This window comes from Amblyraja radiata, chromosome 10, assembly GCF_010909765.2.
Source record: "Amblyraja radiata isolate CabotCenter1 chromosome 10, sAmbRad1.1.pri, whole genome shotgun sequence".
NCBI lineage: Eukaryota > Metazoa > Chordata > Chondrichthyes > Rajiformes > Rajidae > Amblyraja > Amblyraja radiata.
In genome coordinates, this window is record NC_045965.1 from 21242866 (window position 1) to 21310833 (window position 67968).

The window sequence follows — 67968 nt, forward strand, 5'->3', positions numbered from 1 at the left end:
CTGCACCCTGCGTTGCCCTCCCACAAGAAGAGCAGTTGACTCCTGGAATAGATAATCCACAATAAACAGAGTTACAGGACAGACTTGTTGGGTCACATGGGCTACTCTTCCTACTATTTGTGGCTTATTGTTGATACTTTTCCCAAGTTGCAGTGCATTCTGAAGAGTTATTCTGAATGGTACATGAATCTTCAAGTGAGAGCCTTTAATAAACTTGAATCCTGACAAAGTAAATTAAATAAATAATTGATTGCCTTTTCTCAATTGTCCTTTGGAAAACCTTTTCTAGAACTTTTGCAGAAGAAGGCTTCCACTTTATATTTTTCATATTTATGCCAAGATTTAAGTTATAATAATTTGAATAAGAATCCATCCTTTGAGTGATTTTGTAAAATCAAATGTAATTTTGGATCCTATCTTTATTGGTATTTAAATCCATCTGAGTGATGTTAAATTTTTATAGTGCTTCATTGGATTTTCCTCTGCAGTATTCCTTGTAACTATGGCAACAGATATTTCTGATGAACACAGATCAGTGATCCACATTAATTGGTAAGAGTGCTGTTTGATTTGAAAAGTGAATTTAAACAAAAATCCAATCTGAAATTGGGTATTACTGGTGAGTACATTGTGACGTGCTGGAACATACTGTGAAACCCATCTAGTGTTGCTTTAGGTGAAGCAGATTAGCTCTGAAATAAAATCAAAGTGCGGGAATGTTGCCTGGAGAGCTGACATTGCATCTTTCACAGTGGAAATATATGGGTCAGGAGCTTGAATTGCTTATTCTTGACATCCTTGCTTTCAATCAGTAAAGTAAAAAAAGGATTGCAGAAGACTGCACGATTATTATCTTATTCCTGCTTATCAATGAGCCATTGATAAGCAGGTTCTCCTCTCTTTTTCTCCCCTCTCCATCCTGTCTGTCTTTTCTCACTGCTTCTCTCCCCTTACCCCTCCAACAACTCCTCCCCTTCTTCTTATGTTGGTCCCTCATCCCTTCCTTCATTCTCTCACCCAGTCCCTTTCCTCCTTAGCTCATATACTTTTCCTCATCTCTTTTATCTCTCTCTCTCCACTGAATCCATATTCCTGCACCTGCCCCTTTTCTGTCCACGCTCTTCACATCCCTCCCCCTCATTCACTCCCCTTGTCCTTCATCTTTCCCCCATCCCTTCCTATCCTCTCTTTCCTTTCCTTGACATGTGTAGGAAGGAACTGCAGATGCCGGCTTAAAGCAAAGATAGACATAAAAAGCTGGAGTAACTCAGCGGGACAGGCAGCATCTCTGGAGAGAAGGAATGGATGACATTTTCGGTCAAGACCCTTCTTCAGACACTTCTGAAGAAGAAGGGTCTCGACCTGAAACATCACCCATTCCTTCTCTCCAGCGATACTGCCTGTCCCTCTGAGTTACTCCAGCTTGTGGTGTTTATCGTTAGCTCTTGACCCACTTTAACTATCCTCTTCATTCCTACTTGTCCACCTTACCCTTATTGCCCCTCCACCTGCTCCCTTTCATTGGTCTCTCCATTTAACCCCACATGATCCTTGATCCTTATTCCTCCTACTAATTTCTCTCTGCCCTTGTTCCTTTCCTTGTTCATTCCACATCTGCTGGATATATCTTCCTCAAAGCTCATGTTGTTCCTCCCCATTCCATCTCTCATTTCCTCTTGTGCAATATCTACCCCTCCTCCCCATCCCTTGTACATTCCTCCCCATCTACACCCTTATTGCTTCTGTCCACTTTTATATGTTTCCTCACTTTCCTCATTTTGCCCTTGCAATTCTCATTATTCTTTCCTTCCTTTAGCCCATCTACTGCCACTTTCTTTCCATTCCCACTAAACCCCACCCCCCCCCCCCCTCCCATCTCTCCGTCGTTCTCCCTATCTTCCACTTTTACCCTTTCCACACCTCTCTCTCCTTCAGAGTTTATCTTTGTCTGTGGCAAAACAGGAACTTGTATTATTATCTGAATGGGGACAAATTAGGAAATGGGGAGGTGCAACAAGGAGTGCATGTACACGTATTGATAAAAGTGAGCATGAACCTGCAGAAGGCTGTTAAGAAAGTCTAAAGGGGCTGTCCCACTGCGGTGACTTAATCCACAAGTTCAGAAGAGTTTGCCCTCGACTCATACTCACAGCATGGTCGACACGAGGTCCTAGGTGGTCTTTGTAACTCTCCTTCATGCTCGAGAGTAGTCCCCGCGTACTCGAGGTCTCCATATTAGTACTTGGGTGAGATTATTTTGTAGTAGTTGCAGCAGAATACACATTAGATGAGCCATAAGCATCTGAATTTTTCTGAGCCAAGTCTAATGAGTAAGTTTGATTGTAAGCTGACTATAAATCCAAGGTTTTGTTTTCTAATAGTCTCTGTCGTATTAAAGGCGATGCCAAACCATTGATAAAAGAGTCTCGAATAGGTTCCTGTCGATATTGATGAGCCGTAACTGTTTTGAAGGCACAGTCTTTACTAAGTCTTTGAAGTTCTTGTAAAAATTCATCAAGTGACTCACCAGGTTTTTGTTTCCGAGTAGCAAGGAGGTGTCGAGCGAATATCATGTTTGGTGTCTTAACGAAGAGTCTGCTTAGTACATCAATAGCAGAGTCATGTTGTACATTCCTCTATGTAATCATATACATCAAAAGAGACAGAGCTTATTAATGTCCTGAATCTGTCTGGTTCATCATTGCCACACTCATCAAATAAGTTATTTAGTGTACGAAGCCAGTGCATCCATTCCATTGCAGCAGCAGGCGAGTTGGGATCCAGATCCAAGCGTTGTGGTTTCAATAGTTTCTCCATCCCGATGTCACACTGCATAACTACCGAAATGAGTTGATTAAATTGTTGTGAGGCAAATTAAACTTTTACACTACTCGTAATTTACTTAAACTGTATTTAAGCTTTAAGCAACTAATTTCTGTAATACATAGCTTTAAAAACGTCTGGAAAAACATGGCTGATTCCGCAGGCCTTCCCCGCCCGAAAACCCCGCACATGTGCCCACTCTGGAAAAGCCCCGCACATGCGCCCACTTCAATAGTCTTCAACGTAATCGAAGGGAGGTCGAAGGAGATCAAAGGAGGTCATCTTGCGGAAATTTTTTCAGCATGTTGAAAAATTTCCCGCGAGTAAAATTTGGTCTTCATGGCTCTTTTTAACTCGTAGTGCAGTGGAGTAGGGTCGCTATTTAGTTACAGGTAGTCGAGGGCAGCCGCAGGCAATCTCCTTCGCTGACCAGGCATTTTGATTGGCTCATTGGGGTTTTCAGGACCAAGGAAGACCTACCGGTAGGTAAAATGCCCGCTAAACTTTATTATGCTTCTTTAAAGTGTCTCCCCCCCATTCTCCACTCCCCATTCTCCCCTCCCCTTCTCCCTTCCCATTCTCCCCTCCCCTTCTCCCCCCTCCGCGCTCTCTAAAGGACTTACCGTTACTATGCAGCCGTTTTACCTTCCTCTTCATCGTGGGTGTGAATTTCAGACAGCGTTCCCCCGCTTTCCCTGACCCCCGCCTTTGCGATGTGTTTGTGTGTGTGTGTGTGTGCAGTCGGTCGATCCAACTCGCGGTTTCAACGCAGACGGTCGATTCAGCTCGAGGCTTTCCAGGCGAGTGCCTCGAGCTTGAAGGTTAAAGACACTTTTCTTAACTCGTGGATTAGGTCGCCCAAATGGGACAGCCCCTTCACTCTTCATTATTCGGTGTTCAATTTTCCCAAAGCTAGTTGAAGCTAGTCTTCAACATAGTCAAAGGAGGTCTTCTACATAGTCGAAGGAGGTCTTCAACATGATACTTTTTCAAACTTTCCTAAACGCTTCTAAACTCTCCAATTAGGTCACCACAGTGGGACAGCCCCTTAACAGTGAGAAGATATGAGTGCAAAAGCTGGGATAGGATGTACCACATTTTGAATATTGTTTGTGGTTTTGTCCTCTTCTGAAAATTGTTTGTGGTTTTGTCCTCTTCTGAAAATTCTTTTTGCTCTGAAGGAAGTGCAGCAAAGGTTTGTGAAAATGCTTCTCAGGATGATAGGATAATATATGGAGAAAAACAAAGTTTAAATTTGCATGTTTGGAAGAATAAGTGGGGATCTAATTGAAACTTTGGAGTCCTGATGGGTCCGGTCACTCAAGGCACAGCAATAATTTTGCCAAATGTGCGGATGTCAAAACGAAAGGTTATTGAGAAAGGGAATCTCTCTCTCTTTCCCTTGCCCCTTCTTTGCTTTTCACCCTTGTCCTGACCTTCTCTTTTCCTCCCTCCCTACCTCTTCCCATGTCAACCCTCTCTCATTATATTAATGTCATTTCCATTTTGGGTTGAGGGTACCTGAAATGTCTCAGTAAAATGCAGCATGGCCTTTGTCATGATGAGCATTATCAGCAAAGTGTGCCAATGATTTGATGTTATTGTTGAAATCAATGCTGTAATTTTTGTTGAACCTGGCATTACACAAACATGATTAAATCAAAGGTAGCAAAGAAGCCTGTCGATAAAGCATTGACTAAATATGTTTAACTGCTGGGCTCTGAGAATTTACTTGTGAACCTCATTTACGTTTCAGTCAAGAATGCAAATCTAAGGAAGCCTTTAAAAATTATAACATTTTAGCCTTGCTTAGTATGAAATCTTTTGGAATCTCTGAGCTCTCTCTGTCAGTATGACATTCTATCCATTAACATCCCTCACTTGCAGGGTGACATGAGAGTATAATTGAGATAGTCAAACAAGAATAAAAGGTTTAATGGATTGGAAGAAGTCCATTGCATTCCTCTTGACCTTTTCTACCTGATATTTCCCGTTGCCTCATATCACGAGCAATTTGTTTTGCACTGCAAAGGATGGGGCAGCACACTTGGGTACCACATTAATATCATATGCCTTGTTTCAATTACTCTGTGAAATCAGAATTACACTCTTAATCTTTATGAGGGTTGTGTTAATTTTTTTGTGTACCGGCAGACGCTGGGTTCCATAAGGGTTTAATTCCTGAGAACTGTTCATAGGAATATTTTCCTATACGTCAGAAGCGTTCATTTTCTACAGTAATCCATTCTATATCACTCTATACACACCTGCTAAAATTCTATTCATTTCATTGAATAACCACCCTTACACTACCCATAAATAAACGACTGGATAATATACAACATCCAGTCATTAATGAATATCACCGGACATATTATTTTTATTATTATACTAGTTTGAAAAATATTTTTAAAATCCATGTTAGAATGTGATTAAAGCTGGAAGTAACTCCGGTTATTTATGACGGTGCGCCCCTTTGTTCTTTTAATTGCTTATGATGATTTGTTTAAGTGCTGAAGTGGATGGCCTGCCTTTAGACCACTTTCCCGAGAGGCACCAGCTAAAAGATGATTGGGAGACGGGGGGACGATGGCGTCCACTGATGTGTTTCTTTTATGTACACTCCTGTTTTCGGTTCTTTCCACACTTTGTAGTAGTTTGCGATCAAGAGGGTGTAATTTACCTGGTAGATTATTTATTATGGGAAGTATAGAACATTGGTCAAGGAACAATCGCTTCTGATTTTTCATCCAATGTATCTTTCACAATCACAGGATCAGATGCACAGATGTGTATGATGGATAATTTAGATCTTATCCCTTTTGATTTTTAGAGCGGAGGGATCTATGAGCACAGGTATATGGTTCCCTGAAGGTGGTGTCACAAGTGGATAGGGTGGTAGAAAAGCCTTATGTTTCATTGGACTCCATCAGTCAGAGAATTGAGCATAATAGAAGGGAAGTTATGTTATAGTTGTACAAGGCATTGGTAAGACCACTTTTGGAGTATTATGTTCAGTTTTGGTCACCTTGCTATAGGAAGGATATCATTAAGGTGCAAAGAGTGCAGAGATGATTTACAAGGATGTTACCAGGACTCGACGGCCTGAGCTATGGGTAAAGGTTGGGGAGGCTAGGACCTTATTCTTTGGAGCACAGGGGGCTGAGGGGTGATCTTTTTGAGGTGCATGAAATAATGAGGGGAATAGATAGGGTGAATGCACAGATTTTATTAAAGGGGTTCTTAAGGGGTTGGACAGGCTAGATGCGGGAAGATTGTTCCCGATGTTGGGGAAGTCCAGAACAAGGGGTCACAGTTTAAGGATAAGGGGAAGGTCTTTTAGGACAGAGATGAGAAAATCATTTTTTACACAGAGAGTGGTGAATCTGTGGAATTCTCTGCCACAGTAGGTAGTTGAGGACAGTTCATTGGCTATATTTAAGAGGGAGTTAGATGTGGCCCTTGTGGCTAGTGGGATCAGGGGGTATGGGGAGAAGGCAGGTACAGGATACCGAGTTGGATGATCAGCCATGATCATATTGAATGGCGGTGCAGGCTCGAAGAGCCGAATGGCCTACTCCTGCACCTATTTTCTGTGTTTCTATGTTTCTATTACCCAAAGGAAGGAGAATCAAGAACCAAAGGACACAGGTTTCAGGTTAGAGGGGCAAGATTTAATAGGAATCTGTGGAGCAACGTTTTTAATCAGAAGGTGGTGGGTATATGGAACGAGTTTTCAGAGGAAATAGTTGAGGCAGGTACTATAACAACATTTAAAAAACACTTGGACAGGTACATGGATTGGAAAGGTTTCGAGCGATATGGGCCATAAACAGTTAAATAAGATGGGGCATATTGGTCGGTATGGACAAATTTGGTCGAAGGGTATGCTTCTGTGTTCAATTACTCTGGCTCTATACCTGTGGAGATGCAGCACAGAAACAGGCCTTTCGGCCCACTGAGTGCATGCTGATCAGCTATCAACCGTTCACACTAGTTTCTGTTATTCCTCATTCTCATCCACTCCCTACATACTAGGGGCAAGTTACGGAGGCTAATTAACCTACAAACCCGCACTTCTTTGCGATGTGGAAGGAAACCGTGCACCCAGAAGAAGCCCATGTGATACCAGGGATATGGTGCATGCTCCACAATGACAGTACCTGAGGTCAGGATTGAACCCAGGTCTCTGGCGCTGTGAAGGAGCAGCATTAATGTGCCGCTCTGCACCCTACCATGTACTTGTTTTGCCCACGTATCAAAGTTTCCAGTCGTGTCTCTAAGTCAAGGTTAGGTTTCATGGCAGCAGAGAGAGAAAGAGAGAGAGAGTGCTGCACTACAAGGGAATATTTATTGAAATGGAAATTTAGTGCTTCTGTGTTCTGATCCAATACACTCAACCAACATCGCAAGTCATCAGATTATCCAATTGAGAACATTGGCTGTGTGTAAATTGGTTTATGTATTTCTATACATTACAAAAGTATTTTATTGATGCTTTATAAATGGAACTTCCTAAATCCTTCCTCATGTAGCAGATTAATTTGTAAAAGATGAAGCACGTTACAAGATGTGTTTCCAAATTCACTCACCACTAATCTTATTTTTTTCACAGGTAATTAATTCCAATTTTAATGGAAATTGAGATGGCAGCTGATTTTGTACGTCATTCATAAATTTGAATCCAGTATGCATCCCAAACGAAAGCTATTAATATTGATGTAAATTTGGAAAATGGAGAGTTTTTTACATTTATTCAGCTGTGTACTATGTTGCTTTCTCTTTATTTATGAGAAGTGATTTTTAGTTCACTGATAGATTAATAATTTTCATGATTGTTTGAACCTTCATAACTTATGTAAGAAAATAGATATTTTCTTTCTTTCATTAATTAATTTGAAATCAGACCAGCTCATGTTCAGGATATTTTTCATGTATAAAAATCCAGCTAATCATAGCAATTTAACTTAAATGTATAGTGAACATTTCTAAGTAAAATAAATTCCAAAGTAGATGGCAATCAAATTAATTATTACCCTAATTTTCGTTCCAATGAAGCTGGAAAAATGTTTGACCCTTTTTTACAGTTTCTCAAATATTCTGTTGTGATTCAATCTGCATCAAATTATCCTGCTGTTGCAAAATACTATTGGAGTGCATGATGGCTCGGCAATACAATGCCCCACTACTTCATTATCCCTCCTTCATCTGATTTCCAGCAGATTTTTTAAAAAGTGTACAAATTTAACATATTCATACACTCTATGTACACCCTTGGAAATAGGTATAACTAGAATTGTAAGAAGCCCTTGAGTGCTTGTTTACTGATTATAGGTAAAATGCATAGATGTGTAGGATGTAAAATATTGTGGTTGAGTTTCATCTTGTTGTGATTGTAAAAGTATATATCATAAAACAGGACAATAAATGTAATGAGCTGGCTAGTGCAATCATTATTTTCAGTGTTATTGTCTTGAGGTCATCTCTGGATTACGGCAAGGTTCCATTCCCGTGAACTGTCCATAACCCTACAATTCTAATATAATTTGAGAGATATTTGGACAGGTACCTGGATAGGAACGGTTTAGAGGGATAGGGGTCAAATGTGGGCATGTGGGACTAATGTAGATGGGGCACATTGTTAGGCATGGGCATGTGGGACCAAAGGGCCTATTTCCATGCTGTATGACTATGTCTAGTTCACATCGGAAATGCAGCTGTGAACCGAGTTCCCATGCAGCAGAAGATACCGGCAGCAACCAGCACACCACTGGTCTCACAAGCACTTGTTCATGTGTTGGGCTATACACGAGTAGGGTGTTTCATACGCTGGGGATGATCTCTGCTGATATCTTTGCTTCCAACACTGAATGTTTGTCTCTTTAGCTTCAGTCGGCAAATTGGACAGAGGCAACAGAAGTTGAAACATTTTTGATGCAAATCAGACATCAATAAACTATTCTACATTTGTTAAAATTCCTTTACTCCTATTTAAAATTAAGTGAATTTTGTTCTAATTCATTCTATTGTAACTCTTCATAGAAACATAGAAACATATAAAATAGGTGCAGGAGTAGGCCATTCGGCCCTTTGAGCCTGCACCGCCATTCGATATGATCATGGCTGATCATCCAACTCAGTATCCCATCCCTGCCGTCTCTCCATAACCCCTGATCCCTTTAGCCACAAGGGCCACATCTAACTCCCTCTTAAATATAGCCAATGAACTGGCCTCAACTACCTTCTGTGGCAGAGAATTCCACAGATTCACCGCTCTCTGTGTAAAAAATGATTTTCTCATCTCGGTCCTAAAAGACTTCCCTCTTATACATAGATACATAGAAAATAGGTGCAGGAGTAGGCCATTCGGCCCTTCGAGCCTGCACCACCATTCAATATGATCATGGCTGATCATCCAACTCAGTATCCCGTACCTGCCTTCTCTCCATACCCCCTGATCCCTTTAGCCACAAGGGCCACATCTAACTCCCTCTTAAATATAGCCAATGAACTGGCCTCAACTACCCTCTGTGGCAGAGAGTTCCAGAGATTCACCACTCTCTGTGTGAAAAAGTTTCTTCTCATCTCGGTCCTAAAGGATTTCCCCCTTATCCTTAAGCTGTGACCCCTTGTCCTGGACTTCCCCAACATAGGGAACAATCTTCCTGCATCTAGCCTGCCCAACCCCATAAGAATTTTGTACGTTTCTATAAGATCCCCTCTCAATCTCCTAAATTCTAGCGAGTATAAGCCAAGTCTATCCAGTCTTTCTTCATATGAAAGTCCTGACATCCCAGGAATCAGTCTGGTGAACCTTCTCTGCACTCCCTCTATGGCTATAATGTCCTTCCTCAGATTTGGAGACCAAAACTGTACGCAATACTCCAGGTGTGGTCTCACCAAGACCCTGTACAACTACAGTAGAACCTCCCTACTCCTATACTCAAATCCTTTTGCTATGAAAGCTAACATACCATTCGCTTTCTTCACTGCCTGCTGCACCTGCATGCCTACTTTCAATGACTGGTGTACCATGACACCCAGGTCTCACTGCATCTCCCCTTTTCCTAATCGGCCACCATTTAGATAATAGTCTGCTTTCCTGTTCTTGCCACCAAAATGGATAACCTCACATTTATCCACATTACACTGCATCTGCCAAACATTTGCCCACTCACCCAGCCTATCCAAGTCACCTTGCAGTCTCCTAGCATCCTCCTCACAGCTAACACTGCCCCCCAGCTTAGTGTCATCCGCAAACTTGGAGATGTTGCCTTCAATTCCCTCATCCAGATCATTAATATAAATTGTAAATAGCTGGGGTCCCAGCACTGAGCCTTGCGGTACCCCACTAGTCACTGCCTGCCATTGTGAAACGGACCCGTTTACTCCTACTCTTTGCTTCCTGTTTGCCAGCCAGTTCTCTATCCACATCAATACTGAACCCCCAATACCGTGTGCTTTAAGTTTGTATACTAATCTCTTATGTGGGACCTTGTCGAAAGCCTTCTGAAAGTCCAGATACAACACATCCACTGGTTCTCCCCTATCCACTCTACTAGTTACATCCTCGAAAAATTCTATAAGATTCGTCAGACATGATTTACCTTTCGTAAATCCATGCTGACTTTGTCCAATGATTTCACCACTTTCCAAATGTGCTGCTATCCCATCTTTAATAACTGACTCTAGCAGTTTCCCCACTACCGATGTTAGACTAACTGGTCTGTAATTCCCCGTTTTCTCTCTACCTCCCTTCTTAAAAAGTGGGGTTACCTTTGCTACCCTCCAATCCTCAGGAACTACTCCAGAATCTAAAGAGTTTTGAAAAATTATCACTAATGCATCCACTATTTCTGGAGCTACTTCCTTAAGTACTCTGGGATGCAGCCTATCTGGCCCTGGTGATTTATCGGCCTTTAATCCATTCAATTTACCCAACAGCACTTCCCGACTAACCTGGATTTCACTCAGTTCCCCTATCTCCTTTGACCCGCGGTCCCCTGCTATTTCCGGCAGATTATTTATGTCTTCCTTAGTGAAGACGGAACCAAAGTAGTTATTCAATTGGTCCGCCATATCCTTGTTCCCCATGATCAACTCACCTGTTTCTGACTGCAAGGGACCTACATTTGTTTTAACTAATCTCTTTCTCTTCACATATCTATAAAAACTTTTGCAGTCAGTTTTTATGTTCCCTGCCAGTTTTCTTTCATAATCTACTTTCCCTTTCCTAATTAAGCCCTTTGTCCTCCTCTGCAGGTCTCTGAATTTCTCCCAGTCCTCTGGTATGCTGCTTTTTCTGGCTAATTTGTACGCATCATCTTTTGCTTTGATACCATCCCTGATTTCCCTTGTTATCCACGGATGCACTACCATCCCTGATTTATTCTTTTGCCAAACTGGGATGAACAATTTTTGTAGTTCATCCATGCAGTCTTTAAATACCTTCCATTGCATATCCACCGTCAACCCTTTTAAAACTAATTGCCAGTCATTCTTGGCCAATTCACGTCTCATACCCTCAAAGTTACCTTTCTTTAAGTTCAGAACCGTTGTTTCTGAATTAACAATGTCACTCTCCATCCTAATGAAGAACTCAACCATATTATGGTCACTCTTGCCCAAGGGGGCACGCACAACAAGACTGCTAACTAACCCTTCCTCATTACTCAATACCCAGTCTAGAATAGCCAGCTCTCTCGTTGGTTCCTCTACATGTTGGTTTAGATAACTATCCCGCATACATTCCAAGAAATCCTCTTCCTCAGCACCCCTGCCAATTTGATTCACCCAACCTATATGTAGATTGAAGTCACCCATTATAACTGTTTTGCCTTTGTTGCACGCATTTCTAATTTCCTGTTTGATGCCATCCCCAACTTCACTACTACTGCTAGGTGGCCTGTACACAATACCCACCAGCGTTTTCTGCCCCTTAGTGTTTCGCAGTTCTACCCATACCGATTCCACATCCTCCAAGCTAATGTCCTTCCTTTCCACTGCGTTAATCTCCTCTCTAACCAGCAACGCTACTCCACCACCTTTTCCTTTCTCTCTATCCCTCATGAATATTGAATATCCCTGGGTGTTCAGCTCCCAGCCTTGGGCACCCTGGAGCCATGTCTCCGTGATCCCAACTATATCATAATCATTAATAGCTATCTGCATGTTCAACTCATCCACCTTATTACGAATGCTCCTTGCATTGAGACACAAAGCCTTCAGGCTTGTTTTTACAACGCTCTTACCCCTTATACAATTATGTTGAAAAGTGGCCCTTTTTGATTTTTGCCCTGGATTTGTCTGCCTGCCACTTTTACTTTTCACCTTGCTACCTATTGCTTCCGCCCACATTTTACACCCCTCTGTTTCTCTGCTCACCCATTTAAGAACCCCACCACCTCTTATTCTCTGTTTATTATTGTTTTCTTCTTTCCCCCCTACATGTTGGGTCTGAATGCTTTCCTTCTCTGCCTCCTGCCTCACACACTGTCTAATAGCTTTCTCTATTTGAGTCCCTCCCCCCAACCATTCTAGTTTAAAGTCTCCCCAGTAGCCTTTGCAGATCTCCCCGCCAGGATATCGGTCCCCCTCAGGTTCAAGTGCAACCCATCCTTTTTCTACAGGTCGCACCTTCCACAAAAGAGGTCCCAATGATCCAGAAATTTGAATCCCTACCCTCTGCACCAGTCCTTTAGCCACGCATTTATCCTCCACCTTGCTCCATTCCTACTCTCACTGTCACGTGGCACAGGCAGTAATCCCGAGATTGTTACCTTTGCTGTCCTACTCTTTAACTCCCCTCCTAACTCCCTAAATTCTCCTTTCAGGACCTCTTCTCTTTTTTTACCTATGTCATTGGTACCTATATGTACCACGACCTCGGGCTCCTCTCCCTCCCCTTTCAGGATATCTTGGACACGTTGAGACACATCACAGACCCTGGCACCAGGGAGGCAAACTACCATCGGGTCTCCCGACTGCGTCCACAGAATCGCCTGTCTGACCCCCTAACTATAGAGTCCCCTATTAGTATTGCTCTCCTCTTCTTTTCCTTACCCTTCTGAGCAACAGGACCGGTCTCTGTACCGGAGGCCCGGCCGCTGTCGCTACCCCCAGGTAGGCTGTCCCCCCCAACAGTGCTCAAACAGGAGTACTTATTGTCAAGGTGTACAGCCACCGGGGTACTCTCTAGTCCCTGCCTGTGCCTCTTGCCTCTCCCAACCGTGATCCACTTGCCTGCCTCCTGTGGTCTTGGAGTGACCACCTCCCTGTAACTCCTATCAATGACTTCCTCGCTCTCCCTGACCAGACGGAGGTCATCGAGCTGCTGCTCCAGGTTCCTAATACGGTCCCTTAGGAGCCCCATCTCGATACACCTGGCACAGATGTGGACGTCTGGAGGGCTATCAGACTCCATGACTTCCCACATCTGACATCCAGAACAGTAAACTGCCCTGGCCCTCATACTCCCCTTACCTAGGATACAATACAAAACAAACTGCTACAATACAGTACAATCCTTAAACTGTGACCCCTAGTTCTGGATTTCCCCAACATCGGGAATAATCTTCCTGCATCTAGCCTGTCCAACCCCTTAAGAATTTTGTAAGTATTCAAAATTGGACATTCTGGTACTCTACAATATCTGGGGTTTAAAAAATAAACCTTGACACCATTAATCATTTCACCCGCTACAGTAAAGATTTCCCTTCACAATATTTACCACAACGGGCATCATCCCCCTACTTGAATTTGCTACTAAATAAAAATAAATGTCACTTTTTATTTGAAACTCTTACTATCACTTTAAATGTTTCATATGCCTAATGACTATCAATTTGAAAGTATGTTTATTTACTTGAATAATTTCCCTCGTTGTTATAAAAGTTCTAATACTTCTGTGGAACCATGAAACTAATCCATTTACAATTTATATAGTAAAGTAGCTAGCTTATGTTTACCTTTTTAAGAAAGTAAATGTCATCCAGAAACTCAGCCAGTGACACCAATTAATAATGATGTTATTCTTCTGAATGTAGCAAAGGATATTTTCAATCTATTAAAATCTATGTCTTCAGATGACTTTGAATAACCAATAAACAATTTAATCTTGATTTAAATCCTTTTGCTACCTGATGTAAGCTATAATCACTCCAAATTCACAATGCAGGACATTTGTTAGTGAACCAATATTCTCAAAAAGGGGTCAGCAAACTTAACGTCTTCACTCAAATATGTGTTTCACTTGATAAGCATTTTAGGAAAGAGTACTGGCGAAATTATCTATGCTTTGTTTAATCAAAAGTTATTAAATTCAAAGAAAATAAGGATTATTATTTTGAGTTTGATTTCCTGATTTATTTTGATTGTTTTTGCCTTTTCACCTTTCCTCAAGCCTAGCATTAGACTAAAGTTGCAGTTATCTTTGTTATTAGATAATTAGTTGACAGAAAGTGAAATGGAGCTCACAGGCTGATTTAACAATCAATTTTTTCACTTTCCTGTGAGAAACTGCTGACTAAAATTAGAAATTCGATAAGCACAATCCAATTTCTTTGACGGGTATTTTTTTCTGAAAGCACTGTGATTGAATTTCTTCAAACAGCATAACTGATTGCTTGATGGTCTGCAGTTTTGCAGTGCATGATAAAGAAGGGGAGATTTAAATTATTTCCTTCAGTCACAGAAATGAAATGGAGACCAACAACTCCCTCCTTTCCAACATGATTTTTCCAGGACCTTTTGGTTATCTGCCAATTCCTGCATATGAATCTTTCATTAATAGTTTGGGATTTCTGGACTTTCATAGAACTCAATGGCCTTGTAGAACATATATGATGCAAGCTTTACACTGAAAAATCCAGCTGTACAATGGGAGAAGTTGTAGCTGTTTGTTGTTGCAGTTGTTAATGTGGGACCTTGATGGGCAGATGTGCTGTTCTGAATTCCTAGTATTTTGTAGAAGAGATATATACCAATCTGCTCTTTAAAGTCTGTTTGGTCAGAACTTTGGCCAATATCTGCCTGTGAGGAAGCGAGACAAGGATGGCGGGGTTTTGGAACATTGGGTAAGAAGAGATGTACAGAATTTGCCAAAAAGTAAAATGTAACATATATAAAGTTCCGGAAGTTGGAGCTTGGAGGAATATAAAGAAACTAGGAGATAATTTAAACACGGAACCGGGAGGGCAAAAAGGGGACATGAAATGTCATTGGTGAGTAGGATGAAAGAGAATCTCAAGTTATTTTTTATATATATATATATTAAAGACAAGATGGTCACCAGGGAAGGATTCAAAGAAATAGGAAGGAATCGATGTTTGGAGTAAGAGGAAACTGTTGAGATACTGAATGAGTGCTTTGCATTGCTATTCATCAAGGAGAAGGACATTGAGGAGATCAGTTAAAGGTTTGCTGATATTCTTGTTGATATAAAGAAGGAGGAGGTGTTGGGATTTTTGGAGAGCATTAAGGCATATAAGTCTGCAGGAGATATAACCCAGGTTAGAAGAGTGGCAAGCAAGGATATTCTGGAACTTTGACAGGGATCTTTGTATCTTTATCCACAGATGAGGTCCCAGAGCATGTTTTAAGTTGCAGAGATGGGGAGGGTTTAAAAGGGAATATCTGTGACAGACATTCAGACCAGGGATGCTGCCTGATCTTAATTGTTTTTTATTTCAGATTTCCACAATTTCCAGCCATTTAAAATAAAATATCAACCATTTGCATTCAACGTCTGAGAATTCCAGAAACAGCAATAATGGTTTTTAAAATATTCAAAATCATATATTGTTTATTACACTATTCTGTAATGATAGCTTGTCCAGACACTTAATTTTGGAGTCATTAATGTAAACTACAACTTGCATAAAAAGATATTGCTCTCATAGACAGTGAACAAAACTAAAGTAGATGAGCTACAGGTTATACCTTACTGAAGTGATAATGATCTCTGTCCCTACAGCACAGAGAACCTGTGCAATTATTTAGCAAACAATGTTATGTTAATATTTAATACTCAATTGCATTTAACTACATAGATCAAGAGAGAGGATGTAATTTAAATTGCACACACATAATAATAAGCAATAAAATTGCAATTGAAAGTCCTTTCATGTCAAGAGAAAATAATAAACAAATGTTAACAAATTTGATTTTGGTGCTCAATAATTTTGTTTGATCACATTCAGTCAATATAAAATATTTCAAAAGCAGAAGCAACATAAAAATTGAGCTTATCATTGTCTGTCCAAACAGAGCTCTTTACCCTTTTGGGATGTGCTTTTTACGCTAAACTCAAAATAGTTATGTATTCAGATATATTGCAGTATTGTATGCTCCTTGAAAGATTTGATCATTGTGTGTTATATCCCTTTTCAATGGTAATCACTGTATGTATGGATATGTGTGTATATATAACAGGTCTGTAAAGGCATACAACACAGATAAATATAATAACAAAAATAAAATAAAAATTAATACTTGTAAAATGAGTGCAAAAACAAAACTGAAGTTTGTAGTGTAATCAATGTTACACCATATGTGTGTGCGTGTATAGTGTGTATTTTCCCAACTGTCTGAGATAACCTGGAGGAACCTTGCGATGTTCAAACATATATAAAATAGAGAAGTTAAACTGGTACACAAAAATGCTGGAGAAACTCAGCGGGTGCAGCAGTATCTATGGAGCAAAGGAAATAGGGGACGTTTCGGGCCGAAACCCTTCTTCAGACTGATGGGGGTTGGGGGGGGGAGAAGGAAGGAAAAAGGGAGGAGGAGGAGCCCGAGGGCGGGGGGATGGGAGGAGACAGCTCGAGGGTTAAGGAAGGGGAGGAGACAGCAAGGGCTAGCAAAATTGGGAGAATTCAACGTTCATGCCATCCGGACGCAAGCAACCCAAGCGGAATATGAGGTGCTGTTCCTCCAATTTCCGGTGTTGCTCACTCTGGCAATGGAGGAGACCCAGGACAGAGAGGTCGGATTGGGAATGGGAGGGGGAGTTGAAGTCCTGAGCCACCGGGAGTTCAGGTAGGTTATTGCGGACTGAGCGGAGGTGTTCGGCGAAACGATCGCCCAACCTCCGCTTAGTCTCCCCGATGTAAATCAGCTGACATCTAGAGCAGCGGATGCAGTAGATGAGGTTGGAGGAGATACAGGTGAACCTTTGTCGCACCTGGAACGACTGCTTGGGTCCTTGAATGGAGTTGAGGGGTTGAGGTGAAGGGACAGGTGTTACATTTCTTGCGGTTGCAACGGAAAGTGCCCGGGGAGGGGGTGGTACGGAGGGAAGGGAAGATTTGACAAGGGAGTTGCGGAGGGAGCAGTCTTTGCGGAAGGCAGACATAGGGGGAGATGGGAAGATGTGGTGAGTGGTGGGGTCACGTTGGAGGTGGCGGAAATGGCGGAGGATTATGTGTTGTATTTGCCGACTGGTGGGGTGAAAGGTGAGGACTAGGGGGACTCTGCCCTTGTTGCGAGTGCGGGGATGGGGAGAGAGAGCAGTGTTGCGGGGTATTGATGAGACCCTGGTGCGAGCCTCATCTATGGTGGTGGAGGGGAATCCCCGTTCCCTGAAGAACGAGGACATTTCCGATGCCCTGGTGTGGAAATGTGGAAGTTAAACTGGTGTTGTCTTTGCTGTATGTTACATATGCTGATATCCCAAGCTCAGAGCTAATAATAATTCACTATATTTTGGAGTACCAACGTATCAGGAAAGGTGCAATTTCTCTGCTGTTAGCTGGATATGAGATGCTGTAAGGGTTGGCAGGTCTGGTGGCATTCTGAGACTTTTCCAGAGGAAAAAGAGTCATATTTGGAATGTTCTTGTCCAAGCTTGACAGCTGGCCGAGTGCCATTAACAAGACTTGCAAAGCAACATTAGCTGAGATTGGACTGTGATGTGGCTAGACTATATAATAATAATAATGGATGGGATTTATATAGCGCCTTTCTAGAATACTCAAGGCGCTTTACATCGCATTATTCATACACTCCTCAGTCACACTCGGTGGTGGTGAGCTACTTCTGTAGCCACAGCTGCCCTGGGGCAGACTGACGGAAGCATGGCTGCTAATCTGCGCCTACGGCCCCTCCGACCACCACCAATCACTCACACACATTCACATATGACAGGAGGAGTTACAGGGAGATTAGCTATAAACTAGTATTCTCAAAGAAGCTGAAGTATTCAAAAGATAAAGAAATGCTACTATTTAGACAGCTTGAAAGAAACAAATAATCTTTTAGAAAATAGCGTATAAAACACCTTATGTAAGGTTTCACAGAAAATGAAACACGTTTGACGTACAATTGCAGTTGTAGTGCAGAGATATGACAGCTAATTCCCACACTCTAGGTTCCAATACATTGAGCTATATGGCCAATTAAATTGTTGATCATTATGTGATAGAAACAGTGTAAAATCAATCACTCCATATGACTGGAACCTCAAAATACATGGCAGACACAGCAACTTTGGATGGTGTGTTTCCATGCCGGTAACATGGCTAAGTACAAAGGACACTGGAGAAACAGCAGTAAAGTCAGTACTTACAGGAAGCATATGTTTCTGCTGCGTTGGACTATTGATGTGTCTGGAACAAATACTGTGGGATGCAAACTGAAAAGTAGCACGAACAGCCTGCCAGTATGCTGCACTTTATGCTACAGTATTGACAACACCACTGTTTTCCCAGCAACTATGGCAGCATCTATGGCTCAGATACTTTTTTGTACTAATGTAATCTTGTCTTTCTTTTGAATGTGGGGTTGAAATGGAGAGGAGACCCCAATAGCCAGAAATTATTCTCCATGTTCTCATCTCCGTCACTATGATTATCTACAGTGCCTGGGAAAGCAGAGCGCTTTAACCTTGTTATTCACCACAAATCATCTAACTAGATCCAACACTGGTTTAAATTGTGAGCTGATACTTAAAGAACTCTAACCATGATAGAATGTCATACAGTTTAGTTTAGTTTATTGTCACGTGTACCGAAGTACAGTGAAAAACTTTTTTTGCATGCTAACGAGTTAGCAGAAAGACAATACATGATTGCAATCAATCCATTTACAGTGTATATGAGGGCATAACATATAGTGCAAGGTAAAGCCAGCAAAGTCTGATCAAGGATAACCTGAGGGTTATTAAAGAGGTAGATAATAGTTCAGCACTGCTTTCTGGTTGTGGTTGGATGTTTCAGTTGCCTGATAACAGCTGGGAAGAAACTTTCCCAAAATCTGGTGGTATGCGTTTTCACAATTCTATACCTTTTGCCTGATGGAAGAGGGGAGAAGAGGGAGTGGCCAGGGTGAGACTCACCCATGATTCTGCTGATTATGCTACAGGTTAGTTTGCAGTGTGCATGTCCCTGATTGTGATGAAGTTTGTAAACTGTATTTTATTATGGAGTCTACCAGCCCAAGGAAAGGCTGCCTGTTATGCAAGCAGCATTTTTGTAATGACCATGTCTGCAGACCATGTGTGCATCCCTGATGAATGTGAACTTCTTGACCAACATACTATAAGCAGAGGTAGACAAAAAATGCCGGAGAAACTCAGCGGGTGAGGCAGCATCTATGGAGAGAAGGAATTGGTGATGTTTCTGGTCGAGACCCTTCTTCAGAAAATAAAAGAAGGGTCTGAAGAAGGGTAACTACACACTTTGTCTGAGCACATTATGGCACGTGTCATGCAAGCCATCTTAAATGACCACCTAAACTGTCATTTGGCAACTTGAAAAGCTGCCAAGGTTGACAACAGAGAAAAAAAATTAAGTGAGAGCCCTGCAAGGTGTATAATATTTTTGACACTGTCATAGGCCTTTCTTACATATGCTGTCAGAACGCACTGTAGTCTCTAAACAACCCTTCAGTAATTTTCCTTGCCCTCCATTTCAGAATAGAGTGTTTTAAGCCAATAACTCGACACTAGCACTGGCAATAAATAAATAAATAAGCACAGCTTTCCAGCCCCTTATCTCATTGGCCACACTCGGCTGCAAATCGGTGTAAATCTGGTGGACCATCTTCCTCTAGTCGTGGGGATGGGAGATTGGGAGGGGCCTCACAAGTGGAACAGCTTAGGGCCTCTCTTCATCTAAATCCTGCCCTGTCTCCAGCATTTCTTGTCTACCTTCGATTTTTCCAGCATCTGCAGTTCTTTCTTAAACATACCTTAAGCAGAGCAGTGCTCCAATCTAGGTTGTACCAAGGTTTCTAAATTGGGTTTAAAACCACTGTCATCTGACTCCAAGGTGAGAATGGTGTCACGAAACTCTGGCTGGTTTTTATTCGTGTTCACTTTTGACTTGTTTTTATTCTCTGTTTCAATTCATTAATTGTCAATATCTTGAAATATGATTTCTGATACGTTCATAGCAGACTCTTAATTCAAAAAATGTAGTATGAGATACAATGTGTAAACTAAGAACTTTGCCACGATGGATTGTGAAGGTTGCAGTTATAGAGTTTAAGGATGTAATTAAGTAGCTTTTCTGTGGCATTTCTAGTAATCTACCAGATGTTACTGAGGTACAAAGAGGGTGCATGCGGTATAAATTTGAAAGGAACTGGGCATTTTCAATTAGAGAAACCCAAGGCAAGTAATTCATAACCAGTTCTTATTAAAGTAATAATAGTATTTTCTTTACAGTGGGACCAATGAAAGTTAACATTGAAATGTAATTGAATCTTCCCATATGTAATAAGTACCGGTATATTGAAATTATCAGCTTAAAAGCAATAACCCTGTCATTTTCATTGAGTGGCAATGATACTGAAAGCATTATAGTATGCCATTGTGCTACTCGTGGAGTTGTGGGATTTCTGCATTACACTATTGCTTAAAACAAATTTTGAAGATTCTATCAACGATTCACTGCTTCTCCAAAGGCTGCACTGTTTGTAACATCTTCATCATTATTAAAGGAAATAATTTAAACAAATAGGACATTAAGAAATTTATAAAATACCTTCAAGTCATGAGTGATACAGTGTGGAAACATGCCCTTTGGCCCAAATTGCCCACACCGGCCAACAATGTCCCAGCTACACTAATCCCACTTGCCTGCGCTTGGTCCATATCCCTCCAAACCTGTTCTATCCATGTACCTGTCTAACTGTTCCTTAAACGACGGGATAGTCCCAGCCTCAACTACCTCCTCTGGCTGCTTGTTCCATACACCCACCACGCTTTTTTTGTGAAAAAGTTACCCCTCGGATTCTTATTAAATCTTTTCCCCCCTCACCTTGAACCTATGTCCTTTGGTCCTCGATTCCCCTACTCTGTGCATCTACCCGATCTATTCCTCTCATGATTTTGTACGCCTCTATAAGATCCCCCCTCATCTAAGGTGGGATCATCTAAGTCGGGGTTTTTTTAACAGAAAATCTAAATTTTGAATAGCCTGACAAATCATAATAAATAATTAATGAAGCTAATTTAATGTAACTGTATTTTAAACCCCACATATTTTTTTCAATTAAAGAGGTTTGAAAATATTTATTTTTAGGTTTTGATATTTAGATCTGATCATCTTCCTGATCATGCAGATAAATGTTAAGATTTTACCATTGAAACAAAAATCTAAAACTTGTCAATTTGTTTACTTGCTCTTTTTATTTAATTTGATTACTCGCTCAACTGGCTTGATGATGATGTTAAGGAAACAAGGGTGAATGAAGTGATATTTGATGGCAGTAACAGTTGAAAGAATGGAGAGTAATGGAGAAATCTATGGACATTTTGTTATCAGGTCAGAGTTGACTGCTGTTGTTTCACTGCTCTGTCAAATTCTGAGCCAAATTATTAAAATAATTTTTATTTGATTCTTTTATAAGGAATTTTTCCTTGAATCATCATCCAAATTTAAAAAATATTATTGTTTTCTCCCTTTGGTTTTGGGAGGACTTTTGGCCACAAAGATTAATGGTCCTGGTTTCTATTTTAGATATCTCATCTTGATTGCCTATTAAACATGTTTGGTGTCCAGTCCGGTTGGTCACTTCTCACGAGATGGCAAAGTTGCCCTAACTTGGCCCTCACTACTTGGAGTAGTTCCCACATGTATAATCTATGGTCATATCCGCATGGAACTTGGAATTTATGATGCATTGCACATCCAGAAAGTCTAGAACAGGTTTACGAGAATGATCACAAGGATGATTGGGTTGACGCATGAGAAGTGTTTAACGGCTCTGGGCCTGTCTACTTGTTGGAGTTTAGATGGATGATGGTGGGGGTGGGGGTGAGGGGGTGTTGGGGGAATCTCATGAAACCTACCAAATAATTAAAGGCCTAGGTAGAGTGGATGTGGAGAACGTGTTTCCAGTAGTGGGGGAGTCTAGAATCAAAGGGCACAGCCTCAGAATAAAAGGACATATCTTTAGAATGGAGATGAGGAGGAATTTCTTTGGCCAGAAGGTGGTAAATCTGTGGAATTTATTGCCACAAATGGTGGTCAGGGCCAAGTCATTGGAAATTTTTTCAAGCCCAGCTTGCAAAGGAGATGTGCAAAGGGACTTCAGAGGAGGTTTGTGAGAATGATTGGGGTAACATACGATGAGCATTAGAAGGCACTGAGCCTGTACTCATTGGCGTTCAGAAGGATGAGGGGAACCACATTGAAACTTATCGAATAGTTAAAGACCTGGATAGAGTGAATGTGGAGAGGATGCTTCCACTAGTGGGAGAGTCTATGACCAGATGCCATAGCCTTAGAATAAAATGATGTACCTTTAGAAAGGAGATAAGAAGATATTATTAGTTAGGTGGTGGTGAATGTGGAATTCATTGCCACAGAAGGCTGTGGAGGCCATCAATGGATATTTTTAAGGTGGAAATTGACAGATTCTTGATTAGTAATGGTGTCGGGGAATATGGAAAGAAGGCAGGAGAGTTATGTTGAGAGGCAAAGATAGATCAGCCATGAATGAATGGCAGAGTAGAGTGGATGGGTTGAATGGCCTTATTCTGCTCATGGAAATGAACATGATTGGTCCTTGATTAGTAAGGGCATCAAAGGTTAAGGGGAGAAGGCAGGCGAATGGGTTTGAGAGGGAACAATAGATCAGCCCTGATCAAATAGTGGAGCAGACTCAATGGGCCGACTTGCCTCATTCTGCTCCTATGTGTTATGGTCTTACGATCATTCATGAAAGAAAATCACTGCTCTGTAGATTTAGGTGATTTATCTGAGGAGCATTATTTTATCTTCAAATGTGGAAGAATTTTGAGCCCAATGCATTAACAACTAGTCAGGCCATTATAGAGTCAGAGTACATTCAGATTTTATAATGGTAGTCCCATTATACCATAAAATACATAATATAGGGCGGCACAGTGGTGCAGCAGAGGCCTGGGTTCGATCTTGACTACGGGTGTTGTCTGTATGGAGTTGGTATGTTCTCCCCATGACCGCGTGGGTTTTCTCCGAGATCTTAGATTACCTCCCACACTCCAAAGATGTTAATTGGCTTGGTGTATGTGTAAACTGGTCCTAGTGTGTGTAGTTTGGTGTTAATGTGCGGGGATCACTGGTCAGCACGGACTCAGTGGGCCGAAGGGCATGTTTCCACGCTGTATCTCTAAACTAAACTAAACTAAAATAATGGATGAACAATCTCTGTATCTCTCACTGGTAGCATGGAATTTTCTAGAACATCATCTTCCCCACTGTTATCAGACTACTCAATGATCATCCCTCGTGCTAAGATGTTGTCCCAATCTTCCAACCTACCTCATTTCAGGTTTTGGACCTTTTCTCTGTAACTGACACTATGATGCTGTAATACTATATTTTTCACTCTGGTATTTTTCTTATTGAATTGCCTGTTGTACTTGTGTATTTATTGATTGTACGCTTGTACAGTTTACTTTGACTGGATAGTAGGCAAGCAATACTTTTCACTATATATTCTTCTTGCGTATAGCGTGCACAGCCTAAAGTTGTAGGACAACTTGTTCTATTTGATCTTATTTCATTGTGCACACCGGGTTGATTGCAATAGTCGACACAGGGTGGACCACGTGAAGGTTGCAATCTTCCACCCCTTCACTATATCTGAGTACAGGGGACAATAAAAAACCAATACCAAAATAGTGCCCTTCACCTATCATAATTCTCATCTGTCTTCCGAGATTGTCCTGATGTGTGAGCTTTCCCTCTGCGGGGCTGACAAGCTGGTTTTCCCACCCCCCTTTCCCCCTCCCTCCCCCAGCCTAATTACAGGAAACCGGTGCCAGGTGTCTCTCCACGTAAGACGTGCTAAAATCTAGCTTCTTGATGCTAGTATCGGAGCTACTACTTGGTAATGTCAGATGAAATAACAAAAATCTTTTTTCTCCTACGTGGTGGTTATCCTGTGTAGAAACAAAGAAATGCAGATGCTGGTTCATACACAATAGGGCGCAAAGTGCTGGAGTAACTCAGCAAGTTAGGGAGCATCTCTGGAGATTATGGATAGGTGACAATTCAGGTTGAGATCTTTTATCAGATCAGTGTGTTTTGTTGGGAATGGTCTGTACTGTGAAATTTCCTGAGGACTTCTTGTTGAATTTTTGTTTTAAAGAGCATGGCCACCGGGTGGCGCCAGCAATGGCTGCCTTGCCAACACACTGTCTGTCCTTTCCTTCTTTGGGTCCATTTTGTATGTGTTAAATGTATGTTATTTAGTGTTCTTTAGCTTGTGTTAATGTGCGGGGTGGAGGTGGGTGGGGGGGAATTGGGGGAAACTTTTTTTAATCTCTTTCCTCGAAGGAGATATGGGATTTGTTCTATAACATATCTCCATCCGCACTGCGGCCTAACATTGTGGAATTGGCGGCCTTTTCTAGAGATCGACTGGGAGCTCCATCGTGGGAGCCAGCGGACTTACCATCACGGAGTTCGTGATCCCTGTCAGGGGTCGTCTTTGGGTCTCCACTTTTGGGACTTTAACATCGCGGAGCCCGCGGTCTCTGGTTAAAGGCTGACATCAGGGACTCCAAGCCGCAGAGGTTTCGATCGCTCGGCGGGAGTTTCGATTGCCCCGACGTGGGAGTTTCAATATTCCAAATGCGGGAGTTTCGATCGCACCGATGCGGGGGATTCGACTACTGGCTGTGGATGGTTCGACTGCCCTGACCACAGGAGAATAAAGAGGAAGGAGATTGGACATTGCCTTCCATCACAGTGAGAAACGTGGGGAATCCGCTGTGGTGGATGTTTATGTTAATTTTTATGTAGTTGTGTGTCTTGTTGCTTTTTATTTAGTATGGCTGTATGGTAATTCAAATTTCACTGTACCTTAATTGGTACATGTGACAATAAACTGACCTAGATAATGGAACCAATGTGCTCTTTGATGTAGTGCCTGGCAGGCATACAGATGTATGTAGAGTATTCTTTGCAATTAAGTAAGAATTCTCATTAAAGATTCTGCAGATAATGGAATATCGTCAACCCCTATGGCAGTCCTAATTCCGGCAAAAGTTATGGACTGTATCGGCCCTTGTATTAGTTCTTGTATAAGTTGCCACAAACTGTACCTGTTGCAAGTGACCTTATCTGCAACAAAGGGGAAAATACAATCTAAGAGCTGTAATAATGATGTGAACGTTTTTTTTAGCAAGTGTGATCAGTTCTGCATTCAACCAGCATTGCCATGAATTGCTGGAGATCAGCCATGCAGCTGAGTTGAGAGTTTCCAAAGCGGAAAATTAGATTGGGTATTTTGTTAAGCTGGATTTTTAGAAAATATATATAATACAAGTTTTTAACATAGATTTGTGAAGGGAATGGTAGATGGGTATCCATTGGTTGCTAGATTTTAATTAATACACACAGCTCAACATAATCAGAATCAGAATGCCGTTAATTGTCATTTAAACATACAAGGTTCAAACGAAATTTCATTCCTGCAGTCATAACAGCAAAAAAAAAACAAAAAAACACACAATTAACACAATTCCACACAAACATCCATCACAGTGAATCTCCAAACACCTCCTCACTGTGATGGAAGGCAAACGTCTTATCTTTTCCCTGTTCTCTGTTTATTATTCTTCTCCCGCAGTCAAACTGCTGCATCGAGCTGATCGAGGCTCTTGATGTTAGAGCCCCCGGCGGGCGATGTTAAGTCCCGTGGCCATTTAAGCCGCGCCGGGTGATGTAAGACCCCGCTCTGGATGGATTTAAACCCCTCGATTCGGGCGGGCAAAGTTTGCCGTTGCGGGAGCTCCGAAAAGCGGTCTCCCACCAGGAACCCGTGAGCTCCCGATGTTACCGTCCACAGAGCCTGTGGCTGAAGCCTCCGAGCTCCGAATTGGGGTCGCAGCTGCGCGCCACCACAGCACTCCGTGCTCCGAAGTCAGCCAGCTCCACGATGGTGAGTCCGCAGGCTCTGTGACTGGAGCCCCTGGTCGATTCCGGTTGGAGGCCGCCCCCCCCCCCCCCGCCCACATATACACAGCTAAAAATAAAATAAAAACTAAAACCAAAACATACACCTAACAGGACAAAAAGAAAGAAAAGTCAAATGGACTGCAAAGGCCGCCATTTTACCAACAGGACAATCTTAATCCCCTGTCCCACTTTCCCGAGTTACTCACGAATTCTCCCGAGTTTTCCCCTTGCTTCAAACTCGGAGAATGTCCGTAGCGAATCCGTAGATATTTCGTAGGCTCGTAATGCCAGCCGTGGGTACACGGGGCATCAGGTAAGTTGGGACGTTTATTCAGCATGTTGAAAAATGTCCACGAGTAAAAAAAATAGCCCCGAGTACCTACGGCTGTAATTCTCCGAGTTTGAATCAAGGGGAAAACTTGGGAGAATTTGTGAGTAACTCCGGAAAGTGAGACAGGGGCTTAACTGAGAATGAGGTCTTGCCTTATGAAGAGTCGTACAGCAGGATTTACATCCAGACTTAGGAATTCTGATCGGCTGTAAAAGGGTTGACCCAACTAATGCCCTCTCCCAAGTTTCGAGTCTAATACTTATATCTTGTAATGGATTTGAACCTTAATTTCAATCTTATCTCCTCCCCCTGCCTCGCTTGGCTGTCTGACCTTTTCACTAATTTCCCTTCTTATGAATAAAATCTCCGTTGTGATGTTCTATTTATGGACAGTGGGAAATGGGAGTTGATTTAAAATCAAGCAAACAAACTCTTTGGCTATCTTTTGTGCTTCTGCAGAAATCCTCAGCCCAATATATTATACTCCACTTCGTCATGTTGACTTTATTTAATTAAAAACTCCAGTGGCACTGCTGACAATAGCAATGCTGGAGATTGTGCAGAAATTGAAACCTGCATGGCTAGTAGTCAGTGTCAAATATGTTGTCACAAATTGCAGAAGTGATAAAATGAAATGGCAGATTTAAATGTATTAAACAGTTAGAAATAGCTATTCTAGCTGTTTCATAGAATGCCAGAAACATCTGTTGCCACTTCAAGAATGGATGCTCTCTTGCAAGCAGCTAAGTGTGCTTATATTTTAGAAATGAATGAGTTGACAAACAAGGGTACGAGGGGAATACTTTGCAGAACCTATTTGTAATGATTTGCATTAATTTACTGTAGTAACTCCTACACTCAAGTTTAATGCAGCCTTCAAGATGCGAGAGGCTCTTCATTTTACATGACATTAGGTCCTTGGAATATTTGAGCAGTTAGGTTGAGTGTTCAGGCTCTTTTTATGATGTGCTTCTAATCCATTTTAGACACATTATCAATTATCCTGAGATAATGTATGTTGTGTTTATGGGGGAAAAGGCTTTTTTTATTTCCATATTTTGCTCAATGTTAGTTGTTTTGGCAGTGATCCCTGCCACTTTTAAATTATTGTTTCATTTTATTAACAAGTTTTATTTTCAGTTTAAATAACATTGTGCAAACTGATGGACCTGTTTGGATTATGAAATTGCTTGTAACTTCAGATAAGGAAAAGGGAATTGATCATTTATTAATTGTAACTACAATGACATCTGATGTTTTGTATCTCTTCCTAGTGAGATCCATAAAGATCAATGCCAACATAAATATATCAACTATTTCACTTCAGCTTCATAAGTCAAGTGCCCTGAATTGGTACCCCTTGTTGTACTATTTGTAGGAAGTATCTGAACTAATGGCAATGATTTTCATGGAATTCAAGGTTATCATAGCATTTATTGGAGTTATTTGTCCAAGGCACTCTTGAATATGCCACATGGAAACATACAATGCAGAAATCTCTTGAAGAATTCAGGATGCCAATTGTTTTATGGCTTTTGACACAAGTATCTGATTGGATCCGATCCCTAGGTCATCCAAATATTTGCTGCTAAGTATTTATCCAATTCCCTTTTAAAAGTAGACATAAAATGCTGGAGTAACTCAGCGGGACAGGCAGTATCTCTGGAGGACTGACTGTCCCGCTGAGTTACTCCAGCATTTTGTGTTTACCTTCGATTTAAATCAGCTCTGCAGTTCTTTCCTACCTATGTTAAAAGTTCTGTCCAGGATCTGATTGTTCAGATATTACATTTGATGTTGATTTTTTCCTAGGTGAGGGCCAACAATGTTGCCTCCTTCCTTGTAAAAATGAGGTATCTGCTGAACAAGACATGAAGCCTTTTCTCATTGGAAGCGTTCCACTAAGTATAAGATTTCACAGATGGAAACCACACGAACATCAGGTTTATTCATATATAAACCATATGACATGTATTCAGAATGGGACTGCGCTTATTGTGCAATATCACGCTTCTGAAATTTCCAGGGCACATGAATGATTAATGTCTGGAGTAGTCGAGGTGCCATTATTAACAAGTTAGAAAATACGCGCAGGTCATTCCTTAGTTATGTGTCCAAATTGACCTACACAATTAAGGAACAATATGTACTGGATGCATTTTTAGAAGTAGAACATTCATATTGAATGGGTATGCCACATTGAAGAGCATATTCACAACTACCATACTCTTGGTACCAGAGGATTGTTCATATTTGTCATAAAAGGGGAAGGAGCTTTCTATCCACAAGCCTGTTTTGCTCTAGATTAACCTCAATGATGAAGCTTAAAGTACAATTGTAATCAGTTAGAAAATATGTGCAGCTCATTCCTCAGTTATGTAGGTCCAAATTGACCTACACAATTGCCTTGATAGATATTTTAGACTATTTCCTTTTCGACCTGACATCCCACCCTGGTGTTCTGTTGGTCTATATTTTCATCCTCAGCCTTGCTGTTCTTATCATGTGGGTGGTGGTGGAGGTTGGAGTTTTGTTCTTCTTTGGAGGGGCCATGACTTTTGCTCCCTGCTCCCATGCCCATTCTTATCTTAATGCCTGATATCTGCTTTTGACAGGCTGTGTTGAGGTGACTAAATGTGTAGCATTTAGCCTCATGGGAACTAAATATCTGCTCATCTTCTTCCTTTTTTATTAAAAAAAATGCATTTCATAAAACTATAAGATGAAGCATTTAAATCAACCTTTTCAGTACTAGTCAGAGTATTCCCGTTGGTTAACAAAAGTATTTTATCAGATAGCATTTTTACAATTTTTATGGGGCACTATATCAGAATGTAACGGTTTATATGTGCAATAGCGGAAGGACTAAACTGTAATGTTTACACAAGGAGATTTTCTTTAAATGCAGATGCCGGAAATCTAAAATAAAAACTCAAAATGCTAGAAATACTCAGCAGGTCTGACTGCATCAGTTGGAAGAGAAACAGATTAAAATTTTCAGGTTGAAGACACTTCATCAGAATTGGAGAGTTTGCAGTGGCTACAAGGGGTTTCAGTGCATCTCTGAGCACACCATTCTAGAGCTCAGATCATGTTAGTCTTTAGTAAGTGAACGTTGCTCTGGAATAACAGCAAGTTTTGGTCATGCTGGACGGCAGCTTTCATTGTGTTGATGGTTTCCTAACAGCAGTTTCTGTTGGTAGTATGAGCTTAATCATGCTGAAAGTTTGCATGTGGCCTGTAGGCTACTTGGAATAAACGCATTTCATGGTTAATGTAACACCAAGACCAGAAGTGTCTCGGAGTTACATTAACAGACAACTAGTTTACAAATCGTTGGCAATGTTCTTTCGATAGAATTATGGAGTAAAAGGGAAATAAACACTTCTACAACACCAGACAGCTGCAGGATATGAAGTAATTTTGTTATAGAAGTTATAAGATAACTCTTATAATGTGAAGAGAGTATCCTGGGACAGTTTATTGGGTATTTCTCACAGGGAAACAAAGACTTGCATTGTTACAGTCAATTGCCTTGGATCATCCGAAAGCACTTTGCAGTAAATAAGATAACTTCTGAAGTATGGTTACAGTTGTAAACGGGAAACATGATAGCGACTTCACAAACACCAGAATGGTTCCACAAACAGCCATGTGATCATACCCAGAAAAAGTGTTCTATTAATTTGTTTGAAGGAGCAACATTGCCTGGAACACACTCCTGTAATCTCATTGTAATATTTTATTGATATTATCTGCTAAGTTTCTATATTTTTTGTTCATTTACACATGCATAGGTCCGTGAAACATATTCTTATTTGAGAATACAATTGCCGAGGGGGATGCTGTATCTTAAATCCAGAAGTATGGTGATGAATTTGGTTGGGATTATAGTGTTGAAGGTGGAGTTATGGTCAATAAATAAGAGATGTCCTTGTTATTTGGATGTTCCAGTGATAAATTTAGGGCCAAGGAGATGGCGTTTGCCATGGACCTGTCGCAATGGTCAGCGAACTGCAGTGTATCAAATCTGTCTGGGAGGCTGGAGTTAATCAATGCCATAACTGACCTCTCAAAGCACTTCATGATGGTGGATGTCAGAGCCACAGGCCAGTAGTCATTAAGGCGCATTGCCTTACTTTTCTTTGGTACTAGGACAATAGTGATATTCTTAAAGCAGATGAGACCTCAGAATGAAGTAAGGAGGAGTTCAAGATGTCTACAAATACTCTTGCCATCAGGTCCATGCAGGCCCCAGGCACACAGCTAGGGAATTCATCCACACCAGTTGCTTTCCATGGGTTCACTCCCAGGAAGGTCGATCTGGCACCTGCAGCAGTAACTGAGGGTACAGGTACACCCGAGGCTGTCGGGATGGATAATATCATTCCACCAACCTTATGTTCAAGCATAGAACAGAATGCATTCATTTCATCAGGGAAGGATGTGTTGTTGCCTGCGAAACTGCCCAGCTTGAATTTGTAGCCCGTTATAGCAAGCAAGCCTTACCACATTTGATGGGTGCCCGTGTGGTTATCCTAGCTTTGTCCAGAATTTCCGCCTGGCATCCTTGATGGCTTTGTGAAAGTCATATTATAGATTTCTTGTACCACCTGTGGTCATCTGACTTGAATGCTGGAGACTTTGACTTCACCCGGGAGTAGACCCGGCAGTCCTCCCTTGGCCTTGTCTAATCCAAGGAAAACAAACCTAACATTTTTAGTCTCATGTCATTGACCGAAATGCACCATCCCATTCAAGTCCTGGTGAATCTCTTCAGCACCCTCTCGACTGCAATCAGGCTTTGTCGCATTCTTCCTACGGGGTGACAACCGGAACTGCCTACTTTACTCCAGCTGTGGCCTGACCAATGTTTAGCAACCCTCCTGCAATGTATTCCAGCTAATGAGCGCGTATTATGTGTATCTTTGTCTCCACTATCTATCTGTGCTTCCACCTTCAGAGATTCCTGGATGCACACACCAAGGTCCCTCTGTTCCTCAATATACATTACAATATTCATTACAAACGTCCTCCCTTGTTAATCCTCCAAAAATGCATTACTTCAGACTTGTCAGTTTTTAATTCTCTGCCATTGCTCAGTGCATCTTATCAAGTTTTCAACACAGACCTGTAGCCTAAGAAAATCGCCCTCGCCATCAACGCCGCAAATTCTCATGTCATCTGTGAACTTATCAAAAATACCTCCTGCATTCACATCCAAATTGTGAATGTTTATAAATAACTGTTGCAGTCCCAGCACTGACCCCTGCATAGCACCAATGGCGACAGGCTTTCAGTCCTAATAACAACCTTCCACATCACCCTTTGTCTCTTTTTATGAAATCAACTTCGATCCAATTATCCAGCTGTGGGCTGTAACCTTTTGGGCCAGTCTCCCATGTGGGACCCTGTCAAAGGCCTCACTGAAATCCATCAACCGCTGAGCCCACATCGGTACACTTTGTCAATTCAGATTGATCAGACAGGGTCTTCCCGTAACAAAGCTATACTGCAATGTTTGATTAACCTTTACCGTTCCAGATGTAAATTATTCGTATACCGTACATTTTATTCTAATGAATTTCCCGCAATGACATTAGATTCATAGGCCTGTAACTACCTAGCCTTTTATGCTGCTTTTTTTAAATGAGATGCCATATTTGCCATCCTGCAGTTATCTGGTCCCAGATAACTGTTGCAGCAAGAATTTCTGTCAGGGTTCCAGCAATCTCGTCCTTGCCTCCAATTGTGGGCTGGGATACATCTCGTAATGCCCTAAGGATACATCCACTTTTATTCCCTTTTTAATGATAACGTATTCTAGAATTTCATCAGTAATGCAAATTCACCAAATACAATGTCCTTCTACTCATGCAGTCCTATAACATAGAAGCAGGTCCTTTGACCCAACTCATGGATCTTTGATCCATGCTGACCAAGGTGCTAGATTTTCCCGCATCTGGGCCTTCTTCTTCTTGCGAATGAAACATAAACCAAATAAATAGTTAGATCTCAAGCCGGGTGTTGAGCAGCCAGGTTGTTGTCTCTGCGTCAATGTCTGCCAGGCCCTGAGCTCCATTTGGTGGGTGATCAAGCGGGCACCCAGAGCTGACATGGTTGGCTGTCTAGTTGTTCTGCTCTGCATTCACAGGCTGGGCTCTGGCGGAGTCCCCATCTCCACATGCTGGCATTGAAACGCCCAACTCCAGTACGAAGTCTGTTGAACTTCACCCATGCTCCTCTGGGGAGGTCAGACCCTGGACAGCTTTTATCTGGTGAAGAGATGTAGCTGTGTAATGGAGATGAGGTGGCCTTCCACTCCTGTGACCACTTGGTGGCTATCCAGTGTGCTTTTGTCTCAGTTGGCTGGATGGATGCTAGGAGTTGTTTTCCATGTGGAGCAAAGGGATGATGGGACTTCAGTCATGGTGGCCTCTGCTCTCTGCTGATAGCCCGATGGAGGAGGTGATCTGGGTCCATGGCACGACGAGATAGTGCCAGAGTTGCTGCTTGCCTTCGGATCCCTGCAGGCGGGATGCCTGCAAGTATAGGGAGCTGCTCGACTGGTGTAGGTTGAAGACACCCAGTGTTGGTTCGCAAGGTGCTGTTATCTGGGCCCATATCCATCTAAACCTTTATTATCCACGTACCTGTCCAAATATATTTTAAATGTCATTATTGTACCTGCATTAACTACTTTCTTTGGCAGCTCATTGCATATACCCACCACCCTCTCAGAAGAAAAGGTTGCTGCTTGAGTTCCTATTAAATCTTTCCCCCCCTCAACTTAAACCCATGTCGTCTAGTTCTTGATTTCACTACCCTGGAATAAGACTGTACCCTGGAAAAAGACTCTATCAATAGTCCTCATAATTTTATACAACTCTGTAAGATCACCAGTCAGCCTCCTGTGCTCCAAGGAATTCAGTAATTGCCTGCACAAACTCTCTCTACAGTTCAGACCCTCAAGTTCTAGCAACATCCTTGCAAAACGTCTCTGCGCCTTTTCCAGATCAATAACATATTTATTGCAGCATGTTGTAGCAATGTTACAAAATTTTGAGATTTTAAAAATCAAGTCTTTAATTTATCCCATCAGATAAAGCATAAAAAGAAGTTTAATTTGACACCTAATTCACTTTCAAATCTTCAGTATTAAAAACGTTATGGCCATTTTCATACTCGGAAATTGGCATCTTGTTCCCTATTGCTTTTCCATTGACTGAACACCAAAGCTGTGATCAAGGACAGTCAAAAGCCCATAACTTTCTTAAAATTTAAGAGAACAGAAAGAAATTTTCAGTTATTAGATTGAAGCATTCTGAAACAAATATGAAACAATCTTACTTAGATGACTTGAAATTAAAGCATATAATTAGTTAGTTACCTAATTGTAGCTAATTACAAAATTCAATTACTAGATCTAAACATCTATCCATTTCTTAAGAATAGATTAACATTTTTAAATAGCCTAAGTGTCCAAATAACATTCACACAAGAATTCAGAATATAACATAATTTTTAAATCTCATTGTCATGGGTTTATAGGCCAAATGGAAGGAATTTAATGTTTAATACCTGTAAATTAATGGCCATTTAAATCAGCTTGCGAGTGGGATTTTCTGGAACGGGACTATTTGGAACGTTGAGGTTGCGGTGAATTTATACCCCCATATCTGCAGCAAATACACTGCCGGTTCTTCGGGGGGAAAAATCACCGTTTTGCAACTTAAAATGTGAATTAAATACATCTTAAGAAACACTTTTATACATAAAAATAAACTACTTTCTTTTACCTGGTCCTCCATAAAATCCGTCCCCGTTGTCGGCATTGGCGGCTTCAGAAGCTGGTTTTAAAATCATTCCAGCGATTAACTTGTCGGGTGAATTTATTTTTAAAACACACAGAACGGCCGTAGGAACGATTCTTTAGCAACATCTTGCACTCCAACAAATATAATTCAGGACCAGGTCGGAAAAAAACCCCGTTTTAACCCTGCCCCCCCCCCCCCCCCCCCCAAACGCGCCAAAATCGCGCACACAGCCAGTGGCAGAATTGCAGCGCCGCTGAAGGTAAGTTTTGTAACATACCTACATGTTGACCAAAACTAATCAGAGAACTTCAAGTGTAACCTCACCAACATTTTGTACAACTGTAACAGAGCGTGTAGACACAAAGAACTGTAGATGATGTGGATCTTGATTAAAACACAAAGTGCTTGAGTGACTCAATGAGTCAGGCATCATCTGTGGAGGGAATAGATAGGTGATGTTTCAGATGAGCACCCTTCTTTAGATTGTTTGAAGTAGAGGAGAAAAATGTTAAAAGACATTTGAATTTCCATTAATCATGTCTTATGTCCCTTTTGGTCATATTTACTTCTCTATAACTACCATATGCTTCCCATTTTTATCCAACCTTCAATATTGACATCCAGGATTCTTTGGATTTTCTGTGCTTACCGGTTATCCTTATGGGACCATGTTGTCCCTCAACTCTCATTATTTCACCATTAAATGACACCTGTTTGATACCTGTCGATTACCTGCACGTCGTTTTCCTTGTCTACTTCCAGATCCTGTTTTATGATACTGAAGTCATCCTTCCTCTAAATCAGGATGATAATTTCTGGACAACTTACTTCACAAAGCAACTTTAAGTGAACAAAATGCTCAGCAAAAAAAATGTTAATAGCACCTGCGACAAGTAGATGCATTACCTACTCAAAGTACAAGACCGTCCTTAATTCCATTCACATTTGTCCTAAGTGACAATGAAACAAAGCGCAGGTTTTAGAAATCTGAAATAGAAACACAAGCATGTTCCAGTCAGCATCTGTGGCCAGCAAAGCAGTTAATGTTTCAGATCTGAAATCTTGCATCAGAACTGGGGATTGTTTCGATGTTCATTTGTGAAGTGTTCTGGATCTGAAGCATCAACTGTTTCTATTTCCCAGATGCTGTTTCACCTGCTGAGTTTTACCAGCATTACATGTTGTATTAAAGCAGTATATACAGTCATAGCATAACCTGTGTGCTCTTATTAAATGCTCAGTAATGTTTAATTTAAATTGCATTTAAACAATATCAACCAGACGGTAAGGCTATTAACCACAATTGCCAGCCATTACTAATCCATCCATATCAGGTGAAGGCAGTGTGCATAGACCCCACCCTCCCAGGACTCTACTTTCTGCTTAACTATAGGTTTTTATGTACATCAGATAAAACATTTAGTATGTAGCTTCAACAGTAATTTGAGTATTTACTGCAATGCAGCTGCCCATTGAAAGTTATGGAGAGATTCAGTGGCCACTGCACTCAAACCGCTGCTGAACTAGCATCATCCCTTGGGCACAGTTAACATGTTTAATTACTAATGGTTATTTTGCCCTTTGCAAATGCCAAGACTTCTGGTTCTTCAGGAAGTGAAAATGTCAGCCAGCCAGATGGTTCACTGAGACATGTTGACTATTGTAATAAATTTTATATAATTTGCATTAACAAATTCAGCAAGTGGGTCCCAACGTTGGAAGGGATTTCACATGGTTGTCAGGATGGAAAATAGTAGGAATAAGTATATTATTGTTGCTTTATTCCTTTTAATAATTCAGCTCGACAAGCACAGACAACAATTATTTCTGTATAATAATTTGGAGTAACTTGTCGATGAGTAATCAGAAAATCTACTTTGACATGCATGTATTTTTGTCCCTAATAAATTATTAACATGAACAAGTTTATTACCAGTAGCTGTACTTGAACAAAAAGCCTAGCCTTATGCATTAACTGAACAATGCGTCTTGTAAACATGTCGATGCAAATTTTCTTCAGCAATGAGAATAGTGTGAGAGATTGGATTTCGCCGACAATATTATTCCCTCCAAGTTTTTCACATTTCACGTTGTTCAATGTTGATCCTTCTTCAATGTGCGTGAGCCCAAGTTCAGGTGCTATTGCAACATGTACGTAACTGCAAAAAGATTTTGTGAGACTTGTTTGCTGGGCTGGGAATTCCATCAGAGCCTCAGTGGTGCAGGGCCGGCCTTAAGCCAATTGGACCAATTGCTTCACGCGCTTAAGGGGGCCCCACGCTAGGGTAATCTACTCTCGGCTCGGGTAGATCTACCCCGGGTGGAGGGGGGAAAGAGGGGTGGAAAGAGAGTAGAGGGGTGGAGGGGGAAGAAAGGGGTAGACGGGAAGGGGGAGAGGGGGAGGTGGGTCGTTACCTCACGGTCCCAGGGCAGCGCTCCCGCCCCTCCAGTCGCCGTGCTTCACGCACACAGCCCCGGCTCCACCCCTCTCTCTCCCCTGGGAGACGCGGTGAACAATACAGGGAGGGCCGGGCCGCGGGTTGGAGCAATGTTTACAAACCTCGGCCTCAGCTCACACCCGTCCGCCTAGACCCCGGCATCTGCTCCTGCCACTGGCCCTCTCCCTCCCTTCCCTTTTCCCTCCCTCCCTTCACTCCTTCCCTCCCTCCTTCCTCTCTCTCTTTTCCCTTCTCTTCTTCCCTCCCTCCCTTCTTTCTCTCCTTCCCTCCCTCCCTTCTTTCTCTACTTCCCTCACTCCCTTCTCTCCTTCCTCCTTTCTCTCCCTCCCTCCCTTCACTCCTTCCCTCCCACACACACACATAACGCACAGACAACTAACACACACACACACACACACACACACACACACACACACACACACACACACACACACACACACACACACACACACACACACACACACAACGCACACACACAACGCACACACACAACGCACACAACACACACAACACACACCTAAGTTAGGATGGGGTAGAAGCCCAAAGGGTAGCCCAAAATGTAATGCCTGGGCTTTTTTTGCCAATAGTTATTGGTTTTCCAGGATCTAGTTAATTAAATTACTATTTTTTCATTTCACAGTCACTTACTTTGCAGAGGTGATCTACACATTTTGTTTGTTACTTGTAGGCTTACACGTATGCAATTTTATATTCAAATGTAGCTTAGATCTGTTTGGTCCATTAACTCGCAGGCACTTTTTAAGCGCACATTTTGATTACTTTCCATTCTACCATAGAGATATAAAGTCTATAATAGACTTTATTTATATTTCTATGATTCTACAGACCTTGGCTGTGAACCTGGGGTTCTCCAAAATTGTTCCCAATTGGGCCCCGCACTTCCTAAGGCCGGCCCTGCAGTAGTGAATGATTTACCATTTGGAATTAACATACAAATGGACATCTTTCAGATGAATAGAAGGTAGTCAATGAAGATGATGATGCAGGACAAACAGGATAGTTGTGATTGCAATTCTATCTTTACAATCCTCAAATGACAAACCTCTAGATCATCCAAAATAGATTTTCTCAGAAGTTGGTTTATCATCTATGTATTCTATATATTGTGTAAAAATCTCAAGAAAATAATTAACGCACATACCACTGTTCTGCATCTCACTCAAGAATGTTGGGGAGAAAAATCGCCTCACTGATATATTAGATACATTCTCACTCTCTAAGAATTTTTCACTTACATTGTTCTGAAATGCATTCTCACACTAGCTCACTCTTCCTGATCGCAAGAATAACGTGGAGAACCCAGTGAGGGGGTAGGGTGGAGCAACTCCATAGGGAAATTTCCTGAGCCTTTGCCTAATCCTTTTAAGCTGAAGCATGTGGGAGTGATGGAAATGTAAGATCTTACTAGGTGCAGGGTATTTAGAAATATTAATATACCACATATTGAGAGTTTGTGCCATTTGAGTTTGTGCACATTGTAACATTCCTTTTCAACACTTTCTGGGAGTGTAATAGTCATTAAGTGGCTCAGCCATCACTTTTAATATTTAATAATGCATTTACAGGCCACTTCAGTGGTACTCTTGAAAAGTAGCAATCTGGCTCCTATTTCTAGTAAGAATTTGTCCCTATTAATGCTCACTTGAGAAGGATTACTTGCGCATGCACTTCACTGTAATACTGCAAGAGGATTATGAAGCAGAGGTGAACTAGATTTTCTGATAAGAACCATTTTACCTTTTGTTTATTTGTTTAGAGATACAGCACAGAAATAGGCCCTTCACTGAGTCTGCACCGACCAGCAATACCCATACATTAACACTATCCTACACATACACTTTGGACAATTTACACTTATACCAGCCAACTAACCTACAAACCTGTATGTCTTTGGAGTGTGGGAGGAAACTGAAGACCTCTGAGAAAATCCACGCGGTCACAGGGAGAATGTACAAACTCCGTACAGACAGTGCCTGTAGTCGGAATCGAACCCAGGTCTCGGGTGCTGCACCACTGTGCTATTTTTACTTGTTCAAGTACGAGGACGTCATTGGCAATGACAGGGTTAATTGTCCATCCTTACTTGCTCCTGCAATAGTAGGACCATGTTGGAGGTTCTAGAGTTAGATATACACCAGGTAAGGATGGCAGATTTATTTTCCGTGAAAAGCCGGATTTTTATAATGATGAAGCAATTCCAAGATTCAACACCAAGATTAATTTAATTATTTGAATTTAACCTCCCAATCTGCAATGGTGAAATTCAATGTTGTGTTTCTGCATCAATGGTTCATAAATGTTATAGGGACTTAGCCATTACACCATACCACATCAGTTAACGTGCATAGATGGGCTGCATAATGCATAACAACGTTATTCAATTCAAAATGAAAGGTGCTTTATATACCTTAAAGTATAATGGATGTAATGACAATGAAAGCATTTCTATGTTTCTATTATAAAAAGTGTCCTTTTATAATTTCCAATGAGGAGTGGGTGATATGATATGATATGATATCTTTATTTCGAACAATTAAAAAAAAAAGAAAAGAAAAGATGAAAATGAATAAATAAAGGAAAATTATATATATACATATATATATATACATAAATACATACATACATACATACATACATATACATGTACATATATACATACATACATATACACATATACACACATACACGTATACATAACATATATGTACATACATAAATTAAAAAATCAAAAGCCAATTTCAACATAATACACATTAGACTCGTTCGAAAAGGGATAGGAAGAAGCCTATGCTTATCAAGTCCTACCACCATTCTTCACCATTAACAAATGCAAAATTCAATAAAATAAACTAAACAGACAATTCAAATGACGGGTGAATACATGATGCATGGATGAAATTTACAAGAGTTTTCAGTGGCACCTCCTAAACCCAGACTGCTACACAAAATGAATTATATATTCAATCCTTCGATGCAAAATGAAATTCTGAAACTCTCTATCCCACAGTATCAGTTGCTAGGTAGAATGTAACTATTCAAGAATGAAACACACGACTAGTTTCTCTAAAGCAATCAGCTACTACTAATAAAATCAGCCTTTGCCAATCATACACTCATCCCACAAAGAATAAGAACTAAGCAGTAACTTGAACAAATGGTTAATACTTTCAACTTGTCTATTCCAATTAGAAATTAAATATTTACATTCCTTTTTAGATAGAAGCATTTGAGGTAATGAGATATGTAGGCATCATTGGAGTAAAATCATCTTCACAATAGTGATTCCTGTTTTACAGTGGGTGTTTGCAATTGGATTCCCTCCTGGGTATTTATTACATGTGAATGGAATACAAGTTGAGAGGTGATCATTTGCAATATCACGCTTAAGTGATACTTCAAGCAAATTGAAGAAAAATTGGCAAACAACAGTGCATTAGATTGTCCTCTCTCTCCTTGGCAGCAAAACAACTTGCCATGCTTTCCAGCACCTTCCACTGGGTGGCTGGGTTATCTGATATTGCAGTTCTGGCCAGGAACTTTGTTTAGATCCTGATCAGTCAACAGTCTAATAGTTAAGCTCTACTCCAATGAGATAGAGGGAACACCGATTATGGGATCCATGTGTTCACTTTGAGTGAAAATGTTCTAAATACTTGAGCAAATGATATAAAATCAACAAGAATAGAATAAAAAAGCATACAAGTCAAGTCAAATTAAGTGTATTGTCATATGTACAAGCACAGTAATATGCAGGTATAATAAGAATCTTACTTGCAGGGGCATCACATAAACATAGACTCAGAAAACACAAAACAGGCGGCTGTGGAGGCCATCAATGGATATTTTTAAGGTGGAGATTGATAGATTCTTGATTAGTCCGGGGGTCAGGGGTTAGGGGGAGAAGACAGGAGAATGGGGTTGATAGGGAAAGATAGATCAGCCATGATTGAATGATGGAGTAGACTCGATGGACCGAATGGCCTAATTCTGCCCCTATGGGTTATGAATTTATAAACCCAGTCCAAACTGCCCATCAATCACACATTTATGCTAATCCTACCCTGACTCATATTATTCTCCCCACATTCCCATCAACTATCCTGGATTCTATCGCTCACTGAACAAGTGGCAATTTGCAGCAGCCAATTAACCTACCAAGCTGCACAGTTTGGGGATGTGGGTAGCAACATAAGCAGCGTGTGCAAATACACACTGACAGGATTGAACGTCAGAGTAACAGGAACTATGCAGCATCAGCTTTACTACCTGCACCACTGTGAGATAAAATGGATAACTCAACTATTAGAGAGATAATAAGAACATATGAACCTCATGTACCTCAGCTACATGTTCCTGCACAATCCCTATCCCACTTTGTTCTGTTAATGTCCAGAAATGTATCGCTCTCTGTTTGGAATAAACTCAATAACGGAGGACCCGCAGCCATTTGGGGTAGTTTTCAAAAATATCAGTCACACAATTTCTCAGAATTTCATTCTTAAATGGCCTACCCTTTATTCTATGACTATGAGCCATGATCGTAGACCCCTCAGCACTGCATCCATCCTATTGAGCCCTGTAAAGATTTTGTAAGCTTCAATTATATCGCCTCTTATAAACCCTAGACAATACAGTTAATACTAATTTCCTTCGGTTTCTCATTAAAGCAGTGCCTGGGTTCTCTATTTCTGGATGTTTTATGTGTGTTTTGTTCTGTGAAGGCAGGCACAAATTACTTGTTTAATTTCTCTCCTGTTTCCTTATTCCCTTGTAAATTCTCTTGTCTCTGTTTGTAAGGGACCTTTATTAATTTGTTGGTTCATAATTTGCTGTTCATAATTCTGAGGCCACTGTTATTTTTGGCAATATTATAGCTTCCATAGATTTATTACTGTCATAAATGTCTCCATTTAACCACAGACAACTTTTCCTACTACATCATTTCCTGCAGCTCTTTGTTATCCAGTCTCCTATTTTCATCCTGCACAAAATAATCCATATATTCGAACCTCTTGGTAGCCATGCTGCGACCAGTCTCTGTAATCTCAACCTCACTCCAAGAGCATTGTGTTCCACCATCTCTCACGTTCTCTCTCTGTGTGGTTTGCCTTCTTTAAGGCAAATGTATCTCTTTGGCTAAACATTTATCACGTATTCTAGTATCTATATTTTGGCTTGAAGCCATTTCCTTTTTTTAAATTATTATTATTTATTTATTTATTTTTAATTAGAAGTACAGTAAATTACAGTAATACACATCACATATATCTTATTACATTTGTTGTACCACTTCGTTTTTCGAGCTTTAAAAAAAGGTAGAAATAAAAGAAGTAAGGAAAGTGAGCAAGAATCGTGAAGGTGCAGGAAAGTGTTGGGAAAAGAAAGCCCCTTGGGGAAGAAATTAGAGAAGGAAGTAAAGAAAGGAAATAGACCCTAGAAAGAAAAGAAAAAAAAGGAAAAACAATCGCTCTATTATAACACAAAACTCCGCAAAAAAGGATATACCAGCCGTGTTTTTTATTTTTTTATTTTATACCCCCCGTTACCAGATCCCATTATTAGCCCGTAATTAAGTAAGTTCTTTTGAAACACGTTTAGTTCGGGGTTACCTTCCGATATTCCAAAAATGATCCATTCTGCTTTTGGTACAAGTTTTATTTTAATTAATTTTGTGAAGTTTTCAAATATTTCGTTCCAGAATTTTTGGATTTTTATACAAAAAACAAAAGAGTGCGCTATGGTAGCTTCTTGTGACTGACATTTATGACAAGTGGGTGAGACATTGGGGAAAAGTTTATTTATTTTAGTTTTTGAATAATATAGTCTATGTAATGTTTTGAATTGAATTAGAGTATGTCGTACGTTGATCGAGCATTTATGCACATATAGTAAGTGTTTATCCCAGCTCTCTTTTGAAATTTTTATAGCTAGTTCTTGTTCCGAGTCTCTTCTAATACCATCGGTTGTAGGTATTTCTATATTTAAAATAATGTTGTATAAGTATGATATTAGATTTGCTGATTCAGCCTTTGTCTTCATGGCTTCATCCAATAAGTCTGGGGGCATGTTATGATAGCCTTTTGTGTATTTTTTTCAGATAGTCACGGATTTGAAGATATTTAAAATATTGATTATTTTTCAAATTATATTTCAGTTGTAATTGTTGAAATTATAATAATTTTCCCAATTCATACAAGTCTCCGAGCGTTTTGATTCCCATTCTTTCCCATTGTGTAAATGATTTATCAATAATTGAAGGTTTAAACGACGGATTATTGACTATTGGCATTAAAAGAGATAGATTTCTTAATTTTAGATTCTGTTTTATTTGTTTCCAAGTTCTAATTGTGCTATGTGTCATTGGATTTTTATTGTAATTTTTGTTATTCAGATTCATTGGCGAGAGGAGAGTCGCTCCTGTATTACACGGAGAGCAATCCTCTCTCTCCATTACAATCCAGTCCACCTGCTGGGCACAGTTGTCCAGCAGGTGAATCATATTTTAAATATTTACTGCCCAATTATAGTACATAAAGTTAGGGAGCGCTAGACCACCCATCTCTTTTGGTTTACTAAGGTGTGCTCTTTGTATTCTGTGGGATTTATAATCCCATATAAAATTTGTAATGTCTGAGTCTAGTTTTTTGAAAAACTTTTTTGGAAGATATATATGTATTGATTGAAATAAATATAGGATTTGTGGTAAAAAGATCATTTTTATAGCATTTATTCGACCTATTAAAGACATCGGGAGCGTTTTCCAGAATTTGATTAGATTATTTAGTTTCTTAAGTAAGGGACTATAATTGGCATTAAACATAGCGTGATAGTTTCTAGTAATTTCAATTCCCAAATATTTGAATTTTCCTGTGGCTATTTTAAAGGGGAATTTCAAGAGATGTGTTGAGTTTCGGTTTTATCGACATAATTTCACTTTTATTCCAGTTTATTCTGTATCCTGAGAAAGATCCAAAGTCCTTAATTATATTTAATATGTTTGGTATACTGATTTGGGGTTTTGTGATATACAGTAGTACATCGTCTGCATATAAAGATATTATGTTATTTGAATATTTTGTATTATAACCGTAAATATCCGGGTGTGTTCTGATTTTTTCAGCTAAAGGTTCAATTACCAGAGCAAATAACAGCGGTGATAATGAACATCCTTGTCTATTGCCCCTTGATAATTGGAATTTCGTAGATAGTATATTATTAGTTAATATTCTAGCCGTGGGTTTGTTATATAATAATTTTATCCATGCGATGAAGTTCTCTCCCATTTGAAATTTTTGCAATACTTTAATCATATAATCCCATTCTACTTGATCAAATGCTTTTTCTGCATCCAATGAAATGATAGATAACTCTTGTTCTTGAGGTTTGTGAGAGTGCATTATGTTAAGCAGACGTCTCAGGTTATTAAATGAATGTCTCTTAGGTATAAATCCCGTTTGATCCTCATTTATTAATTTACTAACATATTTACTTAGTCTTCTAGCTAGTGTTTTCGCTAATATTTTTTGATCCGTATTTAACAAAGCAATAGCGTATGCAATATGAGCCTGGTTCTTCTATATCTTTATCTTTTTTAAGTATTAATGTGATCGTTGATTCTGCTAGTGTTTCAGGTAAGATTTGTTCTTTAAAAGCGTATGTATACATTTTCTGTAGACGTGGTGTAACTATGTCGTAAAAACATTTATAACATTCATTACTGAATCCGTCTGGTCCTGGTGTTTTTCCATTCTTAAGTGTGTTTATTGTGTCTTCTATTTCCTTAGATGTAATTTGTGCTCCCAGTTCCTCTTGTTCCTTCAGTTCTAGTTTTGGAAGGTTACAATTGTCCAGAAATTCTGAAACTTTATTATTGTCTATTAGCGATTTAGATGTATAAATTCTTGTAAAATTGAGCAAATATTTTATTGATATCATTAGGTAGTGTTAATAATTCCCCTCTATCTGATTTAATCTTTAAAATTGCATGATTTTTTTCCTGTTTTTTCAGTTGGCGTGCCAAAAGTTTATGGGGTTTATCCCCAAATTCGAAATGTTCTTGTTTTGTAATTTGGAATAGTCTTATAACTTTCTCTGACAATAATTTATTTAGCTTAAATTTCAGTATTAAAATGTTATTATGTTTATCCATAGTTGGATCTTTAGCATTATCTATATCTAGTTGTCTGATTTGTTCTTCTAATTGTCTTTGTTCATTCTTATTCTTTTTGTTTTGAAAAGCTTGATACGAGATAATGACTCCTCTAATAAGTGCTTTGAAGGATTCCCATAGTAAAGTGGGCGATATATCTGGTGTATCGTTTGTCTCAAAAAATAGGTTCATCTGTTTTTTTAGATATATACTCCCTTGTGGGTCTTTCAGAATTTGCAAGTTAAACCTCCAGAACGATTTGTTCGTAGACATTCCTTCTAATTTTAAAACGAAAGTTAGCGGGGAGTGATCTGAAATCGTATTGGTGTGATATTTAGGGTTCATAGTATAAGGGATTAGTTTTGTATCCACTAGGAAATAGTCTATACGTGAGTATGTTTTGTGTACCATTGAATAAAACGAGTATTCCCTTCCAGTCGGATTCGCGATCCACCAAAGGTCTGCTATATTTGTATTTTTTATATATGTATTTAAGAGTTCGCTAGTTTTAGATTTCATATTACCTCTTTGTTTTTGCATCAATTTATCTAAGTACGGATCTAAAACACAGTTGAAGTCTCCTCCAATTATAACATTTTGGTAGTTAAATTCTGCGATTGTATTCAGGATTTTATTGAAAAATTGAGGATTATCAAAATTGGGCGCATATATATTTACCAAAGTGATTGGCGTAGCATGGATCTCTCCTGTAACTATAAGATATCTCCCTTCCTTATCTGATATAATGTTCTTTGATTTGAATGGTATTCCTTTGCGAACAATAATTGCGGTGCCTCTGGATTTCGAAGTATGTGAGGAGTGAAATGTTTGGCCTATCCAATTCGCCCTCAATCTCATCTGATCTTGATGTTTAAGATGCGTTTCTTGTAGAAAAGTAATGTCCGTGTTGTATGATTTCAACTGAGCTAGTATTTTGCCCCTTTTAATTGGTTCATTAATACCCCTTATATTCCAGCTACACAGTGTGATTCCTCCCATTTTCTTTTGTTTATCATCTTGCATTTTCACTGATTTTAATACCCTTATTTATTACGGTGCATCCATACCTCAGGACTCTGGATATTTGGGGGGCATTTATATTACTAACTTCCTTGGTAGATCCCTTTTGCGATTGTCCTTGAAAAAAAAACACATAGTTGTGACATATTGTGATTTTTAAAAAATTGAACAAGTAAAATTACAGTGTCTGGAGTATTCGACACTGTAGTGAGTGTCCCACCCGACTGTGGGATTCGACATCTATTCGACTTCCGAAGTTGATGTTGTACAATTAGCTCCGTTCCCTTTATCACTCTAAACCTAGGAGGGCAGTACCATTTCAAAATCAGTTATATTTCACCCAATTACACTATACATATATATATATATTTCATTCAGACTTATCAGATCTTGTGCTCAGCTACTGTGAAATTTATATATCTAACACTTTCATCTACTAATTATTTATAATTAGTTATACCTTTGATAATAGTAAGCTGTTGGCTGAAAGGATTAACCAGAATCAGGCTCCTGGAATTATGCCAGGTGCCTGAGTCTCCTCCCTTCCCCACACAAACTACATAGCACTTAAACTTTCAGTATTATCTACGTTAGTTCTAAAATTTGTTATTTATTATTTCTTTATCCCTGCTTAACTGTCTCGCTCTATATACGAGCTAGTCAGTCTTTTTAACACATTATTACATTTTGCCCATTATATAGTTCAAGTTAGTTTCCATTTATATTTCTATATTAGTATTGTTAATTATTGTTAATTCTCTATATTTTGTAAAGCTATTTAAGATCTTAAACCGCCATTTGTCCTTGTGATGTTTTCCACATTCGGCTCTGCTGTTCGTCTCTGCGTTGCTTATCAGTCTTTCCTTCATTTTGAACAAAGAATGTCCTTGAGTTGAATTCCAAAGCGTCCAAAGGAGATAAGGTGTCTAGACCAGCGCATGTGGAAATGCTCTTCCATTTTAAACTTTTAGAGAATGGTGTTTCTTCCCTTATCTTCAGGTGTTCTCTGTGAAGTAATAAAAGGAAAGAATTTGTCCATATCGTCCCGCAGCCTTGATTAATCTTCTGTTTCTGCCACAATCTCTTGGGCATATTTATAAGATGCGTCCGAATTAGTGAAAGTTTTCTCTTTTCCCTTGAAAGTAATGTGCATCCTGGCCGGATAAAAAATGCCACATCTGACATCTTTAACTCCATGGAGAATCTGTCTTGTCTGTGAGAACTTTTTTCTCTTTTGCACGATCTCATAGGGATAATCCCGGAGGAGTTTGATAGAGTCGTTTCCAAACGTCATCTTCACTCCGTATTTGATTTTTTCATCAGCTCTTCAAGTGCTGAAATGTCCCGAAGTTTGACTATGATCTGTCGTGGGTGGGCTGGATCTCCTTGTGATCTTGGCTTAAATCTGGGTATTCGATGTGCCACTTCAATTTCCGGTTTCACAGGTAAATTGAGTACCTGTTTGATTAAGTTAGCAGTGAACTCACGGGCGTTGTTTCCCTCTGCCCCTTCTGTTACTCCCAGTATTCGTAAATTTTGACGTCTTGAGCGAGCTTCGAGATCCAGACATTTATCTGAGACTTTCGCCAGTTGACTCTTGAGGCTGTCTAATTCTAGCTTCATTCCCTGCATATCTTCAGCCATTTGTTCAACAACTGTTTCCATGTCTTTCATTGCAGTTACTTGTGAAGAAACAATTACATGCACAGCCTCAAACTTCTTCGTAGACTCTTCTTCCCCTTTATTAATTCTCCCCGTTAGCTCTTCTTGCACATCCTCAGTTCGTTTTTGTATAATGCCAATGCAGTCAATAACTTTTTGATTACCAGCATTGATGTTCGACATATTTTCCATCAATTTAACATTAATATTTTCCATCATTTTTGAGTTCTTTATCTCTTCCATTTCATTTTTCTCCTTAGTAGCCATCTCAGTCTTGGATCTTGTAGCCATTCCAGAATCCACTTCAGAGGTCTGTTCTTCAGTTTTCTGGGTTTTCAGCAGTTGTTTTGAGATTGTTCTCTGAGGGCTCTGAGCTGGAGACGGTTTTTTCATTTAAAAGCCTTTATCCTCCGTTTAAATCACAGCGCTTACTGATGACGCCATCAGCGCGATGTCCCGGGGCTCCAGTAAGATTTTTGAATTGGTCCCGACCTCCAGACCCGATTTTAACGCGAAAAATCGCGATTTTATAGCAGCGGAGCTAGAAGTTGCGACTGCTAGTCCAGCATGGCGCCACCAGAAGTCGCAATCAGTATTTGTAGTTGGCAGTATAGCAATAAGCAATAAAAACAGATGAAATGTCATAAAATGCAACATAAAATTTATTTTAATGCAAACACATGCTCGGATAAGCTATTTTTGAACGTGATGTATTTCTTTTAAGCAAAGGAAAAGTGAATGTTCAAAATATCATTTGATTTAAATTTTAATCAGCTTGCTGATTTTTTCAAGACTGTACTGTATATTAATAGAATATGAAGTAAGAAGCTCTGTTCCATAAAAGAAAAAATATTGCTTATTGCGTTCCTCCTCCCATTGTACCTTCATTATGCATTAATGATGATCAAAAATATATATAATAATAATAATAATAATAATAATGGATGGGATTTATATAGCGCCTTTCTAGAATACTACAACTTTTACAGGATGCACATGCAACTGTCACAAGATTGCAAAATTATTTTTTTTATAATCTAGCTCAAGTGTGCCAAGTTCAAGGGAGAAATAATTATAATTCATGAACATTTGTTAATCATATAAAGAAACATGTTGCCAAATGTTTTGTAATGATCGTTAATTATTTTATTCAAAGAATGAATTTAAAATCAATCAATAAAACGAGCCACAATAGACAATTAAATTCATGCAGCAGGTTGTAGCTTTTGCTAATCTATCTTGACAGTTTGAGTGAGTTGTGAATTCCAGCATAAAACAAACTCAAATTTACTTTAGGATGTCTGCAGCAAATGGTAGTGTTTCAATTATCTGTTAATCTCCAACAAAACTGCACATTCTTTTTACAATTTCTCCATTCTTTTAAATTCATGCTTCATTGGTATCACAGTCCTTATCTATGTTTGTTAGACTTCCCGTTAATACAACTGGGGAAGAATGGGCTTGTTAATAAATGCACCTTGCGGTGAGCCCCTGTCCCACTTAGGAGACCTAAACAGCAACCTCTGGTGACCTTGCCTGCAACCCCAAAACAAAATCAAGGTCGAAGTGACCTGCAACCTCCGACCACCTCCCACGCATATGTTGAAAACCTTCCTCGACTATGAAGAAAACCGGCTTCGACTAGACCTGCGACTAAAAAATGATCGATTTTAAAAATGGCAACCTATTTTAAGTCGAGGCCGGTTTTAATCATGATGAAAAAATAGCAGCAACCTAGATGAAGCCTCGACCACACGGAAACCACTTTCGACCATTAGGGAGAGTGACCAAAACCTCCGGTGACCTCATGGAAACTTTGGGTGGCGGGCAAGGTCACCAGAGGTTGCTGTTTAAGTCTCCTAAGTGGGACAGGGGTTTCGCATCTTCACTAGAAGATTGCTCATGTATTCTCATATCCTCACCTCATCCTTCCAATTTAAAATGCATACATGGGCGGCACAGTGGTGCAGCAGTAGAGTTGCTGCCTTACAGCGCTTGCAGCACCAGAGACTCGGGTTCGATCCCGACTACGGTGCTGTCTGTACGGAGTGTGTACGTTATCCCCGTGACCGCCTGGGTTTTTCTGAGATATTCAGTTTCCTCTCACACTCCAAGGACGTACAGGCATGTAAGTAAATTGGCTTGGTAAATGTAAAAATTGTCCCTAGTGTGTGTAGGGTAGTGTTAATGTGCGGGGATCAATGGTCGGCGTGGACGAGGTGGGCCGAAGGGCCTGTTTCTCCGCTGTATCTAAAACTAATCTAAAACATGGATACAAGTGTGATCTGTTGGGGCTCAAGTGTTTACTATTGATTGGGAAGGGTCCACAACAGTTATCATTACAAATGGAAAATCTACACCAGGGACTAACTTTACTGAACGTTTTTCCTTCCAATATTTAATATGTAAAAGAATATGTGTGTGTTTATGATTGTGTTTATAGTTTGTTTGGTTGTTTGTTTGTTTGTCTTTTTGCACAAAGACCGTGAGCATTGCCACTTTTCATTTCACTGCACATCTCGTATGTGTATGTGACGAATAAACTTGACTTGACTTGACTACAAGATGACACAAAGCTGGGTGGCAGGGTGAGCTGCGAGGATGCTATAAGGCTGCAGAGTGACTTGGATAGGTTGGGTGAGTGGGCAGATGCATGACAGATGCAATATAATTTGGATAAATGTGAGGTTATCCACTTTGGTGGCAAGAACATGAAGGCAGATTATTATCTGAATGGTGGCCGATTAGGAAAAGGAGAGGTTCCAACGAGACTTGGGTGACCTTGTAGATCAGTCACTGAAAGTAAGCATGCAGTTAAAGCAGGCAGTGAAGAAAGCAAATAGCATGTTGGCCTTCATAGCGAGAGGATTTGAGTATGGGAGCAAGGAGGTCCTACTACAATTGTACAGAGCCCTGGTGACACCACACCTAGGGTATTGTGTGCAGTTTTGGTCTCCTAATTTGAGGACGGACATTCTTACTATTGAGGGAGTTCAGCACAGTTTCACCAGGTTAATTCCCGGGATGGCCGGACTGACATGTGATGACAGAATGGATTGACTGGTCTTAAATTCACTGGAATTTAGAAGGATGCGAGGATATCTTATAGAAACATATAACATTCTTAACGAATTGGACAGGATAAATGCAGGAAAAATGTTTCCGATGTTGGGGGAGTCCAGAACCAGGGGTCACAGTGTAAGAATAAGGGGTAGGTCATTTAGGACTGAGATGAAGAAAAACCTTTTCACCCAAAGTTGTGAATCTGTGGAATTCTCTGCCATAGAAGGCAATGGAGGCTAATTCACTGGATGGATTCAAGAGTGAGTTAGATATAGATCTTGGGGCTAAAGGAATGAAGGGATATGGGGAGAAAATAGGAACGGCATACCAATTTTGGATGATCAGCCATGATCATATTGATTCGGCTCGAAGGGCCGAATGGCCTACTCTTGCACCAATTTTTTTTCCTATGTTTAAGTTCTGGCAGGATGATACCAAGGAGAAAGTTCAGATTTTTCACAACATTCTGCACTCACTTTTTGTAGTGGAGATGTACTTTATCTTGTACTCTTGTGCAGTGCAGATCCCCAGATGACTGCATTTTAATTTTTTAACCTGTTTACATGGTACAAGCTTGGGACCACTTTTCATACACTGATGACTGCGAAGTTGGCCGCTAGCCAAATTCATGGGAACATCTTCTTGAAAGAACGACAGAGAAAATTGGAATGGAAACAAAAGTAAAACAGCAAAATGTGGTGTTAGAATATGCAGGGCACTAATTCAACATTAGTATCATGTGAGATTGCTATATATTCTTATTTAGTTACAAATATTTATCATGTTTGACTGTTCGAGCCATATGCTGGCATACCGTTCAATTGCATTGTGGTTATTATACTTGATGAGAAAAAATTACTGGATGAAATTATGGAACACATTCTAATTACAGCTTTTGTTGCTTTCCCAAAGCTTTGAATATGAGTACTTCCAGTCAGTGCACCAGATGGGATAGTGTGATAATCACTACTTGGCTGTCGCCTGCCAGAACGTAAGGGTATGCCTCAGTAGATTCTACAGTTACTGCAGCTGTCTCCATGAACCCTGGTTACATTACATTGCTGACGTCAATTTGAGTATTCAAATGAATCTGGCGAATCCAATAAACCCCACAGGAACTGAATGAAAAGCACGAGCATAAAAGCATTGAGATAAATAATAAATGCTGACAATTTTCTACAGTTTCCAGCATAGTAACATTCCAGCAAATATCAGATTTAGAATCTAGAACAGTTAATGACATGTTACTAAGTAATGCAGTGTAAATGATAAGTCTTTATATTTAAAATAAACTATAATCAAGTTATTTTTCAGACAGCATTTCATCTCCAGTTTGTTTTGGATTGGCTGAACTCAATCATTTTGGTGATGTTGAGTAAAAACTGTCTTCCCATCTCCCTCTTTGTAGTTTCATGTCTTGTAAAGAAAAATAAACTAAGCCACAACAAACATCTTTAATCAATCAAAATAAAGAATCCTATTTGGGGGCATAGCGAATCTAAACCAGGTAAGATAAAGGAGATTTAAAAAAGATACAAAGGGCTGGAGTAACTCAGCGTGTCAGGCAGCATCTCGGGAAAATATGGATAGGTGGCAATTTGGGCTGGGAGTAAGATAAATTAGTTATTTAATTCACTGTAAAATGAAACAAAAAAAAGAGGGAGAAGAAAGAGCAAAAATAAACAAAATATTGTTTAAATGTAAACATTTTCAAATATTCATCAACAACTAAAACTTGAAGCAACAAGACGTTAAGTAGCAATAGTAAACCGGTGCTGCTCCTGAGCCCTTGGTTCAATCCTGACCTACGGTGGTGTCTCTGTGGAGTTTGTGCATTCTCCTTGCGATCACAAAGGTTTACTCTGATTTACTCTGCATGCTCTGGTTTCCGCCCAAAGATGTGTGGGTTGGAGGTTAATTGGCCATTGCAAATTGCCCTGAGAGTGTAGGAGAGTGATAGAATCTAAGGGAGTTAATGAAAATGTGGGAGTAGTGTAGCGTAGAAATGGTATTAGTGTAGGATTAGTATAAATGGGTGATATGATGATTGATGTGGACTTGGTGGGTCGAAGAGCCTCTTTCTGTTCTATCTATGATTCTAAATATTCTGTGGCAAAAAAAAGATTGTTTCGTACTATTTAAGGTATAACAATAGCCATAAAACATTTTATATACTCTTGCATAAGCAAGTTTTTGGGACAATCAGAGGGCAAGTTTGACATCAGCTTCCCAGCTGTAATCTGGCAACTGAACAGTCCTCTCATCAACTAGAGAGCAGTCCTGATCTCCCATATCTACCTCATTGGAGTTCTTTGGAACTTTCTTCAATTGGATTTTATTGGACTTCGATGTTATATCTTTGCACTAAATATCCCATTATCATTTATCTTTGCACTGAGGACAGCTTGATTGTATTCATGTATAGTCTTTTTCTGACTGGATGGCATGCAAACAAAGCTTTTCACTGTATCTTAGTACACAATAATAAACAAAACTAAACTAATCTCACCCTTTCTATGCTTGAATGCAACATTTCAGGGTGAGATATTAATGTAACAAGGATGAGGAGGGGTAGGGCAGATTAGACCGTAATTTTGCAATTTCTGAGTCCAACCAGAGATAAATGGATACGGGGAATAACTTGTCAACTTTTAACATGACAAGCGGACAAGTGGCTGCCCTGTTGCAGTTCCTTCTGCAAGATCTAAGATGGTGGGATTTTTTTTCAAATGACAATGATGTTTGTGTGATTACTGTAACTTTACCATTTTGGTTTGTAGATGTATCTCTATTTAACCTTTGTGTTACACCATGTTTTTGAAGCAAAATTTCATACATAACCTTAAAGAATATAAAGAATATTCAGTTCCTCGTGTCACCAAGAATGTACGGTGTACTGATAGTAGACTTTAGCTTCATTGCTCTGCTTACAGTAATGCTCATTAATACTTTGCACCAGAATACAAAATAACCTTTCAAGTCAATTGCATTTTTTATATTTTTGTAAGATTATGTACTATTTGATGGAAGCTGAGAATTATGTTGTTTTTGCGGGGATACGATTCAGCACACCTATTGAGTCTCATTTTTCTCAATCTAACTGCAACCGCCATCAGAATTGCCGCACCATCCGCTTCCAACACCTTATCGGATGAGCTCGGCCTCACCTGGTTTTATTCTTACCTGTCCAGCCATTGAAAGGAAATTATTTCTCTTCCCAGTTACCTCTGGATTCCTCAAGGATACATCCTAAACTATCTTCATTTTTTACTTTCCATTGATATGTTTCTGCCAGAACCAGCCTCACCTGCTAAGTTTCTCCAGCATTTTTGTCTACTTTCTGAAAACAAAACATCAGTTTTTGCAGAGATACCAATAGTGGTCAACTCAATCCAACCCGTGCCAACTTGACATGGTGTCTTCTGCCTGGCTATTTGCCCATTATTCAATATGGATGAATAGAATTTTCCACAAACCCAGCAATGGAAAGTCGAAAGCCATTGGCTTTAGTCAATGTTATAATCTTCATGCTCTGATCAGATTTAGTATCCCTTTCCCTGACAGTTATTCATAGCTATAACATCTTTCACAGTATTAATTTTGATTTTTACATCAATATTGTATATTTTCACCTTGTTAACATTGCGCAACCTTATCCTGCCTTAGCTCATCTACTGCTGAATCCCTTTCTCAGACTTGTTACCTCTAGTGTGAGACTCAGGGCAAGCAACCCTTCTTTTAGTTTATGTAAATCTATGCTCATCCAAAACTCTTCTCTCGACTGATATCAGATCTATTATCTGTTTACTAATACTCTGTTGCATGCTGACCCATGCTGGATACTGCAACGACAGAACCTCTGTTCCAAAATTCTACTTAAAAAATTGTCTCCATGACCTTGCCCTTCTCCAACTCAGCAACCTTGCAACCCTGTAATGGGGGATTCAGTAAAAGATGAATGGGAAGATCAGTACAGGATAGATGGGGGGATCGGTGCAGGATAAATGGAGGGGGGGATCAGTACGGGATGAATGGGGGGATCAGTGCAGGATGAATGGGGGGGAGTAGTGCAGGATGAATGGGGGGGCAGTGCAGGATGGATGGGGGGGCAGTGCAGGATGGATGGGAAGGGGGATCAGTACAGGATAAATTGGGGGACCAGTCGCCGTCGGGGCCGCTGATGCTGCTGTGCGGGGCCCGTCATTCGCTCCGACCCTCCGTCACGCCACACTTAGCATCTTTCCCACGCATTACAGCCGTTGCTGACACAAAACGTCACGTTCCTTTTCTCCAGAGATGCTGCCTGACCCGCTGAGTTACTCCAGTTTGTTGTGTCTATCTTCGGTATAAACCAGTATCTGCAGTGCCAAGCCGGGCAAAATGACTCGGCGTTTAGGTTGCCCGGCGGCACTTTGGGTGGTCATTGGCACCCTGGCAACCGTTAATTACGAGCCCTGATTGATGTTTCTGGGTAGCACCCTGGTGGAATCCAGGCGGAAAGGACATCAGAAATTGATAACCCATTTCACATCTATGACTGGTTATCAACTCTCAATCAAAGTCTGCCCTGTACCCAGGAGATCTTGGTACTGCTTGGGGATACTGTCTCCTATATGCAGTAGAGGAGTGTAGACATGTACCTCGTCAGCTGGGATCAGAATAAGCGTTTGCCAGAATATAGACATGTACATATGGTCATGTTTTCCAACATAACTTTATGAAGGGAATCAGAAAATGGATGCAATTGCTCTATAGATACTTCGGTAGTCTGACGACCTGCCCCCCCAACCCCTCAAACCCTACCCCTTCCCTCTCTGCCCCCTCACGCTCCCTCACCCCCGCCCCCCCCCCCCCTCATTCCCCCCCTCCCTCTCTGTGCTTCTGTCCCTCTCTGTGCTTCTGTCCCTCTCTGTGCTTCTGTGTCTCTCTCTGTGTCCCGCTCTGTGCCTCTGTGTCCCTCTATGTGCCTCTATGTCCCTCTGTGTGTTCCTCTCTGTGCCTCTGTGACCCTGTCCGTACCTCTGTGTCCCTCTCTGTGCCTCTGTGTCCCTCTCTCTCGACCTCCTCCCTCTCTAGCCATGCCTGCTGGTTGGGGGCTATGCGTGAGTGGAAAGGGCGGGGGATGGTGTAAAAGAAGTGAATGAATAATATTAATATAATATCAATGGGGGTGGTTAGTGTGTGTGTAGGTGGTTAGTGTGTGTGTAGGGGGGGGGGGGTTTGGTTAGTGTGTGTGTGACGCTGCAGGCCGCACCTCCCCCCGCAACTGCACGTTGAGGGGACGGGACCCAACAGGTCTCACTTGGTCTAGTATATTTTTAAAATCAAAGATTAAAATATTCCAATTTTTTAGAGCATTTGAGGAGTCTTAATAGTCTCCATTGAATTTACTCCATTCTCAGGTTCGAGAGTTTTCTCTGGACAAGTTTTAGTTTTATTTTCTGTTGGCAAGATTGGCTTAAGTCACACAAGTAGATTTTGTATTATGATCTTGAGTACAATTTCAGAGTATGCATTAGCTGTGCATGCTTGAATACATATAATACTGTGCGTAAAATTCTCCTCCACTGATCTTTGGCTTGACACATTTATTTTGCAAAAATACTATTTTGGTTACACTCATTAACTGTTCCAGAAGAAATATTTGGAAAGCGATAACAAGAAAAATGTCTGCATACTGCAGTTCTGAAATTAATAGCAAAAAAGTTGGATAATACTCAGCAGATGAAGGAGAAAAAAAATTAAGTTTTCAATGATTTCAGTCCTAATCAGATGTTCAATTTAAATTTTAATATGAACAATTGTTTGAATTTTGAATTTGAATAGGAAGATTTTGCATTTATATAATAGGTTACTACATCCACATATTCTGAAATATCTCACAATCAATTAATTGCTTATTAAAGTGTGCTTGCTGCCATCTACACAAACACACAATTTGATCGAACACAGTAACATCCCTCAAAAAGCAAATTGCAGGGAATTAGATATGTGAAACCATCTTCATCACAATCAGACCTCGCCACCATTTTAGCTTCATCCTGTTCATCCTCTGTCTGTCCGCATTTTCTTTGTCCCCATTGTCCCTTATCTGCTGGGCCTGCATCGCTTTAAGGGTGTCAATATGCTATTTAATTCAACTGAATAAGCAATAAAAAAAATAAGAATAAGCAATTGAAAATATTGACATTTTTTAATGACAAAATATTCCCATCCTCGAATACATTTGACAATCGGCACAAAGGTGCCAAAGTACCAATGTGCAGCCTGAGATGCTCAGTGGGTAAGCCATCTAAGTTTCCTCCTGAGGTCCCTGTGATCCATTTGATTGGAAAGGTTGTCAGGGGTTATGGGGATAAGGCAGGGGTTATGGGGAGAAGGGAGGATAATGGGTTAGGAGAGAGAGATAGATCAGCCATGATTGAATAGTAGAATATAATTGATGGGCCGAATGGCCTAATTCTGCTCATATCACTTATGACCTTATAATCACTGGTTAGCCTTATGCTAATATGATTCATTCCAAGTGATGTGAATAAATAACTGAGAACATTAGATATAGCAAAGGCTATGGAACCATTCAACATCACAACTGTGACGTTGTTAGGCTTACATTCCAGAACTAACTGTGTCTCTAGCCAAGTTGTACTTGTGCAAATGGAAAACTGTAAGCATAAAATCATGGAAAAGATATGACCTAGAAAGAGGGTGTTTGGTCCATTGTTTCTGCTGGTTGAAAAAGAGCTACCCAGTGTAATTCAATTTTCCCACAGAGGCTCCCTGAGGTCAAGGCTCTTCAAGTGCATGTTTTAGTAATTTTTGAAATTAATAATGGTGTCTGCCTCTACCACCCTGTCAGGCAGTGAGTTCCAAATCCCTACATACTACCATCTAATATTCTACTCTCTCAATTCCTTGTCTAGACTTTCCTTCTCCTAACTCACCAGAAAAACAAATCGAACATTTCCACTTAATCTGTGGATTAAATTAATGGAGATCCAGTCCCATTGAAAAATAAATGGGTTTCCCATACGATGTCACAAAGCAAAATGGCTGCCAATTTTGTTGTCTCTGTACTGTACACTGACAATGACAATTAAAGTTGAATCTGAATCTGAATCTGAAAGCAAACAGTGCTGTCAAGCTACACATTTTTTTTCTTGATCCTGGCTTCTGATGCCTTCTCGGCAATTCTCTGAAGTGCATCAATTGCCTCGTGAATCCCTGGACATAATACATTTTGACAGAGTAACTCCAAACATCAAGAAACTCAGTGTGGTTTACATCTAATAATAATAATAATAATAATACATTTTATTTATGGGCGCCTTTCAAAAGTCTCAATGACACCTTACAGAATTTAACAAGAGTAAAAAAACATAATCGGAGTAAAATAAATAATAAAGACATCACCAATACACAAATCAAAGACAGAATTCGATCCAAAGACAGAAAAATCAAAAACACAATGTGAAGATAGAGCAGCGGCAGCTAAACCGCGCCAGCGTACACTCTCCCTTCCGGCAGCCATCTTGGACACAAACTAAAATAATCACTTACACACAAAAATCATCCCCCCACAATACATCTGTGGAGTTTAACAGCAGTGTGCCCTGAAATAGTTAGTCTGATCCTAATCTGACTGTAAAAGCAGAAAGCTCGAACTGGCATGTCACTGGTCCATATTAAAATTTATTTAAATGATTGGATCATAGAAGAGGTAAAAAAAAAAATGGGCAAAGCAATCTGCAAATATTTTGATCTAATTTTGCCACTTAAAAGTACTTACCTCAATTTGATACTGAAAATACTCCAAATTTATATCAGTGTCTTGTGTCACTGCGAAGAGTTTCTAATCCAAATCACATCTCGGAAATTCAAACCAATTTTTCTCAATGTTGAGTGGGTCATAATGATTGGTTTATCATTTATGGACAAGAAAGGAATACTCAATGTGTAGGATTTTGAACAGCATTCCAATCCAATTCAGAATGGAAGTTCCAAGTCACGCACAGGTTGCATTTGTCATGCAACATATTCTCTAAATTTAGCTATTCGTCCCTTCAGGCCATTAATAACATTTACAAGGCAACACTGAAATGAACTTTGTTCAAATTTTGAACCGCAAGTTGTTTTTGACCTGCTTATGCGTCACACGAAGATAAGTAAAGGAGTGTAGAATGTCAGAGGTTCGGATGCCTAGAAATTGAACCCATTACCAACCCAATTATAAATAGAGGATTAATCGTAACTAGACCAAGTGCAGACCCGTTGGGTCTGTTTCCCCAACGGCGTTTGCGAGGGGGGGGGGGGTTTAGAAGAGGGGAGGGAGGGGAGAGGAGGAGGAGGAAACAGAGAGAGAGGCTGGTACAACATCAAAAAAGCTGGATAAACTCAGCGGGTGCAGCAGCATCTATGGACCGAAGGAAAAGGGCAACGTTTTTGGCCGAAACCCTTCTTCCGGGTTTCGGCCAAAAACGTTGACCATTCAATTCGCTCCATAGATGCTGCCGCACCCGCTGAGTTTATCCAGCTTTTTTTATGTCTACCTTCGATTTTCCAGCATCTGTAGTTCCTTCTTAAAGACAGAGAGTGTGCACGGTAAGGGAATGAGGAGGGAGAGGGGGAAGAGTGTGGAGGGAGGGGGAGAGCGGGATGGGAGGGGGGAGAGGGGAGGGGGGAGAGAGGGGAAATAGTGTGGGGGAGGAGGGGGGTAGGACGTGAAGAGTAGGAAGGATGGAGGGGAGAGGGGTCAGCCGTGGTGGAAGAGGGACAGGGGGAGTGGTGGAAGAGGGACAGAGGGGTAGGGAAGGGGTGGGGGAAGAGGGGACGGGAGGCGAGAACAGGGTGTGAGGGGAGAGGGTTGGGTAAGGGATCGAAGTGGGAGAGGGCGTGTTGGGGGGTGGTGGATGGGGACAGAGGGAGGGGGCGGGGAGAGCGGGACGGGGGGGGGTAGCGGTTGGGGTGTGGGCTATTGATGGTGGCGGGGGGAGAGGGAGAGGGGGGGGCCTGTGAGAGAAGTGTATGTGGGGAGGGAGGTGGGGGTATCGGTGCGTGTGGAAGGGCGCCGGGCGTGGTGAAGAGGGCCAGAGGGGTAGGGGAAGGGGTGGGACAGGGAGGGGAAGAGAGAGGGGTGAGGGAGGGAGAGGGGTGGGGTAAGGGGAGAGAAGTGGAAGAGTGGGGAGGGAGGGGTAGAGGGACTGGTGGAAGAGGGACAGAGGGGTAGGGGAAGGGGGCGGGGGAGAGAGGGAAGGGGGTGGGGTAGAGCGGGAAAGGGGGTGGGGGAGAGAGTGATGGGTGGGAGAGGGAGAGGGGTGAGGAGAGGGAAACATAGAAACATAGAAATTAATTGCAGGAGTAGGTTATTTGTCCCTTCGAGCCTGCACCACCATTCAATATGATCATGGCTGATCATCCAACTCAGTATCATGTACCTGCCTTCTCTCCATACCCCCTGATCCCTTTAGCCACAGGGGCCACATCTAACTCCCTCTTAAATACAGCCAATGAACAGGCCTTAACTACCTTCTGTGCCAGTGAATTCCAGAGATTCACCACTCTCTGTGTGAAAAATGTTTTTCTCATCTCGGTCGTAAAAGATTTACCCCTTATCCTTAAACTGTGACCCCTTGTTCTGGACTTCCCCAACATCTGGAACAATCTTCCTGCATCTAGCCTGTCCAACCCCTTAAGAAGTTTCTATAAGATACCCCCTCAATCTTCTAAAATCTTGCGAGTACAAACCGAGTCTGGGGCTGATTCTACGGGTGAGATGCCAGTTTTTTTAAAAATATTTGGAGGGGGGGGGGGGGGAGGATTTGATTAAAAATGTGTACATAAACACGACGAAATGTAATCAGGAGTTTCTATAAGATCCCCCCCCAATCTTCTAAAATCTAGCGAGTACAAGCCGAGTCTACCCAGTCTTTATTCATATGAAAGTCCTGACATCCCGGAAATCAGTCTGGTGAACCTTCTCTGTACTCCCTCTATGGCAACAATGTATTTGAGCATTGGGCATTGTGACATCACACGATGGAACGTTCACCATTGGCTGGGGCTCCTGCAAAGGCATATGTAAATGGATCCATTCCGATTGGACATATGTGAGCATTGGGCATTGTGACATCACACGATGGAACGTTCACCAGGGGCTGGGGCTGGTGCTGCTTCTATGGGTGAGAAGCTAGTTTATTTTTTAAATATTGCGGGGGGGGGGGGGGGGGTGAAGGATTTGATTAAAAACGTGTACTTAAACATGACGAAATGTAATGAGGAGCGGATACTTAGAAAGAAAAGTGAAATCTCTACCGAAATGGAAAAGATGTCGGCGATTCTGCATCTGGTTTCGGAGTTGCAGAGAATCAAAGGAAGAAATGCAGTCGGAAGCCGTACATGTAAATGGATCCATTCCGATTGGACATCTGCGAGCATTTGGCATTGCGATTGGACATCTGCGAGCATTGGGCATTGTGACATCACACGATGGGAACGAATCAAAAGGCAGACAGGCAGCCGGACGGACGGCAGGCAACAGGCACACAGTTTTAATATATAACTAGACCAAGTCCAGACCCGTTGGGTCTGTTTCCCCAACGGCGTTTGCGGGGGGGGGTGGGGTGAGAAGAGGGGAGGGAGGGGAGAGGAGGTGGTGGAAACGGGATAGATTTGGGAGGGAAAGGAGAGCAGGGTAGGGGGTGAGAGATGGGGAGAGAGATGTGGGGGAGGGGGCATGGGGAGGGAGGGGAGGAGGGAGGGATGGGGAGAGGGGTGGGGGGAGAGAGGGGAAAGAGTGGGGAGGGAGAGTGGAGGGGAAGGGGGAGAGAAGTGGAAGAGTGGGGAGGGAGGAGGAGAGGGGTAGCGGGAGTGATGGAAGAGGGACAGAGGGATAGGGGGTGGGGGGAGAGAGGGAAGGGGTGGGGTAGAGAGGGAAGGGGGTGGGGGAGAGAGGGATGGGAGAGGGGTGAGGAGAGGGGGAGGAGAGAGTGGGAGAGAAGTGGAAGAGTGGGGAGGGAGGGAGGGGTAGAGGGGTAGCGGGAGAAGAGGGACGGGGGAGTGGTTGGAAGAGGGACAGAGGGGAAGGGGTGGGGGAGAGAGGGGAAGGGAGCGGAAGAGAGAGGGGTGGGGGAAGGAGAGGCGTCGGGTAAGGGGATAGAAGTGGAAGAGTGGGGAGGGAGGGGTAGGGGGAGTGGTGAAAGAGGGACAGAGGGGTAGGGGTAAGGGGGTGGGGGAGAGAGGGATGGGTGGGAGAGGGAGAGGGGTGAGAAGAGGGAGACATAGAAGCATAGAAATTAAGTGCAGGAGTAGGCCATTCGGCCCTTCGAGCCTGCACCGCCATTCAATATGATCATGGCTGATCATCCAACTCAGTATCCCATCCCTGCCTTCTCTCCATACCCCCGATCCCTTTAGCCACAAGGGCCACATCTAACTCCCTCTTAAATATAGCCAATGAACTGGCCTCAACTACCATCTGTGGCAGAGAGTTCCACAGACTCACCACTATCTGTGTGAAAAATGTTTTCCTCATCTCAGTACTAAAGGATTTCCCCTTTATCCTTAAACTGTGACCCGCTTGTCCTGGACTTCCCCAACATCGGGAACAATCTTCCTGCATCAGACAAATGCAATTCAGGACTTTTCTCTTCACAAGCAAAGTCAGAATGACGGTTAGTGAAGAATTCGAATATTCGCTGAGCGTTCAGATGCTGCGCGCGCCTCCTGCACCAAACGGGGGGGCGGGGGGGGAGCGTGTGTCGTCACACACAAAGATCTTGTAGCGGAGAGCTCCGCTATAAGATCTTTGGTCACATACTAAGCACACGCCTCCACAAACAGATGAGCGTCTTCTTGAATGAAGAGCGCGTGGCCGCCTCCACAAACAGTCACACACACTGAGGACCCGCCCCCACAAAAAATATTTTGTGTGGAAGGGGAGGAGGAGGGTGGAGAGGGAGAGGGGGAGGGGGTGGAGAAGAGGATGGGGGAGAGAGGTGAAGGGGGGGGGGAGGGGTTGGAGCGGGCGTGCATGAGTCGAGAGAAGAGAAAAGGGCAGAGAGAGAGAGAGGCTGGTACAACAACAAAAAAGCTGGATAAACTCAGCGGGTGCAGCAGCATCTATGGACCGAAGGAAAAGGGCAACGTTTTTGGCCGAAACCCTTCTTCCGGGTTTCGGCCAAAAACGTTGACCATTCAATTCGCTCCATAGATGCTGCCGTACCCGCTGAGTTTATCCAGCTTTTTTTATGTCTACCTTCGATTTTCCAGCATCTGTAGTTCCTTCTTAAAGACAGAGACTGTGCACGGTAAGGGAATGAGGAGGGAGAGGGGGAAGAGTGTGGAGGGAGGGGGAGAGTGGGATTGGAGGGGGAGAGGGGTGGGGGGAGAGAGAAGTGGAAGAGAGGGGAGGGAGGGAGGGGGAGAGGGGTAGCAGGAGTGGTGGAAGAGGGACAGGGGGAGTGGTGGAAGAGGGACAGAGGGGTAGGGGAAGGGGTGGGGGAGAGAGGGGAAGGGAGGGGGGGTGAGGGAGGGAGAGGGGTGGAGTAAGGGAAGAGAAGTGGGAGAGGGAGGGGTAGGGGGAGTGGTGGAAGAAGGACAGAGGGGAAGGGGGCGGGGGAGAGAGGGAAGGGGGTGGGGTAGAGAGGGAAGGGGTGGGGAGAGAGGGATGGAAGAGGGGTGAGGAGAGGGAGAGGGGGAGGAGAGAAGGGGAGAGAAGTGGGAGAGTGGGGAGGGAGGGAGGGGTAGCGGGAGTGGTGGAAGAGGGACGGGGGAGTGGTGGAAGAGGGACAGAGGGGTAGGGGAAGGGGTGGGACAGGGAGGGGAAGAGAGAGGGGTGAGGGAGGGAGAGGGGTGGGGTAAGGGGAGAGAAGTGGAAGAGTGGGGAGGGGAAGGGTAGAGGGACTGGTGGAAGAGGGACAGAGGGGTAGGGGAAGGGGGCGGGGGGAGAGAGGGAAGGGGTGGGGTAGAGAGGGAAGGGGGGTGGGGGAGAGAGGGATGGGTGGGAGAGGGAGAGGGGTGAGGAGAGGGAAACATTGAAACATAGAAATTAAGTGCAGGAGTAGGCCATTTGGCCCTTCTAGCCTGCACCACCATTCAATATGATCATGGCTGATCATCCAACTCAGTATCCTGTACCTGCCTTCTCTCCTTACCCCCTGATCCCTTTAGCCACAAGGGCCACATCTAACTCCCTCTTAAATATAGCCAATGAACTGACCTCAAATACCTTCTGTGGCAGAGAATTCCAGAGATTCACCACTCTCTGTGTGAAAAATGTTTTCCTCATCTCAGTACTAAAGGATTTCCCCCTTATCCTTAAACTGTGACCCCTTGTTCTGGTCTTCCCCAACATCCGGAACAATCTTCCTGCATCTAGCCTGTCCAACCCCTTAAGAATTTTATACGTTTCTATAAGATACCCCCTCAATCTTCTAAAATCTAGCGAGTACAAGGCGAGTCTATCCAGTCTTTCTTCATATGAAAATCCTGACATTCCAGGAATCAGCCTGGTGAACCTTCTCTGTACTCCCTCTATGGCAACAATGTATTTGAGCATTGGGCATTGTGACATCACACGATGGAACGTTCACCAGGGGCTGGGGCTCCTGCAAAGGCATATGTAAATGAATCCATTCCGATTGGACATCTGTGAGCATCGGGCATTGTGACATCACACGATGGAACGTTCACCAGGGGCTGGGGCTGGGGCTGGTGCTGATTCTATGGGTGAGAAGCCAGTTTATTTTTGAAATATTGGGGGGGGGGGGGGGGGGGTGGGGAAGGATTTGATTAAAAACGTGTACTTAAACACGACGAAATGTAATGAGGAGTGGATACTTAGAAAGAAAAGTGAAATCTCTACCGAAATGGAAAAGATGTCGGCGATTCTGCGTCTGGTTTCGGAGTTGCAGTGAATCAAAGGAAGAAATGCAGCCGGCAGCCGTCCATGTAAATGGATCTATTCCGATTGGACATCTGCGAGCATTGGGCATTGTGATTGGACATCTGCGAGCATTGGGCATTGTGACATCACACGATGGAAACGAATCAAAAGGCAGAAAGGCAGCCGGACGGACGGCAGGCGACAGGCACAGACTTTTATATGATAGATAGATAGATAGATAGATAGATAGATAGATAGATAGATAGATAGATAGATAGATAGATAGATAGATAGATAGATAGATAGATAGATAGATAGATAGATAGATAGATAGATAGATAGATAGATAGATAGATAGATAGATAGATAGATAGATAGATAGATTACTGTTGTACTATATCAAGTCAGGTCAAGTCAGTAATCTCTTCAATCAATACCATGCAATTATCTACATTTTACACAATAGTAGCACTTTGTGACGATATCCCCCTTGAAAACAAGTTCGGTTCTGAGTCTTGATGCCTATTAAAATTTAATTTTGTAAGTGGAGGTCAAAAGGTATATGCTCCTCTATTGTGCTTTTCACACATGCAACTGAGGTACAATTGTCTAACTATCTTGTTTATTCATACAGAAAAAGATAATCCGGCATGGTCAAGACTTTAGTTGTGCTGGTATGGCAGATTTCCTTGAGTATTGGATATTTTTCTATAAATACCTTAATACACATTTAATTCATTTTTATTTTCAACATTACACAGTATAATGAATGTTAGAGTAAAACTGATTTAAACAAAGGGAGAGTGGGAAGCAGAGCCTTGGTAAGTTTAAAGCAACTGTGGGAACCAGGGCTCAGGTGTGCTGAAGAGAGCATAGTCCGAGTGTGTTAAATGGAGAGCAGGTACCAGTACTCCATGAGTCACTTGCCAAACCATCTAGATTTTCTTAACAGGAGACATAAGAGACTGCAGATGCAGCAAAACCAAACTGCTGGGGGAACTCAGCTGGTTGAATAGCATCTGTTGAACTGTTGAGGCGAGAACCTGCTTCAGTGCAGATGGAATTCCTACAACAATTCCGTCCCACCAATACCTCTACCCCCCCCCCCCCCTCCCATCCTCCCTCCACCTCCACACACAAATGCTACTCAACCAGCAGGAATTCGGAGCAATTGGTATTTTTGGAGTTATATTATAAATAGTGACAACATTTAAACAAGACGCAGACAGAAAATACAGATCAATAATGTATATAATCAGACAGTGGGTATTTATTGACATTATGTCCATCTCACCAAGGGATTATTTTGATTTACATGTAATTAATACTGATATCATCAAATCCGGGATGTGAGCAGAAAATGTTGGAAATATTCTGGAAACCGGGCAGTATCTATGAAAAGCAAAACATATTTGCAAATGCTGCCCGACCAGCTGAGTATTGGCAGCATTTTTCTATTTCAATTACAGATTTTCTGCATCTGATATTTTTTTGCATCTTAATCAAGGTGTTTTCAATGTTTTTATCAAATCCATTCAATTTAACATGCATTTGATTTAGCAAAGTGTGATTTATTTATTACCAGTGTATTTTTTTGTGGTTGCCTCGGTCTTTGAATATATTCAAAGTGTGTTGTCTGCTCATCATGCAAGGAAATAAATATTCACACATGATTTGGATTTTCCAATGTACATTTAAAATCCACTACACAAAGTAACAGGACAATGAAACATGAGCAGTAATCAGTAACCACAGATAAACTACTGGTCTTGAAAATCTTGTGCTGTAAGATGTTAAATTTCAGTATTATAATTATTTTTGCAGGCTTAAAAGGATCGTGAAAATTTATTTCTTTGAACAGTACAATTGTGCCACATTTTGAATTAGAGTTTCTGTCCAAGGCATTAATTTGTGAGCTGTTAAGCAGAAAATTCATTTGGTGTACTAATTTCAAACCAATTTAACTATGAAAAAAACCCATTATTTTCATAAGTTTACAAGCGGTAATAAAAGTAAACTCCTCACAGAACTCCGCACTGCAGAATGTTGATGCGAATTGTGAAGTACATAGCCTGCAATCTGTGTGTTTGTGTGTGTATATGCATGCATGCAGCTGCTTCCAACTATTGATATTTCCAAGCAACAATGCATAAATTTACACTTTACCCCCTACAGATTGAAGGATGAACCAGCTGCCTTCGTGGATAATTAGAGGTTTGTACCTCCTGAAATCCTAACTATCCTAGTCTACCATTGATTGCAGTTTGAATGCTTCCACATTGCTTTGTCTCTATTTCCTTGCTTGATCATTGCCAGCTTGTCAGTTTCAAATTACTTAGTAATTTTAACTTCTAGACTCATGAATGCCACTTGCATTGTATTCTGACATCTGTATCATTCAGTATAATTTACGTGTGAAAGAGGTCTGATTGGTGTATATTTGCGTATATACCAATAAGAATTCCTCAATATCCTGTGAACCTTTCCATAAAATTTCTCAGTTTATGGTCATCAATGGTAGAATGCTGCTGAACTTGAAGGGAATTGTCCAAAGAGATCTGCTGCTTTCTTGGCATATATTTGACAATCTCTCACCACAGACTTTGTCAGCTAGTAGTTCTCGGGATTTTTTGGAACACAGCAACAATTATGTCATCAACCTAACATCACAGGAGGAGAATGGAGAAATAAGGAGCTGCAGATGCTGGTTTACCAAAAGAGTCTGAGTCTGTAGAACGATCCCGACCCAAATCGTCACCTAACCATGTTCTCCAGAGATGATGCCTGACCTGCTGAGTTACTCCAGAACTTTGTATCTTGTTTTAAAATCATAGGAGGCGATTTGGCAAATGTGTCTATTGTGTCTGCTCCTTCATTCACTGTAGTAAATATTCAGTGAATATTCAGGGTTTATTCACTGAAACTATAGCAGATCTGGGACTCAACTTTGCCCATATCTTTGAAAATCTTTGATTAATGGCCAATCTATCATCAACTGCCATTTGTGGAAATGAGTGCCAAACCTTTACCATTCGCTGAGTTCTGTATATTAGCTATTTTAGTTTCCTTGCCGTATTAACTGGGAATTGAAAATTAAATTTTGTTGATTCATGATCTCTTTGCTCTAGCTTTGTTCAATTATCATGCTTGATGTCACAGGGGGACATTTTGCCCAACAACCAGTGCTTTAAAATGTTTGTATTAAATATTATTTGTCATTAGTTCCATTTCAATTATATTGTTCCAAAATACATTAACCAGGTCATTAATCATGTCTCTATGTTAACCTCATCTTCAGATTTCTAAACATGAAGTTGATTTTAAAACCAATCCCGTTTACATTAG

General features: G+C 41.2%; 1 long non-coding RNA gene across 1 annotated transcript; it reads left to right on the plus strand.

The window, feature by feature from the left end:
• Positions 1 to 40754: 40754 nt before the first annotated feature.
• LOC116977659 lies at positions 40755 to 56065 on the plus strand. Its single transcript, XR_004413272.1, has 3 exons — positions 40755 to 40866; positions 45138 to 45141; positions 56053 to 56065. It is a non-coding gene; the product is annotated as an uncharacterized LOC116977659 (long non-coding RNA).
• The last annotated feature ends 11903 nt before the right edge of the window (positions 56066 to 67968 follow it).